This window comes from Dasypus novemcinctus, chromosome 12 (assembly GCF_030445035.2).
Source record: "Dasypus novemcinctus isolate mDasNov1 chromosome 12, mDasNov1.1.hap2, whole genome shotgun sequence".
Lineage (NCBI taxonomy): Eukaryota > Metazoa > Chordata > Mammalia > Cingulata > Dasypodidae > Dasypus > Dasypus novemcinctus.
The window spans coordinates 34077706-34147392 of NC_080684.1; the positions used below are offsets into that span (position 1 = coordinate 34077706).

General features: G+C 53.2%; 2 protein-coding genes, 2 long non-coding RNA genes and 1 pseudogene across 4 annotated transcripts; 2 read left to right on the top strand and 3 right to left on the bottom strand.

The window, feature by feature from the left end:
- Window positions 1-3198: 3198 nt before the first annotated feature.
- On the top strand, window positions 3199-10507 carry LOC139440152 (uncharacterized). The gene is made up of 3 exons (XR_011650251.1): window positions 3199-3329; window positions 4976-5158; window positions 10186-10507. It is a non-coding gene; the product is annotated as an uncharacterized lncRNA (long non-coding RNA).
- On the bottom strand, window positions 3589-5055 carry LOC131280588 (uncharacterized). The gene is made up of 3 exons (XR_009188234.1): window positions 5010-5055; window positions 3874-4064; window positions 3589-3767 (listed from the first exon to the last, which is right to left on the bottom strand). It is a non-coding gene; the product is annotated as an uncharacterized lncRNA (long non-coding RNA).
- On the bottom strand, window positions 5367-9406 carry LOC101426408 (keratin, type II cuticular Hb5-like; annotated as a pseudogene).
- Window positions 10508-11776: 1269 nt separating the features above from the next.
- Window positions 11777-19483, top strand: LOC101416141 (keratin, type II cuticular Hb1-like). Its single transcript, XM_058308189.2, has 9 exons — window positions 11777-12720; window positions 14557-14765; window positions 15379-15439; window positions 16682-16777; window positions 17085-17249; window positions 17527-17652; window positions 17940-18160; window positions 18352-18383; window positions 18849-19483. The coding sequence occupies exons 1-9, from the start codon at window positions 12337-12339 to the stop codon at window positions 19046-19048; spliced, it is 1494 nt and encodes a 497-aa protein (XP_058164172.1). The 5' UTR covers window positions 11777-12336; the 3' UTR covers window positions 19049-19483.
- Window positions 19484-20737: 1254 nt separating this feature from the next.
- On the bottom strand, window positions 20738-33136 carry KRT7 (keratin 7). Its single transcript, XM_004460948.5, has 9 exons — window positions 32751-33136; window positions 31133-31344; window positions 29108-29168; window positions 27836-27931; window positions 26324-26488; window positions 25256-25381; window positions 23168-23388; window positions 21420-21454; window positions 20738-21041 (listed from the first exon to the last, which is right to left on the bottom strand). Exons 1-9 carry the CDS (start codon window positions 33072-33074, stop codon window positions 20875-20877), a joined length of 1407 nt encoding a protein of 468 aa, XP_004461005.1. The 5' UTR covers window positions 33075-33136; the 3' UTR covers window positions 20738-20874.
- Between the last annotated feature and the right edge of the window lie 36551 nt (window positions 33137-69687).

The window sequence follows — 69687 nt, forward strand, 5'->3', positions numbered from 1 at the left end:
TATCCCTTCACACCTCACAACTGATGATTCATACCTTATACTTGACAACTGTACAATTCATTTACCCACCTCCCCATCCTTTGTGTAACTGATGACATATCTTTCATTTCTGTAAACTTTATAAAAACATTATTTTTGCTTTAAACAGCCAGTTGTCATATAGGAAAAGTATGGAAAAAATGGTCTTTTATATTTACCCACTTACTTACTATTTCCAATGCTTGTCTTTCTTTCATGTAGATGCAAGATTCCATCTGGCATCTTTTCACTTAAGCCTGAAGAATCTCCATTATCATTTCTTGTACTGCAAACCTGGTATGATAAATTTACTCAGCTTTTGTTTTTCTGAAATGTCTCTATTTCACCCTTGTCTTTAAAGAATATTTTTGCTGGTTGTCTAATTATGGGCTAACAGGTTTGGGGGTTTTTTTGCTTTGTTTTATTTTGCTTTTGGTTTGTTTTTGTTTTTCCAGCATATTCAATATGTCATTCCACTGTCGTCTGGCCCAATGAAGGGTTTGTGGTTATTATTGTTGTTCTCCTCTGTGTAATGTGTGTTTTTTCCTGGCTTCTTTCAACCTTTTCATCCTTGGTTTTCCTGACTATGATATGCCTGGGTGGGGTATCTTTGTAGTTATTGTGCTCGGGGCTTCCTGAGGTCTTGGATCTGCAAGTTGTTTTTCAATAAATGTGGGTTATTAGTTCTTAAAATATTTTTCTGCCCTATTCTCACTCTTTTCTCCTCCTGGGACACATATTACATATGTGTTGGATTATTTGATATTGTCTCTCTGTTCTTCGGGTTGAAAATTTACTCATTGGTCCAAAGAACATTGACCCTATCTTCTGGCATCTTCAATATGTTCGTAATCCCATCAATGACTTTTTCGTTTCAGTAATTGTACTTTTCAATTCTATAATTTCAATTTTGTTCTTTTTTATAGTTTCCATTTCTCTACCTGTTAGCTCATAGGATTTTATATTCCTTGAGTTCTTTGAACATATTTATAGTAGCTGCTTTAAAGTCTTTGCTCAATCCAACATCTGAACCATCTTGGGGTCAGTTTTTATTAACTTCTATTTCATATTTTCCATTTATTTGTTTCTCTGTGTTGTCTTCTGTGTATTTTCTTCAAATTTATCTGCCAGCTCCCTTGTCCCTTAATTAGGTTTAATCTATTGTTTAACCATCCATTGGGTTTTTCACTTAATTATTGTAGTTTACATTTCTAGAATCCTTTTTTATTTTTCAAATCAGTCTGGTAAGTTTTAAAAAGCTCTTTTTTCTAGGTTATAGTTTGGCACCCTATTATATGTCTTTAAATGTATTAAGCAGACTCATTTTATTTTTCGACCCCAATTAATTCCAGTCTCTACAATCTTTGTAAATGTGATTCTTGTATGGGATGTTTCTGTGAACTACCACTTAAGGTGGCATCTCTGCTATGTTTCTTGGTTTTTTGTTTTTTTTATTTTTGTTTTATTGTCAGCTCATGATTTTTCAGAACTGTGTGAGACTTCCTTGAGGCCTGGATTTAAGTGGTATCTTAGTTTGCCAGGGCTGCTATAACAGATACCACAGATGATTGTTTAAACAATGGAAATTTATTGTCTCACAGGATCAGAGCTAGAAATCTTAAATCCAGGTTGGCCATGATTTTGGTGGTGGCTCCGTCTCTGCCTCTGTCACATGGAGATCTGTCTCCTATCTCTTTCTCTGGCTTCTCCTGCCGTGTCCAAATTTCCTTTGCTTATAAGGACTCCAGTCACATGGGCTTAAGACCCACCCTTTTCAGTCCATCCTTGTCTTCATGGGATCCTTGAAGATCCTATTTACATGTGTGCTCTCAAATAAAGGACCAGGAATTAGGATTTAAGCATATCTTTGAGGGAGGCATGATTCAATCGGCCACAAGAGGCATTCCTCTGGAGAAAATTTGCATTTGCTTTTGTCAGATTTCAGGGGATTACCACCAATTTAGGGTAATTTTAAACTATGTCCTCAGTTTGGGTAGTCTGGGTTTTTAACTACAGGAGGAAAAAAAAAAGTGAACCCTAGTCCAAACGTATATGAGGTCAAACTTGTGGTTTAGAATTCCTCTTTCTTTTCAGGTATTTTTTCCTGCTTCCCCTTTCACGGAGGGTGGTCCCAGGTTCCTGTTAGGCCCTTGCTTGGGTCTAGGCTTTGTGCCCTGTCCCCTGAGAAGAGAGGATTTGCCTTCTGCACCACCAGTGACCACCATGCACCTGCAGATGCCATCACGCTACCAGCAGGTTCACCCACTCACCTACCTCTTAGAGTCATGCTTTCCTACTGTTTTTAGCCTCTGATGATTTCCCATACCATCTTGCCAGATCAATTATGCATTAAAGTGTCTTTTAAAAAGTATATTATCCAGAATTTTAAGTGATGTGCCCAGAGAGTTTTTTGGAGTTCCTAGTCTGACAAATGCAAGGAACAGAAGTTCCTGAGGACGTTTTTCAACAAAATAATTGACAAGGTTTGATGACTCATTGGGTGGAAAAATACGTATCAAAGAGTTTTAAGCTTGAGATATTAGAAAGACCTGATAGAAAGAGGGGAGCTTGATGAGTGGGCATCAGTGGAGAGGAAAATGATGAGGTTCTTTTAAAAATTAGTTTTATGAGGTGTTTTTAAGACATTGTGAGTTCCAAATGTCAGTGCAGCATTCAAGTGGAGATGCCCCGTGGACAACTGGAAGCCTTAGAGAAGAACTCGCTCACTCTCCTAACATTGTTCAGTGCCAGCACAGAGCCAGGCACTTGCTAGCCCCGGGGGAGGACCGCGGGAGACCCTAAGCCATCAGAGCGATTCTTCTCAACGCCCCTGTGGTAGTTTGAGATTATTTCTGAATCCCAAAAAGAGAAAGATTGTGCTTGAAAACTAATCTATCCTCCTGGTGTGATACCCTTTGATTGGATTAAATTCAAAGGATTTAAGTTGACTAGTTAAAATCAGTCTAGGGCTCTTGCTTGGACCACATCAGTGGAGCATGACTCAGGCTGAGTCCTCACCCCCCCAACAGGCTGCTGTAAACAGACACTCACTCAAGAAGACACACGAGAAGAGAGAGTGCCAAACACAGTAAAGGAGAGAACTATGCCATGTGACAGGATGGGCAAGGCTCAAACAGCTAAGGCCCCTGGGAGAGACGAGCCACTCGCCTGGTAGTTTGCAGCTGATGCAGGAAGTGCTGAGAGACGAGCCCTAACCGAGAGAGAGCACTGGAAGCCTGAAGCAAGGGGAGACCAGCGACCACGTTGCTTCAACGTGTGGCCACTGACTCTGGTGACAGAGCAACCTTGAGGTATACTCTTTAGGGCTTTGTAACTGTGAGCTTTTGCCCCAAATAAATACCCTTTAGAAAAGCCAACAGATTTCTGGTACTTTGCATATGCAGACTGAGACATACCCCAACCCTGCCACACAGTTGAAGTAATAGCTGCCATGGCCCTAGCAGCCCCCACCCCCTACCCCACTCATGCAACATTGAATGTCCTCCTGGAGCTCCCACCCACCCCCTCCAAGCCTCAAATAACAGAAAGGTTGACAAGCAAGGCCAGAACTACAGGACTTTATTTTATATACAGATAGCAAGGAGGAAATGAAAACTTGGCAAAGGAAGGCAAGAATACAAGGGAAGGGGAAGGCTGGGAGGGAGGGGTTGGGGGCTGTCCTTTGCATGGGTTCGAGCAGCCCAGGTATATCCATGGGCTACATCACTCCTTCAATAATCTTTCTCAGCCTGAGGGAGACAAGAGACAAGAAATGACAAGTGGAGAGTAAGGTAGATAGGCAAGGTGAGATCCAGCAATCGCACCCCGCCCCCAGGCTGCACGTGGCAGACGCACCAGCTGGAATTCACGGGAAGGGGGAGAGCGCCGGGCACTTGGGGGCATCCTCAAGCCCTGTCTTCTTAGCATTTCTTGCAGCTACTGCCAGTGGCTCTCACCACAAGAGCTGATCCTACAAGTGCAGGTGACAGAGAGGTCCCCACGTACACCCCGCCCCAGGGGCTACTCACACCTGCAGAGGGACAGTCCTGCAGAGGGACAAGAATGATAAGTTAGAACCTTCATGAGGGCGGGGAGGTGGTCCCACCTCTGATCAGAACGCACACCCCTCTAAGAGCAATCCAGAGGATGGTCCTGCACATCTGTATCTCCATGGATGAAGAGAATGTAAGCTTCCCCATGGTCTGCCCTAGAGACTCCCACCCTTACTGTGAGGAAGTCCATCTAGTGATCTAACCTCAATCCCCTTTTTTTTTTTAAGATTTATTTTATCTCTCCCCTCTCCCCCTGTTGTGTGCCCTCTGTGTCCATTCGCTGTGTGTTCTCCTGCATCCACTTGCATTATCTGGCAGCACTGGGAAACTGCATCTTTTTTGTTGCATCATCTTGCTGTGTCAGCTCTCCATGTGTGTGATACCATTCCTGGGTGGGCTGTGCTCTTTTCAAGTAGGGCGGCTCTCCTTGGGCGCACTCCTTGTGCATGGGGCACCCCTATGTGGGGGCGCCCCTGCGTGGCAGGGCACTCCTTGCACGCAGCAGCACTGCGCATGGGCCAGCTCACCACACGGGTCAGGAGGCCCTGGGGATCGAACCCTGGACCCTCCATATGGTAGACAGACGCTCTATTACTTGAGCCACGTCTGCTTCCCTCAATTCCTTCTTAATCTATTTAACTGATTTTAGGAACGTATGCCTTGAAGACAACCAAACTGATGAAATACCTGTTTTTACCCAGAAGAGTCTTTGACAGCTTGAACTTGGTCACATGTGTATTTAGACAGGGAGATAATAGGGGCTTCCTACGGCTGGAGAGGAAAGGCCTGCGGCGCTGACAGGTCCTGAGACCCTGTCAGTCAGCTGCCTCTCTGTAACCGTACAGGGAACCCCTTCTCCCTTAGCTGTCTACCCTCAGAGCTAAAGATTTCTTCCCACTGTCTAGCTCCAGTCGTCCCTTCCGGGCCAGAGCTACTCACAGACTCTCACAGCACAGAAGCCGTCCCGCTGCCTGGCGCAGGGAAGAAAAGAGGCCAGCATCAGGACTGGGCGTGAGTTCCTGACAGTGCTCCCAGAAGCTCCACGGCCACCAGCCCTGCAACGAGTCCTCCCAGCCTCTCCGCACGAGGTGAGAGAAGGTCAGCGTATCCCAACCCTGTCCTAAAAGGCCACAAAGGCCTGTGGGAAGTGGAGCCTGCCAACGTGCAGCAAGAGGCAGGAGAGCTTTCCAACTGCCCCCAGGAATCCAGCTCCAGGCCTGCTTCCTGGCCTCGGTGACTGGCTGTGCAAGCTCCCACAGCCCAGTCTCCTGAGCTTCAGGCTTTCCACTTCCCCAATAGAATCTATCGGCTTCATCCTTTCACTCTGAGCCTCTTTTCACTCTTGGCCCTTAAGCAGTAGTGTTCTGAGCCGACTCCCACCACCTCGTAAGGACCTATTTGGAGCGTTTCTTCCCAGCTCCACATGAAGTCACGCTGGTAGCTTGAAATCAACCATGACAAAAATATTTACACCACAGAAATCAGCAAATGCTACAAATCAGGCCTGTTTTTTTTTCTCAGCGAGACAGCTGTTAAACACCCACCAGCAAACCATTGCCCCCTAACTAAATCCTGCCAGGAGCCTACTGGAAATTAGACCTCACCTGAGACTACTCCTCAGGGTAGGGAGGGGCCAGGAAAGGGCCCCAAGACGGACGCAGAGGAAGACCTGGGGGCTGGGTAAGTGGTGGAGCCAGAAACATGGGGCAGGTCTAGGCACCCACGCCCCCTCCTCGCCCTCCAGCAGGCGCCGGTAGGTGGCGATCTCGACGTCCAGGCCCAGCTTGGAGTTCATGACCTCCTGGTACTCCTGAGCAGGCAGGCCATGTCCTGCTTGGCCTTCTGCAGGGCGCCCTCCAGCCCCGCCAGCTTGGCCTTGGCGTCGGCGAGGGCCGCCTCGCCCTGCTGCTCCGCCTCGGCCCCCGCAGCCTCCAGCTTGGCATTCTGGGGAGAAGATGAGTTTAGCCAGATGCCAACAGGGTGGTTAGATTTCCATCATGCAGTACTGTCTCTTCCATCAGCTTCTTACCTAGCCTTCCTCTGCTCCTCACTCCAACACACACACACACACACACACACACACACTTACTCCAGCCCAGAATGTTTCCATTGGATTCCCCAGCCTTGCTCTGTCACCTGTGAGACTTTCTGGAAGTCCTTTCCAAAGTCTAACTTCAATCTCTCTGGCCCAGGCTCACCCCATTCTTTTCCTTCCTGGGCTCCTGTACCTGGCACTTGGCGTTCTCCGCCTCGGCCATCAACATCTAGATCATGCGGTTCAGCTCGCTGACCTCCTTGATGCGGCGCAGGGTTTCCCCGTGCCGGATCACCGTGGCCGTCACCTGCTCACACTGGGGGGATGGGGAGATGCTCACAGGGTGCAGGAAGGGGCATCCCACCCATCTTTGTGTCTCCACACCAAGGATCACTATGTCCAGCACTGTGCAGCTCCAGAGGGCACCTCACACCGTCGGTGCAGATAGCATCCCCTTGGAGTTCTACCACTTGCACAGTTCTCTGCGCCTGCTCTGAGAATCCTCTTCTCTTACACCTCCCCACGGAAACCCCTTACTGCGCCAGGGGTTGCAGTCCCTTCCAATATACGTCTAGGAGGCAGGTGTCCTGGGCCACTCACCGTGCCGCAGTACCAGCACTCAGCCTCCACCCGCCTGTGGCTGGCGATGTTGTCACCCCGAGCCTTGATCTCCGCCACGGTGCAGTCCGTGTTCAGGGCTCGGCCGCTGACCATCTGGACAATGACCAACAGCTCTGAGATGTGAACTTGAAGGAGTTGGATCTCCTGGGGAGGGGGCATCCATTCATATCACATATTGCACCCGGAGCCAAGTAGAACAGAGCACTCACTCCCCTCTACACACACACACACACACACACACATGGCCACCTTTATTCAAAGCCTCTCGGGTCACCCCCCATCCCCACCCCATCCCTCAGTCTGCTTCCTCTGCTCACAGATCTGGCCTGGGAGAGAGGGGGGAGGGGAGGGCTGATGTGCGCCCCGCGCCGGTGCTCACCTCCTTGTCCTTGGACTTCAAGGGGCCGGGGCCCTCCCGCCAGGCTGCGGACACTGGCCTCCGGGTCCCCCTTCCTCCCACAGGCAGCGTTTACCTCCCACAGACAAGACACACGGGCAGTCCCTTGCAGCTGCAGGGGTTTTCCAGAGGACTCCATCTCTCCCAGACCAACCCTGGAGAAACCCTGAACCCATTCCCAGACCCACAAAGCAAATCAGAGGCATAGAGGCAGGGTGAGGGGTAGGGTCAAGTCCCCCCGTCCAACGCCAGCCAAACCAAGCTCCTCCTCTCTGGGTCTCTGGAAAGGAGAATCCAGAGGTTTCCCACTCTATCCAACCCCTCGGGTGCAAGGAGGAAACTGCCCTAAAAGTGGACGGGAATCACGTAGGAGCTTATTGCTGCCGCAGAGAGAGCTGGCAGCCCCCGAGGCCCCCCGGCCCCAGCTGCCGGCCGAGGCACAACGCTCAGTGGCTTCGTTCTGACAGGCTCGCTCTCGGCCACCGGCCACCTCCAGGAGGGACAGGAATTTGGAACAAGGGAGGTTATTCGGGGATCTGGGGATCTGGCTCCTGCCGGAAGGAGGAATGTCCACACCCGCCTCACCCAGCTGGATGCCAGCCATGCCCTAGATAGCCGCTTACCCACACCCCCGAGGTCATTCTAACTTGAGACATTACTCACCTAAAGACCTTGGTTTTGTTATTATTTTAATGCCAGCAGCTGATTTGCCCAAGCTAATGAGGAAAGTGGGTGGAATTAGCAGCATGAACCGGTGGGTGTGAACAGTGGCACAGAAGTGGTGCCCTTTTTCTTTGTACCCCCAAGTACCTCGCATGATATTGGAACGCAGTACGTGCTCAGAATAGGTTTATGGGATGGATGGATGGATGGACGGGTGGATCGACGGATGGATCGATGGATGGATGGGCAGATGTCACTGCCCATAAAGCTGATCAAGCACAAAGAGGGGTAATGAAGGAAGAGGTTGCCAAGCCCAGGGTGCTCATCTGCTCCCCAGTTGTCACATCATGTGCCCCCTTGTGAGAGAATGCGCCTCCCCCTCCACAGTCACCTCTTCTTGTAGCCCTCCAGGGCCTCCCGCACGTGGTTCAGCTCGGAGGCCAGCCTTCCGCCGTCGGCCTCCACGCACGCGGCCTCGCATCTCAGGGTCTCCATGTAGCCCCGGAGCAGCGGCCCCAGGGTGCCCTGATAACAGCGCTGGTTCCGGTAGAACTGCCACTTGGTCTCCAGGAGCTTGTTCTGCAGGAAGCGCACCTGCCGCCCAGGGCAGAGCCGTCTACGTACCCTAGAGGGTCCACCCCACACCCCGCCACGGCTTCCAAACCAGCCTTTCCCTTATAACACCCCCCCCCCCACACACACACACACACACCAGAGCCTCTCCCTGTGATTTAAAATGGTTGCAGGTGTCAGTTCCAATATCTACGGTCAACTGGCGAAGTCCTTTCCCACGCCTGGCTTCACCCTGCCAGAGGTAAGAATCCCCTCCCAGATGGCAAAGCGTTCCTCAAGTACAGCGTCAAGGCTACCCCTCCTGTCTGGAACGAGCATTGCCCAGGAAGCCTCAACTGGTCCCAGTGTTCACTGCACACACGCTCCTGTGTAGTAGGCTGGGCGCTCCAGGTAGCAAGATCAACCCAGAGCACAGCCCAGTGGGTGCTACTTCCCTGGCTGTCTCATGCACCTGTCCTGCCTCCCCCGCTGAAGGGGGCTTCCAGGCCTTCTCCTCCTCTCGGAGGCTTTGCCTGCCTGGGCTGGGTGTGGAGAGAGCAGTGATCGGACCACAGGCCCCTGTCCTGTCTCCTATCTCTCTGTCTGGCCCTGGATGTGCGTCCATGTTCTCCATCAGACAGAGCGAGGCCCACATCCCTCCTTGGTCAGGGCCTGGCCCAGGAAGTGGGACGGAGCTGTGGATGAAGGCAGCAAACCTGCAGCTGAAGCCCTCGAGCTGCTCCTTCTCCTGGTGCTCCACGCTCTGCACGCTGGGGTCGATCTCCAGGTTGAGGGGCGTCAGGAGGCTCTCATTGACCGATACGCTGGTGATGCGGGGGGCGCTGGGCCCGCACACGCCGCCGAGTGGTAGCCGAAGCTGCAGCCGCACGAGCCGGCGCGGAAGCCCCCGCAGACGCTGCGGCTGCCGAAGGCCCCGGTGAGGTCGCGGTAGCAGGAGACGCCGCGGTATAATAATAAATAATAGCAACTACCACTTCCGGACCACTCGCCAGGCAGCAGCGGTTATTGCCTTACATACACATCCACATCTCCTTTTACCCTCACCATGTCCCTAGGCGAATGTCATCTTCATTCTACACACCAAGGAAACTGAGGCTCAGAGGGGTAATGTACCTTGTCACCAGTCCTGTCAGCGGCAGAGCCCAGGCTTGAACCCAGATGGGTCTGATTTCACAGACTCTCTTGCCCCCTGTTCCAGGGAGATAGGCCAATCGATGTCAAAGATGTATTTCATAATGATGCCTCGAGGTACCAGAAGTAGGCACACCCACACTTCCACACTCTTTCATAGTCCAGATACTATTCTCACCTCACATTCTCTCCAGGTCAGACAGCCCCTGGGCCCCCCTGGACGTCCTAAGCCCACCATTCCCTGTTTTCCAGCCCTAGGGGACTGGCGGTCAGGCCCCGCGCCTCCCCGGGCCTTCCTGGCTTTGGGCCTTTGCTACGCCATCCCCTCTGCCCGAATCCCCTGCCCCCGGCTCCTCTCAGCACCTCCAAGCTCTCACCATACTTCAAGGCCCAGCCAAAGGGTCGTCTCCCCCAGGGCCGCCGCCCTGACCTCCTGCCGGTCGCCCCCGGTGTGACAGCGTGACGGCGCGCTCCGTGAGAGCCCGGCCCCGGCAGCTCTGCGCCTGCGCGCCTGTCCAAAAGGGGACCGCAGCCTCCTCACCCACGCTCTGCCCCGGGCTCCTGATCGGGGCGCCGCCGCTGTTTGCTCCCGGCCTCGAGTTGGCTCCTGGGACCCACGGGCAGCGGGGGTGAGGGGAGGTAAAGAAGAGACGTGGGAACCAAAACAGAACTTTAACTTTTCTGTCAACCCACAGCCTGGCATGTTGGCGATGAAAGGGGCAGGGAAGGGTTTCCAGAAGCTCTGGCCAAGAACGGAGAGGCCGTCCTTCCCAGCTCCTGTGACTACCAGCGCTCTCGATGGGGAGACTTGACCGTCTCTGAAATCTCCCCTGAGTTCTAAGAACAATGAAGACGACACCAATCAGCGTGTTTCCCTGAAGCTGAGTCAGGGGTTAGCACTAACACGTGGGGAGACCACTGTGGCCTAGACGTCAACCCTCTCAATTCTGTCCCCTTCGGATTGTGTTCTTAGCGGCGCAACTCAGCCTGCAGCTCTCCCATCTCTTTGGATTTAAAATGCACTTATTAATAATTATCTGCATGGACAAAGGCTGATTATTAACCTCCTTGTTTGTGCTAGGAAAGGAAGTCCACTTCAACTACCTACCAAAACCCAGAAAGAGGTCCAAGCAAACATCATGTAAGTGCCTCCACAAATCTAACCCAAATCCTTCATGCTTCAGGGTAAAGATGTTACCTGTCGTGGGGGAGACACTGAGGGAAGATCCCAATCCTACTTAGTACTCCTGGGAGAAAAATGAAGTAGAAATGCAAATCCTAAAGCCAAGCATTAGTCACAGCTGGAGGTTCGGGCTGAATCTGCCGCAGAAAGCACAAGACACTAAGGAGATGCGCTCCATCCTCCACAGAGGTGGGAACTAAGGATGGGAGTAAAATGTTGCAAAACAGACCTGGGTAGGACCAAAGGAATGCAGGCCCACAAGTATCTGGGAAAGCTGGCCAAGGGGAGAGCAGGACACTTCCTGAAATGAGATGACAGGCAGCCCAAATCCAACGCCGTCCACGGTGACCCCTGAGATTCCAGGATTTAATTGCCATTTGCATAATAATAATAATGCACATTTAAAAGCAAAGGAAGCTAAGGATGATTTGCATACTTCTCTTTAATGTTGGCTGCTGAATGCACACTCTAGATTTCTTCTGCTGATAACTGGACATATAATTAACCTGCTTTATGAAGGTGATACCTTCCAGCACTGGTGGCCCTGACCAAGCCCCAGCCAAGGGGAAGGCTTTGGATCAGGCCAAATTCTCCAAAAGACCAGGATCCAAAAGTCTGGATGCAGGCCTCCAAGAATTCAGTCCTCACACACCCCCTAAAGATTGCGACCCTGGGAGAGGTCAGCGTGGAGGGCTGGGGAACCTCCTGTCGCATTCTAACTCGGCCCCTCCATAGCTGCGTGACCTTAAACAAGTCCCTGGACCACTCTCAGCTCACTTTCCTAATCAGGTAATTGAGCACGATGGTACCTACTTCAGAGGGATGTCCTGGGGGTTCGATGAAATAATGCATCATAAAGCACAGTGCTAGGCACATGTAGAAACCTTGTAGGCACTTGGTACACTCACCTCCCTTCTCTGCCTCCAAGCAAAGTGGAGAGGGGTAGAGGAAGCCATTGCTAACTCAGGAGGAGAGATCTGAACTGAGTTCTGGGAACGGAAAGGGAAGAGAAAGTTTTTCTCCAGAGAGACAGGAAGAATGGCACGTTCATAGCAGTTGAATAAATAGAGCTCACAGATAAATAAATATCCACAGAGCCCTTATTAAGTGCCAGATGGGGCCCTACCATTCTCTCATTAGGTTCTCCCAACAACTCTCAATGGATACTGTTATTATCCCTATTTTGCAGATGAGGAAACTGAGGCTCAGAAAGGTTATTCGTTTGTCCAAGGTCATGGCATGAACCTGTGGCGTTGTGCTGATCACTAAGGCCCAGGCTTCTGGGCTGCAGCGTGGGGGCCTTGGGGGCCCGGCTGTCCCTCCTGGGGCCAGAGCCCGTGATCCAAGGCCAGCCAGGCCGAGTCCCACCAGAGGAGCATTGGGGTCCCGCCTCCGGTACCCGCACGCTGACCAGGCGATTCTGTGCCTCGTAAAGCGCCGGTGGGAGTGAACGCCGTTTTATGGGAGCGGCCGGGCGGCCCGGCCCGCTTTGATTCCTGCGAGGCGAGGCGTGAGGGCCAAGCCCTCCAAGCTCGTAAACGCCTTGGCCGCGCGCTCTGTCCCCGGGGCCGCCGGCTGCGATATAAGTCTCAGCGCGGGCTTCGAGGTCCAGTCGCCCGCCAGTGCCGACGCGTCTTCCGCCCTCCGCTCCCGCAGCCGCACCATGTCCTGCCAGTCCGCCAGCCTCAGCGCCCCCTGCGGGGTCCGCGCCTTCAGCTGCGCCTCGGCCTGCGGGCCCCGGCCCGGCCGCTGCTGCGTCACCGCCGCCCCCTACCGCGGCGTCTCCTGCTACCGCGGCCTCGCCGGGGCCTTCGGCAGCCGCAGCGTCTGCGGGGGCTTCCGCGCCGGCTCGTGCGGCCGCAGCTTCGGCTACCGCTCGGGCGGCGTGTGCGGGCCCAGCGCCCCCTGCATCACCAGCGTGTCGGTCAACGAGAGCCTGCTGACGCCCCTCAACCTGGAGATCGACCCCTGCGCGCAGGGCGTGAAGCACCAGGAGAAAGAGCAGATCAAGTGCCTCAACAGCAAGTTCGCTGCCTTCATCGACAAGGTGCGTGTCCTTGATCAAACCCTTCCTGAGCCTGACGGTCCTGGGAGTACCTAGGCCAGTTTCTCCTCAGTGGGGAATGGTGACTGCTGATACTTTATGTGGTCATTTTAGGTGGTTCCCATCCAAAGTATTGAATAATATTGGCACATTTAGTAAAACAAGTTTTCTCCTTGTATGCCCTCCTAATCCTCAAAATTAGGTGGCAGAGAAAATCTCATTAGGTGCGAATACTTCTTTGACATCTCTCTAATCCTTGCTACTCTGGTTTTTAACAAAGAGAGCAGGTCCTAGGTTCAGAGCTGTCTGGGGGCAGGAGTTTCAGCTAGAATTTAATGTTTATGATTTTCTTTCCTGTGTGCCTCGTGGTATTGATTTGACAGCTAGGGCGGTGATAGAAAGCTTCCTCTTGACATAGGTGTAAATGTAAAACGAATCCATTTATTGATGTATGAGTAAAATACTACAGGGGGCTGGCAAAAATCCTAAAGTGAGCCTATGTCACTTGAGACTGAGCCAGTGTGGTTCCTTGAGTGTCTAGAGTGGGGGAACGGGCTGCAGAGGGCCAGGGTCCTGCTCACAGGGCGTGGATGGCAGGCAGAGCGGGACTCCCGGCTCTGGCTCTTTCCTGCTCTCCAGATCCGTTAGGGCACCCGGCCCCAGGGCAGGGCAGGTGCTGGGTCCCAAGTGTGTCAGCGCTCACAGCCAAGAAGGAGCGCAGTGTGAGAAGGAGCCTGACCCACGGGCGGGATTCCGGGCTCCACCGGCACCTCCTTCGCTATGTGACGTTGGGCAGTGGCTTCCGCCCTCGGCCCCCACGTTCTCCTCGCCAGGAGCCCCCCATCACAGCTCCAGTCCTGGCAGCCAACACGACCTACAGCTAGTGCACAGAGTGTCAGCACCCCCCACGCTCCATCTCTGGAAGGACCAGCCTGGGAATTACCAGCTGCACTCACCAGGATGGGTAAAAGAGCCCAGGGCTAAAAGGCAAGGCAGCGCCTCGACTCCAGCTAAAACGTGGAAGTGGAAAGCTGGTCGCAGCCTCGTTTGTCTTTCCTGACCGGTACGACGGATGCTGCTGTGTCGTCTCTTCAGTCTGAATGACTGAGCTGGGGCTTGCACGCCTCACTCCTCTCTGGTCCTCATCCTCCCTACTTCCTAAAACCTTCCCCTGCTCCTGTTGCCTGCCCGGCCTCTGGAGGGGTATGAGAGCCCAACCTCTGGATTGCACAGAGGCATTTAGACCGCCCAGGTCCCCACCTCCCTCCATGCTGCCCCAGGCCCCAGGCCGCCACCCTGCTTCGTGAGAGCCTGACCTCTCACCTCCCCTAGAGAGGGACTCCTTCACAACTTGACCATCCATCCATCAGCTGCTCACCAAGCCTGGGCTGGCCACTAAGGACATGGACAAAAACGCCACAGGCCCTGCTCCCACAGAGCTCCTAGTGGAAGGCTTTCTCCTACTCTGTCCCTCCCAATGCTGCTCTACCGTCCTTTCCTCCGGGAAGTCCTCCCTGATTGGCACTACCCTCTACTTCTATAGAGGTACTACCTGTTCCACCTCCAGCCCACCAGTAGCCCATCATAGCTCCTCAGTTTCTCACCCCTTAGTGCCATCCAGGCCCACTTGGATGGATCCTCACCCAGGCATGAGCAAGCAGTTGTGGAACACTGATTCTCCAGTGCATGCTCCTGCCAGGAGAGCCAAGCAGGGGCCGTGTCGCCCACCCCTCGCCCTTGCACACCTTGCTGCTCTTTCTCTCTTGACTCTGCCTGCTCTCTAAGGAGAGCTGAGCATCCCAGCTCCTCCGGCCAACGTTTCTCCCTCATTCACACCAGGTGCGCTTCCTGGAGCAGCAGAACAAGCTCCTGGAGACCAAGTGGCAGTTCTACCAGAACCGCGAGTGCTGCGAAACCAACCTAGAGCCGCTCTTCAACGGCTACATCGAGACGCTGAGGCGCGAGGCCGAGTGCGTGGAGGCCGACGGCGCGAGGCTGGCCTCCGAGCTGAACCACGTGCAGGAGACCCTGGAGGGCTACAAGAAGAAGTGAGTGGGTGGGGGGTGAGGTTTGGAGAAAACAAATGGGATTAAGTCAAAGTTGGATGGAGTAGACCAGGGAGGAACCTCCAATAGGAAGAAAAGGGCGACAGGAGCTTGGAGGAGAAAATGGAAAAACTGATCTTTTCTGGGCTGGAAGTATTAACATTGGAGAGATTCTGAGCTGTCCCAGATGCTCTTCCTCACAGTGGGTTTGTTTCAATAATTTATCCTTCATTGAGCATCTACTATGGGCTAGGTGCTGCATTAGGCCCTGGGATGGGGAAGGGAGAAGAAGTAAGGAGGTGGGGAAAGGGCTTGGGCGGCACGTAAACCAGAGCAGGTACATTCCAGAAGCAGAGGGGTCGCCTACACAAAAGTGGACCACATCAGAAACGAGCCCGGAAAACAGGGAGCGCACTGGGTGACCGTTCAGTTCGAGTGTCCAGAGGAAAGGGATGGCCCCAAGGTCCCTTCTAGGCCAGCACTTCCTTGCTTCTGTGACCACTTCTTAAAGACCAAACCCTGGAACCTGTTCGTCCGGGCCTCCTTTCTCTCTTTTCTCCCCTAATCCCAGCCTACTGAAGTTGTAGCCACTGAGCCACGTCCCCTTTGTCCCCAGGTATGAAGAGGAGGTGGCACTAAGGGCCACCGCTGAGAATGAATTTGTGGCCCTGAAGAAGGTGAGTGACCCAAGAACACTCGCCCACAACTCAGAGCATGCGCAGAAGCAGGAGGGAATCCTCCTCTGATTCAGAGATGCACGATGACGCCCCCAGAATCACTCAGCCCACCCTCCCGCAGCCTCTCCCCAAATGCTCCCGTGCGCCCTGCGTCTAGAAGCAGAGCTCAGTTTGCTTCTAGAAGCACAACATTCTCTCCCACCTGAGGTTACTCCCACCTGGCCCCTGGGCCCACCTCCTTCCGGCCTGTGCCTGATGCAGAGTGGGCATGTGTGGATATTTGTGAGTGAAAGAGCACGTGAACGCAGAGGACGGCTATGCCCTCAGGTCGGCGACAGCAGGGAAATGCGGGTGCAACAGTGAACGATATTCCTCACTTCTTATGCTTGACTCTACAAAATGCCACAAACCGGCCTCTCACCACGCCCTTCCACAGATTGGAGGAGGGCAGGGTTATGATGAGGAAGCAAAGGCCCAGCAATTAAAGTCCTGCCCCGAGTCCCACTGGCTTGGAAGGGGCAGAGTTGAGCCCTGAGCTCACATCTTCTGACTACAGAGCCAGAATTCTTTCTATGAGATTCCAGAGCAGGGGGTCAAGCCATCATTACAATTGACCCATTTTACACTAGATCCTAAGTCTTAGGATGAGATCTAAGACAGGGGTTCTTTTAACCTTTTTATTCCATGAACCCTTTTGCCAGTCAGGTGAAAACCACAGACCCCTTCTCAGAATGTAGCAGCAGATCGTTTTATGACACTCAACTCGTGCCGGGTCTGACAGCTACCATAATTTCAAAGTAGGAATGAGTGTACACGATTTTTTGAGATATGCAACAACTGTAATGTGATATGAAATGAGAACTACTATAATTTATTGCAGACATTCCTAAGTGAAGGAGATGCTAGAGTTCAGTTAGAGGTCAGAGAAAATAAAGATAGTAAGTTGATTTTTTTCAATTCAGGCTCACAGACCACCTGAAATCCTTCCACAGACCCCTGATTAGGATTTGGGTTCTAGAGGGGTCACCCCACGGGTGCTGGGGAAGAACCTGCAGGTCCCCGGGTCCCCCCTTGCCCAGACCTGCCTCTTGCCCTCACGCTGCTTAAAGGACCTCACCAGGCCCTGGAAGGAGCAGCTCAGGAGGGCTTCCGGGGAGGCTGCTCAGCCTGAGGGCCCCTCCCTGGTGGGAAAGAGAGCGTGTGCTGTCCCCCAGTGAGACCCTGGGCCCCCTGTCCCTTTAGGACGTGGACTGCGCTTACCTGCACAAGTCAGACCAGGAGGCCAACGCAGAGGCCCTGACCCAGGAGATCGACTTCCTGCGCCGGCTCTACGAGGAGGTGAGGGGCACGGGGCGGCGGGGCCACGAGGGGGTGTGAGCCGCACGCCGCAGGGCTGGCCGCCGTCACCGCTGCTGGGCTCCCGGGGGTGGGCGAGGGGAGCAGCCCAGGCAGCAGCGCAGAGCCCAGGGCCCTTCTTGGTTCCCATGACGACGATTATCACCAAGAGCTCAACTCTGGTCCTGGACCCCCCCGTGGATTAAAACAGGGGGCACTGGAGAAGCGAGCAGGGAAGGGCTGAGAGGTGGGCTCAGGGCGGGGGGCTCTGGTCTGAAGGAAGCTCCGGTCACTCTTCCACCCCCACCAGGAGATGCGCGTCCTCCACTCCCACATCTCAGACACCTCGGTCGTCGTCAAGATGGACAACAGCCGGGACCTGAACATGGACTGCATCGTGGCCGAGATCAAGGCTCAGTACGATGACATCGCCAGCCGCAGCCGGGCTGAGGCCGAGGCCTGGTACCGCACCAAGGTGAGTGAGTGGCCCAGGACACCTGCTTCCTACACAGCGCTGGGAGGGAGGAAGGGTTTCTGTTGTCTGGGGATTCTGATGCCCAAGACAATTGTGGAGTGTCCTTCCCTAGGGATGAGTGAGTAAAAGGCAGACAGCAGGTTGGGTTGGCCTGAGCAGGACTGCCACGCATGGTTGAGCAGGCTGAGCACTGCACAACCTGGATAATTATGTGTGGTGTCCTGCATGGGTGGGATATCCCATGCTGTGCCCCATGAGCATCTCTGCTTCTCCCCAGTGCGAGGAGATAAAGGCCACGGTGATCCGCCACGGGGAGACCCTGCGCCGCACCAAGGAGGAGATCAACGAGCTGAACCGCATGATCCAGAGACTGACGGCTGAGGTGGAGAACGCCAAGTGCCAGGTACAGGAGCCCCATCCACCCCTCAGTGTAGGAAGAGAATGGATGAGCCTGGGGCAGAGAGATTTAAGCTGGACTCTAGAAGGAACTTTCCAGAACGTTTCACAGGTGACAGCTCAAGACAGGGACTCCAACACAAATATTCCTGAGTGTCTGGGCTGGGGTACGTGTGTGTTGGAAGAAGCGAGGAGTGGAGGAAGGCTAAGAAGCTGATCGGAGAGACAGTACTCCGTGATGGAAATCTAGTGACCCTATTGGAATCTGGCTGAAACTCATCTTCTCCTCCCCAGAATACCAAGCTGGAGGCCGCGGTGGCCGAGGCGGAGCAGCAGGGCGAGGCGGCCCTCGCCGACGCCAAGGCCAAGCTGGCGGGGCTGGAGGGCGCCCTGCAGAAGGCCAAGCAGGACATGGCCTGCCTGCTCAAGGAGTACCAGGAGGTCATGAACTCCAAGCTGGGCCTGGACATCGAGATCGCCACCTACCGGCGCCTGCTGGAGGGCGAGGAGCGCAGGTGGGGCCCACGCCAGTGGAGAGGGTGTCTCTTTGGTGCTTGAGGGCATGAAGATCCCAGGGTACATTTGCATATTATTTGGGTCTAATTTGCATCTAGACTACTTAGGGGAGGGGATTTGCAGGTGAGCAACTGATTTCATCAGCTTTGTTCCTCCAACTAATTTCTGGTATCTTTGCTCTCCCCACCAGGTTGTGTGAGGGCGTTTGTGCTGTGAATGTCAGTAAGTCATCCGTCCTGGGGGTTGGGAAGTGAGGGCTTGGGGAGTTGGCAAACTCTTTTATGGAACGGCCAGAGAGTAAATACTTGAGGCTGCAGGCCATGAGGTCTAGTCTCTGTTTCTACTAAACTCTGCCCCTTGTAATGCAAAAATAGCCACAGCCTTAGACAACATTAACACGAATAGGTGTGGCTGTGCTCCCAAAAGGCTGTTTACAAACACTGGGGCCACCGTCATCTTCAACCCTCAAAGGAAGGATTGAGTGGAGGGGGCCACGGGTGACTACGATGACGTAAATAGCTCCTTCTGCCTACCGGGAGGGCGCTCAAGGGTGACTGAGGTTAGACTGCAGAAAGGGGTGCCCACGTGTGAGGGTGTTCAGGAGAAAAAGAAATGGAGGGAGGCGCTCTGGGCAAGAGGGAGCTCTGGCCAGCGGGCGCGGGACTAAGCCCTCTCCTCCTCCCGCAGGCGTCAGCAGCTCCCGCGGCGGCGTGGTCTGCGGCGACCTCTGCGTGTCGGGCTCCCGGCCCGTGACGGGCAGCGTCTGCAGCGCCCCCTGCAGCGGGAACCTGGCTGTGAGCACCGGCGCCTGCGCTCCCTGCGCTCCCTGCGCTCCCTGCGCTCCCTGCGCTCCCTGCGGCCAGAGCTGCTCCGGGCGGTTTGTGTAGCCGCCCGCCCGCCCTGTAGATACACAGCTCCGCGAGCGAGTCGTCCCCGCCCGCTGCAGCGGGAGGCTGAAGGGTTTCGGGGGACCTGCTACGTGCCCCTCTTCTAGCATCTCTCCCCACGGCTTGGCTGCTTCATTTCTTCCAGGGACATTGGGGCTCCTCACCTCCGCGGCTGGCAGCTCCCCTTTACGTCTGACAGATTTCCTCCCAGCCCTGGGCAGAGCCAATCCTGCCTGCCTGGCTCTGGGGCCTCGGAGGGGTGGCTTGGCCTCGGGGCCTGTCTGGTCTTCTAAGGCTTCTGACTCCAAGAGAGGTGACCGAGGGGGGATATCTCTGCAAGACGGCAACTTCGAGGGCTGCCTCAGCTTCCTCTCCCTCCCCCTTTACTTGCTCTCTGAGTTTCCAATAAATTCACAGATCAGCTATGACGCACTCTGGGAGTGTCTGGTTTGTCTTAGACTGGTCCGGAGGGCGCCTGCGCGGCACCGCCCCTACGGCACAGGCGCGTCCCGAGGGGCAGGGGCAGGGTCTCCGAGGGGCAGGGGTGGGGTCTCCGCTGGGCTTTAGCGGGGGGCACCCCCCTCCCCGACTGAGAGCCCCCCGGGGCAGGAGCTGCCAGGGGAGGTGAGAAGGGCAGGGCAGCCGGGCGGGCTTTTACAGCTGAGGAGCCTAGAGCCTGGAGGGGAGGCCTTCCCTCTCCTGACACCCTGGTTGGGGACGTCATCACTGGACGCTGCTGCGACACCAATGTTCCACTTCCTCCACCACCGCTCCCCCCTCCAGAGGAAAATTCCCTGCCCGTGGGCTGAAACATGCTGAACCACCTCCCCCCCCCAATGCAGCACACCCTAGGCAGCCCCCATTCCCATCGCCATCACTTCCTGAGGGTCCCCGACCTCCCACCTCCTCCCCTGGTAGGCATTATATGGCTATGGCAAGAATGGCAGCTGGCACCAGCCCACACGTTTACCCCCCGCCCCCCGGTGCCCAGACACGCAGATCCCGCACAGGGGGCCCTGGCACGTGGATGCCCCCTGCCCCCCATCAAGTACAGAGTTAACACACAGGTGACACCCCCGCCCCCAGGTTTCCAGATACACAGCCCAGCCCACTATCCAAGGACCCAGGCACAGATTGCCTGCCAGGGACCCCTCCCATACACACACCACCCTCCCATGGCCATCAGCCCCTCAGAATCCCAGACACAGAGAGCACCCTCCAGGGACGCAGAGCACACACGGTCCGGGACCTGGGCCCGGCCTCGCCCCGCACTCGGGCAGCCCAGCACCAGGAAGGGCTGAGGGCGGCGGGCCTGAGAGTTGGCTTCCCTGCCCGAAACCCGGACCTGGGATGGCAGAGTATCTGTGGCCTTCTCGCTCCCTGAGGAATGTGCTCTGGCAGCCCTGTGCAAACAGCCCTCCCACCCCCCTCAGCAGGAGAGGACAGGGGCCCACTCCCTGGCTCTGCCAGAGTGTCCCCATGGAATCTGCCCAGCCCTGGGAAAAGGCCAAAACCTCCCACTGGGCCAGAGCCCAGTTCCTTAGAGCAGCGTCTCCTCCCCCATGTCACCCAGTGCTTTCCCAACCTCCTGCCCAGGAGGCTTCCTAGGTGTCAGCTCTGGGCCCCCTCCCTACCCCCTGCCCTGCCCACCCTCAGGAAGCCAGGTCCCAGCACAGAGTCACACAGGCCTCGGAAGGAAGCTGCTTTATTGGAGGCTACAGACATCACTTTTCAGGCTGATTGGCTAATTCGCAGACTTTGGGGATCAGGGATGGGAAGCGGGGTATCCTCCTGTGGTTCAGGGGAGGAGGGAGCTGGGGGTCTCCCTACATTGTGGTTCGGCCACGGACACCCTTGTGGGTGGTAGATGTGGTCCTGATGGAATAGGCCTTGACAGCCCCTGGGCCCCCACCGCTCGAGAAGCTCAAGGCGTTGCTGCCCATGGTTCCTCCAAATGCCACCCCACCGCCGCCGCTGGCAGTGGAATCCATGGCTGCAGAGAGAGAGGGGAGGAGGGCTGGGTCGGCAGAGGCCCACACCAGGGAGCCCCGTTCTTCGCTCCACGCCCACCCTCCTGCCGTAGCTGCCCCCACCCCTCCCCACCTCCCTCCATCAGCCAAGCCCCGGTCTCTGATTGTGGTAGGGGCTGCCCCACAGGGGCTCCTGCCCCACCCTGCCCTCCTGCCCCTGGCCCCCTGGCTGGCTGAGCCTGGCTGGAGGTGAGCTCCAGGGAACCTGATAGAGACTGTGGAAGGGGAGAAGGTTCCTGGCTACACAAAGCAGGGCCCTCGGGCCAGTCCGCTGTTCTACAGACCAGCCTAGTGTGCACTGCACAGGACAGGCTCCCCCTGGACCACGGCCAAGGACTTACAGATGTTCACGGTGCCCACTCCATCACCGGCCAACCTGGGGACAGAAGAGACACCTGTGAGTGCAGCTCTTTCTCAGTGCTGGAGGGACACACTCCCAGTCAGAAGGAAGGGACCTAAATGTCCAAGGCACTCGTGGTTTGTGTGACTTGTCTTTTCTCACTCTAAACAAATGTTTTGTGCCTAATTTTATGTCTGTAATTTTGTATTCTTAAAGTAGGCCCCCAAGATCGTGTGCGCTTCAGGATAACAAGTCCTGGATCTGTTCCTAGGGAAGGCTGAGTTGAGGGATAAAAATAAGTTGTATCTCTCCATGTCCCCAAAGGATTGGGGAAGGGAGAGTCTTCTCTCCGAGAACCAGAAAACAGCCCTGATGGTTGCAACCTAGACTGAGGCTAGGCCTTCAGAAGGTGATGACTCAGCTTGCTGAGTGACTTTGGGCACATCATTTACCCTCTCTGAACTTCAGTCCCACATCTGCACCTGTCAGGGTCCCCCAGCTCTGACCTGTGAGGAAAGAGGCTCGGGGTATGTAGTCCTGAGAAAAGGGGGACCCAGACACCCATGGTGGAGAAGGGTACAGAAAGAGGCATCTTGGCTGAGGCAGCTGGGGACAGCCCTGTGCCCCAGCTCAGCTGCTCTCTCTTCCCAGAGGCCCTTGCTGTTCAATTCCTCTTCCCACAGATAAGACTGGTGCTAAGTCAGGGAGAGTCCAGAGACCTTCCTCTTCCTCCCCAACTCCTGTTCCCCAGCTCTGATCCTGCTGCCATGGTTTTCTCCCACTGCCGGGTTTCTTCTCTCCCTCCCCCCGCATCCAGGCACCCTGCCTCCATTGCTTCCTTTCTCCCCACTTCATTCCCCTCCACTGCAGCCACCCTCCATGCTCTCCCCTACCCCTAAGCAATAATGGTCATCAAAGAGAAAGTGCTTTGTAAGCTCAGAACTTTACAAACGCAAGTTACAAATGCTGCCTTTGCAGACGTTTTGTCTCCTCCAAGGATCTGTAAGCTCCCTGAGGGCAGAAGCGTGTCCTACATGTTCTCCACCTCCATGCTGGGGCCCAGCAAGACAAGCAACAGTGGGTCCTACTTCCAGGGCTTCATCCACACTGTTCACTCGCTCCATCTCCAAATGCGGACCTTCCCCCAAGGCACAACTCTGAAGCCTTGCCCATTGACCGGTAGACTCGACCAATCCACCGATATGAGAATGAAGGCCCAACGTAGGCGTCGTGTCTTTCCTGAAGACCTCCCTATGAGACCAACCCATCCCTTCCTCCTCTCTGGCTGCAGGTGAGTATGCAAGGATCCCTGGGGACAGAGGGAAATTACCCTCCTCTACCCCCTTCAGTCAGTACCACCTAAGTTAGCACTCCATTACATAGGGAGAAGCAGCCTGGTATCCCAGAAGATGCTTGGACTGGAATCAGTGGAGCTTAACTGCACACTGGCCCTGTTCTCTTAATAAAACTGACCCGTCTTCCCTCTGTAAATTTAGGAATTGATAACACATGACCCACTTCCCTGAGTGTGTTCTGAGGATCGAATAAGATGCCACACTCAGGAAGGAACTGCTCCTACTTCATTCGCCCACTAAGTTTCACACCATGTGGTTGTTCCTTCCAGGTCATCTCATTGACGGCAAAGAAGCAAGCATCATCTCTACCCTCCCACCATGTAGACAGAGAGATACCGAGCTGTGGGCCCCAAGGAGCCCCAGAAGGATCTCCTTCCTGCTTCCGCATCCTCACCTGCTCTCCTCGCCCTCCAGCAGCTTGCGGTAGGTGGCGATCTCGATGTCCAGGGCCAGTTTGATGTTCATCAGCTCCTGGAACTCGCGCATCTGGCGCGCCATGTCCTGCTTGGCACGCTGCAGCGCGGCCTCCAGCTCCCTCTGCTTGGCTTGCGCGTCCTTGACGGCCAGCTCCCCGCGCTCCTCGGCCTCGGTGATGGCCGCCTCCAATTTGGTGCGCTGTTGGCGGTCACGGGGCTGTGAGCTGGGGGTCAGGCTCACCAGTCACCGCCCCCCCCCCCATCCTGCAGCGAGCACCCTGGGCACCTTGCTTCAGGTGGCTTCATGGCCATCAACCTACTTCCCCAAGCACCAGGGAATTCTGAGGGTCAAAAACATGACTTTGGATCCCCGAGACCTAGGTTCCAATTCTGGCTCTGCCATGGACCAGCTGTGTGACCTTGGCTGAGTCACTTGACCCTTCTGACCCAGGCTCCTCCCTCCCAAGGATTAAAGATGGCTCTATACACACGAAGTCCTTGGCACAGTGGCCGGCACACAGTAAGTGCTTCATAAATGTTACCTATTAGGATTTATAAATGCCCAGTGCCCGAAGCTGGAGGAGCTCCCAAGCATGGAATCCTGATTGATCCCCAAATATCAGGGAGGGCCGATGAAGACCAGAAATCACCTTTAAAGCAGGGACCAATTTGGAACAGGCCCAGCACATGGGGACTTGGAGCAGAGCCCTTCTTGGAGTCCCCAGACCCACAAGGCATATCAGCAGCCCCCTGGGTTTGGCAGGAGTGGACTGATTCCCACTGGACCTGCATCTGCTGTGGGCCACTGCCTCGTCCTGCTCAGCTCCAGCCCCCCGACAGGGCAGATACCCTGACTCTAAAGCCTTGCCCTGGCCAGCTGTGAGAGAGGAGAACCAGAGCTGGGAGAGGCTTCAGCACTTGGGAAACCACCATTCACTGCACTGTGCTTCCTCTCCCGGGCTGGGAGCCGGCCGGCTTCGTGGGGTGACTCACGGCCCTGCTCCACGCCAGGAGGCAGCCTCCGCCCTTGTGTAAACAGGCCTGCAGGGCTCTGAGGGGAGGACATTTCTGGGTAAATCATTCCCACACCCCTGGCCCCAGCTCATCTGGAAATTAGCTTTCTGTAGCTGCTGCACGTGTCACTTTCCCTGCCTCCCCACCTGCAGACACCTGCTCAGGCTGAGCTGCCCTTGTCCACAGCCAGGCCACAACCAGGGCGTGGGGGACCTGCCTTTCTCAACGGCGCCCACCCCAGCTCCCAGCCAGGCTCTCCATTCCAGCCGGGCACCCATCTGAGACCCTGTGCCCCTTCCACGTGCCAGGTGCTGGGAAGAGAGGGGCAGTGAACTAGATTTGCGGGGTCCCTGCTCCCATGGCTTTTTTAAATATATTCCAGTGGAGAGGGGAGGGAAGTCAACGAATGAATTAACAAGACAGAAAATTTCAGATAACGATAGGTGCTTCAGAATTTCAGACAGGCTGCTGTTATCCTGCTGCTGGGGGTCAAAGAAACCATCTCTCAGAAGATGTGCAGAGCTGGGAGAACCACGTCCCAGGGAGATGGGGACACCGCGTGCAAAGGGCCTAAAGCATGAACACGCCTGGGAGATGCACGATCACAGGAGCAGACGCGTGTGGCTGGAGCTCAGCAGTGAGGGCAGTGGCGGGGAGCGGGGCAGGGACCTTATGAGCCACAGCAAGCATTTTTGCTAGCCCCCCCAGGCTGTGAGCAACCAGGTCCAGCATCTTGCCCCCGGAGCTCAGTGCAGAGAGTGCTCAGTACCAGTTTGGTAAGTAATGGTGGTTCTTCCCTGGCCGTCCAGCCTGCGGCTCCCTCCACGGCCTCTAGCCCCAGCCCAGGACGTCACTCCTCCCTTTGGCCTCGTGCCAAGAGCTGGCCGCAGTGAGGCCATGGGCTGGCTAGAGGACGTCCTGCTCACAGCACAGGACATCCTTCCCTGCCTGTTCTGGAAAGCTCACAGGAGGGCCTGACACCCGGGAGCCGCCCCAACCCGGGAGCAGGCAGGGGCAGCGCTGGCCTGGGAGCGGGGAGGAGGTAGCCCCACCTGGTTCTTGACGGTCTCGGTCTCGGCCCGCATCCTCTGGATGGCCCGGTTCATCTCGGCAATCTCGTTCCGGGTCTTGCGGAGATCCTCCCCGTGCTTCCCAGCCTGGGCCTGGAGGGTCTCGAACTGCAAGGTCCAGCGGGGAAGGTGGCGAGGGTGGGCCAGGGTTCCAGGCCACTCATCCCTCTCCCGAGCCGAGGAAGACCCCAAGTTCTGGCTTCTCTTTCCAGGGAGAGACCGTCTGACTGCCAGTAACCTTCTCCCAACCCCGGGAGGCCCGGACAGGTTGGGGAGCGAAGCCTCCTGAGGGCCCACCCCTGCCTTCCCAGGGCTCTCCCGTGCCCGTCGCGTCCAAGCGCCGCAGACTCACTGAACGCCTGAGCGCCTCGCCTCTTCACCCCCCCCACCAGCACCACCCATTGCACAGTGGAGGGGACAGTGAGGCCCAAGTCGGTGGCAGAACCCACCTCAGGTGCCCCTCCTCCAGGAACACTTCTCGGGTTTACTCCCTCTCCCCCCGCATCGCTCCCCACCCCATTCCCTCGTTCCCACGCGGGCAGCTGTCCTGCCACCACGCGGTGTGCAGTGATTCACCCTCCCAGTTCTGGGGCCCCACAACCCGGGATCTAGGCCCTGCTCCTTCATCTGCTAGCTGTGTGGAGTTGAGCAAAATACTTAATGCCTGGGTGCATTGAGTTTCCTGACCTGTAAAATGGGAATAATAATAGTCCCTCCATAGTAAGATTGTTCTTTGGATGTTAACGCAGGAAGAGTTTTGAAACATTGTCTAGCACTGTGTAAACACTTGACAATTTTTAGCCAATAATTATTCATCCATGCCTGCGTCCTCTGCCCTGTCTCCCCCTGCCAGGCCCGGGTCTCCCCGAGGGCAGGGACCTGGCCTTGTCATCTTCTTGCCAGGGCACCGGGGAGCACCACAGACTTAACCATTGGTGTGCCAGGACGGCGGGATCCCTGACCCCAAAGGGCTTGAGGCAAGAGGAGGAAAGAAAAGCTGCCACAAGGGGCCCTGCCCGGAGGTAGAAATGTGCCCCACCCACCACCCACCTTGGTCTGGTACCAGGCCTCGGCCTCGGCCCGGCTGCGGTGGGCAACCTCCTCGTACTGCGCCTTGACCTCGGCGATGATGTCATCCAGGTCCAGGGAGCGGCTATTGTCCATGGACAGCACCACGGACGTGTCCGAGATCTGGGCCTGCAGCTCAGCCAGCTCCTGTGGGGACAGGCCAGGCCGTCGGCGACCGAGACTCACGCTGGGACGCCTCCCCCCGCAAAGGAAGAGGAAAGAAGAAAGGGGGCCTGGAGCGGGCGTGAGTCACTAGGCAGTGCGGGGGACACAGGCTAAGTGCTCCCAAAGGAGCCCACTAACAACTCAGAAACAATGGAAAAGGAGTCTGGGAGAATTAGAGGGGATCAAGAAAGGGATGGTACGGCCCAGGCTGCGACGGCTCCCAGGCTGTGGGGTCTACCGGGAAGGGGGGCAGCAAATGGGAAAAATAAGTTCTATCCCACCCTATAATGGAACCCTCTGCAGCCGTTTAAGATAGGCCACAGCTGTACTTACCAACAGGGAAATACGTCCATGGTATACTGTTACGTATGTATTTGTAATTCTATTTTGATTTATACATATATTTTTTTTTTTTTTCTTTTTTTTTAGGAGGTACCGGGAATTGAACCCAGGACCTCATCGATAGGAAACAGGCACTCAACCACTGCGCTACATCCACTCCCTTATATTGATATATATATATTAGGCCTAAAAAGAGATCTGGAAAGGTAGGTACCAAAGCATGAATCATGCATATAGGTGATCTGTTTTCCATTGTATGCTTTACTTAATTTTCCAGATTTTTGCAATGGGTCTGTATGGCCTTCATCATGAGAGTAATTGTTTCTCTATCATGTGATGGTCTTCTGAAGGCCTAATGGGACAGACCTGTGGAAATCCACTCTGAGGAGCTAAAGGAGGCTGGATGTCCAAAGGACAAGAAGGAAGAGAAGAGACAAGTAGTCTGTAACTAGCCTGGGTGCTAATAATTCCACCCCACCCCAGCCCTGCCAGATGGCCCCCACCCTGCCTTCTGTTCAAGGCCAGGGCCTCACACTGATGAGAGAGGAGAGGTTTTAAATCTTCAAAGGCCAAAGAAGCTGGAATATCTGGGCAGGGAGAGAAGGAGAGTACAGGATGGAAGCAAGGACAGAGAGCGCGGCCCCACGGGCGGGGGCCACCCACCCAGTCCCTCTGGGAATAAACCCGCCAGCACCCCATCTCCCCACCTGGGCGCCCTACCCACCCCAGCCAGTCCACCTCTGAACACGGTCGCAGCACGGGAGCCTTTCCTGACAAATGCTGCGGTCATCCCCTGTCTCTGCCAGGCCAGTCCTGCTACTGCTGGCTCCTCCAAAATCCCAGACCACCCTAGATTCCCAAGTCCAGAAAGGATAAAGAGCAGCATAAATGCCCCCAGCCCAAGCACCCACACAGCCCAGAGCAGGGGCTGGGGCTGATGGTCCCCCAGTGAGGACGGGGCACGTCTCACCCTGCGGAGGTCCTTACCATCTCATGGAAGGTCTTGAGGAAGTTGATCTCGTCGGTCAAGGAGTCCACCTTGGCCTCCAGCTCCACCTTGTTCACGTAGGTGGCGTCCACATCCTGGGGGCGATGAGAAGAAGGGGCAGAGGGACACCATGTCCTCAGTACATGAACCTTCAGGAGGGGTGGGAGCAAGCCAGCGCCGCCAATCACAGGGCCCCGTGCCGCTGCCGTCACACAGTTTCTGCAGGCTGCCGGACACGCCCGCACCTAGAAGCTTCCAGCACGGTACCCGCCCCCGCTGGGTGACAGGCATGGGGTCTGTGCATTCTCAGGAGCAGAGGGGCCTTCTCACCCGGAGTCCCAGGCCTGGCTCTTGACCAGTTCCTAAAGCTTTTGAGGGTGTGGACACACCCCTGGCTCCCCCACCTACTACCCGTGTGACCTTGAGCAAATTCCTTTGATTCTATGAGCCCCAACTTCCTCATCAGTAAAATGGGGGACCAGAAAATCATTCAGACTCCAGGACACTGCTCCTAGATATGAAAAAATCTCCAACCTAAAGGTTTAACTTGCGACAGGGGTGATTCTGATGCAGGTAGGCCACGGATCACACTTTAAATACCACGGGCTGAGACGACGGCCAGGCCCATCGAGCTGTACTTTCTTAATAAACTCCTTGAGAACAGGGCACACTCCTTTCTGCATCACCAAGCACCCAGTGTTCCAGGGCAGGATGCATTTCCATGCATGGGCCTAGAGCTGCTCAGCCAGTGTGCATTGATTGAATCAGAATCTCAAAGAGCATGTAGTTCCACTCTCTAAACCTGCAAAAGGCCTTCCAACCTGGGCTTCATGTCTCCAGGAACGGGAAGCTCACTGCCTCAGGGCAGTCCATTCTACTCATTTGACAAATATTTCTGGCCTGTCATGTGTCACCTCTGTCTGTAAGGAAATATTCTGACTTGTGAGAGCATGTCCTTACTTGGGGTTGAAATCGTCCTCTCTTCCCGCCATCCTTTGGTCTTAGTTCTACGCCCCCCGGGGGGGGGCGTGGCCAGGGTCAATTCTAGCCACTCACCTGACAGGCACACACACATACATACGCACACAGGACCAGCTCTGCTCTGAGGGCTTCCAGGCCCCACCCTCTCCAAGCCCCTCACTCTCCTTTTGCAGAACCCAGGTCAGACCTAGGTCACAGGTCCCCACTGTCTGCTCAGGTGACATGGCCACATGGCCCCCCGTCCTGTGTGTTTGTGGTCAATCCGCCCCCAGCCTGGCCGCCCCCCTCACCTTCTTCAGCATCACGAACTCATTCTCAGCAGCTGTGCGACGGCTGATCTCATCTTCATACCTGCAGTAAAGAAGGGGCCGTCATGCTGGTGGAGCTCTGCCTCCATCCCCCTGATATCCAGGTGTGGAAATCTGCCCTGTGTCTCCCCTTCACCCTCTTCCTAATAACACACCTGAAAAAAATAGGTATCTGGCCTATAAAACCAAATTTCCCAGACTTTTCCACGTAGCTATTCCTGGGGCTTTGAGCCTGAGGCTGGGATGGGAGGGCAGGGAACCATGCAAATTAAAAGGCAAAGGCTGCCCTACCTGGGACCCAGAAAGCAAATAATAAGGGCCACGCTTAGGGACTGCTTATGGCGGGGCCTGCGCTGTCCCATGCTTCCTGTGCACGACCTCACTCTGCCCTCACCACAGCCCTGCAACCATGCTACTGGGAGGAAAGCAGACCAGAGAGGCAGAGGGATCTGCCCAAGTCCCTGAGCTGCAAAGTGGCAAAGCCCAGACTTGACCCCAGGGCCCTTGCCTTCACCACTGCCTAATCCATGAAGAAGGGCTCTCATGGAGAGGAACTTTGTGGAATCAGGAAGGGGGGTGCAGGAAGTCCAGGAAGACGCAGGCCCAGCTGGGTGGCCTCCCCCACCTTTCTCCCCGCACTGAACCTCCTCCTGACCCACAAGAGGACCTCGGCGAAAGAGCGTGCAGAGGAAGAGAGGGCATTGGCCTAACCCGTGTTTACTTGGGGTTTCAAAATATGGTGTCAGAAGCAGGAATTCAACAGGGTCCAGAAACTGCTGGGGGATTGGCAAAAGTGGCCATGGGCAGCTCTGGCAGGGAGCAGGATGCCCAGAGAGGCCGGGCCTCTCCAGGGGCAGGAAATGGCCAGCCACATCCCCAAACTCACACTCCCTCGGGTCTTTTAGAAGAGGTATGGAACCTCATAGGAGGCCAAGGTCATCAGTGACGGGCCCTGAGGCTGCTTAAGCAGGAGCTCCCTGAGCAGCTGCTGACCCCCTTCCCCATCCTGGAGCTCAGCCTGACTCCACCAGAGGTGCTCTGAGGGCTCCGGGGCGGGGGTAGTGTGTGCACATGCATGCACACCCGTGGGAGTACCTGACCAGGGGCCTTGCCGGCTGCCCCGGCCTTTCCTGTCCTGCACCTGCCTGGTTCCACCTGCTGTGGGATTAATCCTATTGACTTTTGCCCTAGGGCATCGGGTGGGGGGGCGGGCACAGCCAGGCAGAGACCAGGTGTGCTCTCCTCCACTCTGAGCTGTGACTCCGTCATGCACCCCAGGCGGAGCACACAGCGCTGGCTGCCGAGCCCACGGAGCAGGTGTGTCAGAGCGGCGCCCGGCCCAAGCCTCAGGCTTTGGTTTCCGTACAATGAGAGCAGAGAACCCAGCGGGCACCTCCAGGCCCTGTCCACAAACCCCAGCCTTCCGGGCCCCTCTACTCCCTGCCCTCCTCCTGGCCTCCTTTTGGGCTCCAGCCTTGACCAGACCACCCCTCCCACTGCTCACAAAAAACATTCCCCCTCCTCGCTTCCTTCCTTTCCAAGTCGGCTCCACATCTCCTCCTGGGAGTCAGGAGCCCAAAATGCAATGCCCAGCTCTCCTGGTGACTTGCTATGTAGTCTCGGTCAAGTCCCTGAACCTCTCTGGTCTGTAGATCCCTCAAACTGAACAATCTGGAATTGGATCTAGAATAATCTGCGAGGGCCGTGCTTGGTCTGAAGCACATCTGTCCCACGACAGGCAGGCACCCGAAGAGAGCAGCCGCAGGCCAGCACCCAGCTGAGCTATTTCCCTGCGACCGAGTTTGGGGGAAAAGCCAGACTGGCTTGGAAACAGTCCCCAGTGGCAAAGAGGTGGGGAGGAGAGGGCAAGGACTGTGGCAGTAAGAGGCTTCCTTCGGGGAGCTGTCCTGAGCACCTGCACCTCGGACCCCTGACCCCTATGGGACTTGCAGGAGGGTCATCTGAGGAGGGGCATGCTGGCCCGCGGGCCACCCCGGGGGGCTTTACTTATTCTTGAAGCTGTCCACCATGTCCTGCATGCTCTGCAGCTCGGCCTCCAGGTGACCCCCATTCGTCTGCAGAATGTCCAGCTGCCGTCGCAGGCCCAAGATGTGGGACTCGAAGACGCTCTGCAGGCTGCTGCTCTTGGTCGACTTCTGCTCCTGCAGCAGCGCCCACTTGGTCTCCAGCAGCTTGTTCTGCTGCTCCAGGAACTGCACCTAGGAAGGAGGTGAGGGAGGAAACTCACAGGGGGCCCCACAGCGCCACCCACAGCAGAGACAAGGATGGTCTCTGGCCACCCAGCAGAGCCCGGGTCCCACGAGCTGTTCCCTTGACCCCGACTCACAGCTCTTGCCCCCTCCTCCAGGAAGCCCACTCTGGATAACCCTCCCCGCCCCAGAATCCAAGAGTGTGATCCAAGGAGCAGGTCTGCCTGGTGCACCGATGTCTCTCTGGTCTAAGTTCTCAAAAACCCAAGCTTAGAGTCTGCTCCCCCCAGTTCCCCACTGCCTACAAGTGACCGCCCTTCTCCACCTCCTCCCCAAGGGGCTACCCTGCCCACATCCCTGTGTCCGGGGCCTGATGGGCCCACATCTTCCTTCCTCGGTATCCTTTCTGCCTTCCTCCAAGTCTACAACAATCCCAGGGAAAATGAGCACTTCCTAGGTGACCAGCCCTTTGCCCCCCCCCCCCCCCCGGGGCCCAAAAAGGTGCCTGAGGGCGGGGGGATAGGCAGGGGATGCAGGAGGAGGCTTCTCAGAACCAGCAACTCGGGGCTCTAGCAGTAGGCAAGGGCCGGGCCCCGGGACACCCTGGAAAAGCTGGAGGCCTGGGTTGGGTGAGTTCTAAATGGCACAGGAGAGGAAATGGCAGGGGGGGGGGAGTGGGGGGAGGGCTCGAAAACAGAGGAGGGAAAAGCCTGGAAAACCAAGGAGACACGCCCTTGGTGCCTGTGTCCACCCCACTTTGACCCCACCCTTCCCACACCCACCACTCAGTCTGCCAGCCACTGGGACCAGGATGGGGCAGGAACAAGTGGCCAGGAAGAGCCCCTCCCATGGCCCTGCCCCAGGGTCCCTCAGTGTCTCCTTCCTGCCCCCAAACCGGCTGTCTCCAAGGGCAGGGTAACCTCACCTCCTGCCACCAAAGTGAGGCTCGAGGACCAGGCACGTGGAGCGGGTGTGACCGAGCCTCCCTCCTCCAGCCCTTTATTCCCAGCTCCTGCCTCGGTATCAGCAGCGGTGAGGGAGGCCAGAGAAGGGCACGTCACCCCACCCCACACAGCCCCCTCTCAGGGAAAGGGACCCGGCGCTGCGTTCTGGAGCTTCCAGCCAGATGCTGGGGACAAAACTGGCCCCAAGAAGCCAAGCAGACTCACAGACAGGGGGACAGAACTCAGGCGTGCATTCTGGAAGGGGAGGGCGGGGCAACTGGGGAAACCTCCTGAAGGCAGGGGGGCTTGGAGGCAGAGGAGGACAACAGGGACAGTTAGTGGAGCCCCCCCCCCCGCCCCCGCCCCCGTACTGGCAGAAAGAGAATGTGCCAGGGCTCCCGGTTCCCGGCCGGCAAGGGTAGGGCGGCTGGAAGGGCCTGGAGCTGCTCCGGCAGGGTCTGAGGGGCTCACCTTGTCGATGAAGGAAGCGAACTTGTCGTTGAGGGTCTTGATCTGCTCGCGCTCCTCCTGGCGCAACTGCTGGATGGAGGGGTCGATGTCCACCTGCAGCGGGGTCAGCAGGTTCTCGTTGATGTTGACCACGCGGATGCCGGTGCCCGCCGGGGCCCCGGGGGCTGAGCGCACCGCCTGGCGCGACCGGGAGGCGCCCAGGCCGTAGAGGCTTCTGCTGCCCAAGCCCCCGGAGTGGCCGGCGCTCAGGCGCCCGTGAGCGCTGCGCCCCGGGAAGGTGGCGGACCGCGAGCTAAAGACGTGGCTGCTGAAGTGGGCGGACATAGCGGCTGGATCCGGGTAGACCTAGCTGCGGGCAAGGACGAGCGCGAACTCTCGGACTTTCTGGTGGTCCTGCCCCTTTTATCCGCTAGGCGCGCGCGGATCAACTTACACAGGTAGGGGCGGGGCTGGCGGCGCGCCACCTTTCTCTGGCGCCAGCTGGGACCGCGCTTCCGCGATCCTCGATCCTCGATCCATGCCACCCACCCCGCAGGGGCTGGGGCTCTCGGTCCCAGCAGCGACGGTCCAGAGGGGGGAGGAAGGCTGCGACTGACCCAAGCCCCCAAACTCCCTGCTTTAGGCGGAGAGCGGTGGGGGACAGCGGTCCGAGCCAATCTGAGATGCGCTCAGTCAGGGAAGGCTTCCGGGAGGAGGCTTGGGCCAGAGAAAGTGAGCGATAAGAGATGGGGGAAGGGTGGACACAAAAGTTCCAGAACCTGGAGTCAGCACACAGGCCCCCGAACTGCTGAAAGCCAGAAAGACCTTCTCCGAGATGCCCTCCCCACGCCTTCCCAAGTCCAGCTCAGAATCTTGAGTAACCCGGCCCCTGGGTGGGCCTGGCACCCCTAGCTGCCTCCCCCCGGGTCACATCCCCCCACAGCTCATTCCCACGCAGAAACTACACTGCTGGCTTGTGCCCCACTTCTGGTTCTTCCCTTCCACCATGGGAGTGTGCACCCCGGGCGTGGGCCTCCTGCACCCCCAGTTCACACCGCTGCCCACGTAGTTGCCCCTGGAGAAAACGGGGTCGCCTGTTTGTATTTGCGACACTTCTCTGTGTGTACCCACCGCGGGCCTACAGGCCTCTGCCTCGACATATGCGTGCACGTGTCTGGGAGCACGCTTACTTGAGTGGGAGCGTGTGTGTGCTCACGTACTCGAGGGGGATCTGTGGACACATAATTGCACGCACTCATCTGCATATCCGTGTGTGTGTGCTTGTATGTGCACTCAAACGCCCCCTTCCGGCCCTGCCACCCAGAGTTGTTCATCTAAGGGACCTCTCCCACGTGAAGCCACCACCAACTAATTCCCAAGTTTCAAACCCAGCTCAGAGGGGAGGCAGGTAAACATGGTGCCGGGACAGTCATTGAGGGGTGCTGGCCTCACTTCCTAGTGGCGACGAGCCACACCGCCCCACCCCATTTTTCCCAGACTCCGCTGAGGGACACCCAAAGGAGCCTTTGGGAAAGACACCCTCCCAGCCTGTTCCTGTAACCCACCTTTAGCCCTACCCAGTGAGCTGGCCAGGTGGTCACCCCAGCCCAAGCCCTTGGGGGAGTCCTGGGGGCGAGCAATGGAATGCCTTCCTGGTTTGCCATCTCAGTTAGACAAGGACTTGCGGTGAGGCTGACCACAGCGTCTTTGAAAGTCCCTGCCGTGCCCTTTCTTCTCTCCCCCGCTGCCCCATCCCCCGTTGGTTTGGGGACATCTCAGGCCAGAGGCAGAGGAATGCCCAAGGAGGCCTCAAGTGTCGTCTTCTCTGTGATTTAAGCCGAACTTCTCAGGGGTTCCTTGAAGAGCATACAGATTTCCTGGCCCTGCGACATATTTGCAGTTTTGGGCGTCTCAATCCTCTCCCAACCACCAAGAAAGCCAAATAACCAATTTTCACATTTCCACACACATACCCACAGACCCCTCAGGGGTCTTTTCCACTCTCTCCCCCACCCACCCACCCAGCAGCCCACAGGACCCATGCACCCCGCCCCCTGTTCTGCTGCGGGCCCCTCTCACCCTCTCCCGACCTCAGCCCTCCCATAGACCCTGCAGTCTGGAAGCACACCCCACCCATCCGGAACGTCCCCTTCTCCCCTAGAGGCTCCCGTGAGAGCTTTTTGCCAGGACCCCACTGGTGACCTGCCTTGTGACCCTGGACAATCGCTCCACCTGCCTGGGCCACCATTTCTTTCCCAACAAGGAAAGCCCCAAGTTCCATATGTCTGTGGGTCCTTCCACTTACCTAACACCTAGAAGGGGATAGAGTTTGTAGAGGGAGCTGGGGAAGGACATTGCCAAGGAAAAAGGGTCTGGGTGAGTCAGGGGACGAAGGGCAGCAAGATGGCATCTGCCAGCAGGGCTGATCAGGTAGGCAGGCACGTGCTCCCTGACGGAAGAGGCACCCCTAAACGCAAGGTGTCAGAAGCTTCGAGATCAGCAGGAGCACCCTCCCGCCCTGCTGCGATTTCACAGCATTCCGTGGGAGGTAAATCACCAGATTTGCTGATGCCTCAGGGACCTCAGATACTGCAGAAAGAGTAAAATCGTTACCTATATACAGAAGGAAACTTATGTCTTAAGAAGAAATCGAATTTATCCAACGTGAAGGTCCAGAATAATCACTGACAAGGCTGATGTTTATCATCAGACAAAAGAATTATCTTTACAGTAAAGCAACTTCCAAATGACAAGCGAGCTATTGTACACGAAACAACTTTCATAAAATGAAAATGAGAGAAAATTTAGATGGACCCTTGGATCTCCTAACTTACATATCTTGGTCAGCTTCACAGCCTTACCTAAGTATTTATAAGCTTTGTAATTATTAAGGTATACATTTTTAAATGTTAGCCTATTAATTTACTCGGAAAGTTTTACCACTGTTGAACTAAAAGCACACAATGTCTAGTAAAATATTATAGGTTTACCCTAATTTCATTTTCTTTCAGGTGCTGTGTAGAGTTGGGAAGAATTTATCAGGTAGAATTACTGCTGATTAGGACCAGTGAAATAATGACTCTACTAGTTGTTCTTAATTCTCTACATTGACAAGGTTACTGGAGTATAGCTGGCTTAATAAGCATATATGACTCTAAAGGATAAAAATATAGCCACAGAGAAACAGGTGACATTATGGTATTGAGACCAGGGAGATGAAGCAAAAGATTATTATTTATAACCTATATTTAGAGAAAAAAAAAAAGTCAGAGTATTTAATGGAAAATAAAATTCTAAAATGAATATAGCATAGGGAATAAATGTTTGACTAGAAATTGCAGCTATGTTTTGGTGGGTGTTAAAATGTCTTATTCTTTGGGTTATTTTACAGTTTTGATTGTGACCATGTACACAAATCCCAATAACCAGTAACTTTCTCAAACTTAATGTCTAAAAACCTCATAAAACCAACCTAAAGATTTACCTTATAAAGGAATTCATGAAACAAACAAAAAAAAAAGGGTCTGTGAGTTTCTCAGGCCCAGGCTTCAGCCCCCGCTGGCGCAACATTCCCCCTAGCAGGCCCCACCCTGGGTCCTCGCCTGGCCTCTCCAGCCCGTGCAGGAAGCATTCCTGGCAGCTCCAGCTCTGTCCAGTCTCGCCCTGTCTCTACGTCTACCCTCCAGCACTCTGAGTCCCCTAGGTGCGGGGACACATAAACACCCTCTGGAAGGGTTTGCAAGAAGCCATCAACACCCAGAGGGGGAGATCAAATTCCTGTCCCACGAGAGCGCACCGGCCAGTGAGTCAGCCAGAGCCATCTTCCAGCCCCCAGCCCTTGCCCCTGTCATCCTAAAAGACCACCTTATGAGTTTCCGGGCAGAATTTTGAGACCCGCAAAGCCTCCCTGCCCCCCAGAGGCACACTGCCATCTCTGCAGCACTGTGTCCACCCCCCCTCCTTGCCCCTGCACCCCCTGGAGCCCAACTAGAAGCAAGCAAGCTGTGCCAGCCGCTCTGCCCTTCTCGCTTCACCACAACCCCAGGCCCGCAACCCTCTAAGGGCACACTTGCTCTTAATCCTTCTGAGACGCATTCTTTTTTGCTCCCTGCTGCACTTTCAGAACCGTTATTCATCACCCATCCCATAAAAGCGTGCCCTCTGATTCCTAAGAAAAAATTAAGAATGAATTTTTTTCATTATCTTGGCATGCGAAGGCTTGCAATCTTAACAATACTGGTCATGTATTGATATCAATAGTTTTTTAAAAACTTTATATCAATAACATCAAAAAAAAACAGACGAAAGGCAACTTAACTAATTATGGTGACATTACTTTTAAAAATCCTGTCCAGGCATGTTTACCTTATTTCATCCTAAAAACAACTGAGTTTGTTTTTAGGAATATCAATAATTGTAATAATAGTAATCATTAATTTAGATTGATAATTATTTAATTGGTGGTATTAAAAAGAATGACAGCTCTATGTACTGATTGAGTTTTCCCCATTTTATATTGATCAAATGCACAGATCACTATAATTTTTTAAAGATTTATTATATTTATTTTTGCCCCCTTCTCCCCCCCGCCCTTTGTCTGCTCTCTGTGTCCATTCGCTGTGTATTCTTCTGTGTCCACTTGCATTATCAGGTGGCACTGAGAAACTGTGTCTCTTTTTCGTTGTGTCATCTTGCTGCATCAGCTCTCCATGAGAGCGGTGCCTTTCCTGGGCGGGCTGCACTTTTTTCACACAGGGCGGCTCTCCTTGTGGGGCGCACACCTTGCACATGGGGCACCCCTATGCATGGGACACCCCTGCATGGCACAGCACTCCTTGTGCGCATCAGCACTGCACATGGGCCAGCTCATCACACAGGTCAGGAGGCCCTGGGGATTGAACCCTGGACCCTCCATATGGTAGACAGATGCTCTGTCAGTTGAGCCACATCTGCTTCCCAGATCACTATAATTTAATAAGCAGTTGTTAAAATTCCTGCCAGACCCTCCTTTGGCGTTTGTGTTTCTGGGTGATGGAGCTGGACTCAGATGTGATCTTTGTCCACAAACCTCTCCTGTTACTTTTACCAGAACTGTAGTTGGTGCTGAGGTTTAGTGTATACCCAGGGAACCTGAATCTCTGGACTGACCATGTGATAGCCAGGCCCTGAGCCTCAACAGACTTGCAGCTCCTACACTCTGGTTTATTGGACTTACCCCACTCAGCTAACATGGAGGTGAAGGTCAACCACCACACCAGGGAGCCAAGAGTGCCTACAACTGAAAGCAGGAGAATTGCATCCAGCATCCATGTGGAATCTAAGCCCCCTCTTGATATAGATGTGGAGTGGACATGGCCATTCTAGGGTCCACAGGATGGAGGAATAGAGAATTTACCTATTAGAGTAGACTTACTGATATTCTATTCATGAACTATTGTGATTAGTAATCGAAGAAAATGTGGCATTGGTGTGGAGAAAGTGGCCATGGTGGCTGCTGGGGGTAGGGAGTGGGAGGAAGAGATGTGATGTGGGGGCATTTTCGGGGGTTGGAGTTGTCCTGGGTGGTGCTGCAGGGACAGTTAGAGGACATTGTAGATCCTCCCATGGCCCATTGGGTGGACTGTGGGAGAGTGTGGGCTATGGTGTGGACCATTGACCATGAGGTGCAGCGGTGCTCAGAGATGTATTCACCAAATGCAATGAATGTCTTATGATGTTGGAGGAGGTTGTTGTTATGGGCAGAGGAGTGGGGTGAGGAGGGTGGGGGTATATGGGGACCTCATATTTTTTTAATGTAACGTTAAAAAAATAAAGAGAAAAAAAAAATTCCTGCCAGGCTCGTGCTATCCACCTCCCCTGTGGCTGATCCCTGCGGGCCCCAGGCCATCTCCTGACCTCCTGACCACTCCCTCAGCTTCACCTGAGGGTCTGGGCCTGGTTCCCGGGGTCCCTCTCCCCTCCGGGCAGCCCTTTCCCCGTGCAGATGGCCTACCCAGCCTCTCGACCTTATCTGTCCTTGAGTTCCTCAAGTCCAGTAACTTTCACTTCCACCCTTCGCTGCCTCTGTCCGTGGCCACACTCCAGACCCCACACTGCTCCTCGGAGACCTCAAGCTCTGCTGTCACCCTGCAGGACATTCATAACTCCCAAGCACGGCAGACGATTCTTCAGCCACACCAGCATTCTCAGTCCTGCGCTCGGTGGGCCCATTTTCTCCCCACCCACCACCCTCCTTTTGGACTGTCTTTCCAGAGTGCACCCCATGACTGCCTCCTCCTCTCTGGCTTTCTGACCCCTCAGCCTTCCATTCCCCAGTGCCTTCCGCTACCTGGGCTGTGCCGCCAGCTCCCCTGTGGTTCTGTGCCCTCTTGCCTGCACACTGGCTACCCTCACCTGTCTCTCCTCTTGGCCAGCCACATCCTGGCTTTTCCCACGTACTTGCTCAATTTTCTGGGCTTGTGGACCTGGATATGCAATAAATGCTTCCCCTACTTCTTGGCAAGGGTCGCTGTAATGTACAGTGAGCAGATGGCGAGCCAGAAGCGGGAGCTCTTCAGCAACCTGCAGGAGTTCGCGGGCCCCTCCGGGAGGCTCTCCCTGCTGGAGGCGGGCTGCGGCACCGGCGCCAACCTCAGGGTCTACCCGCCGGGACGCAGGGTGACCTGCATTGACCCCAACCCCACTTTGAGAAGTTCCTGATCAAGAGCATTAACGAGAATGGACACGTGCAGCTGGAGCGCTTTGTGGAGGCAGCTGGGGAGGACATGCTCCAGGTGGCTGATGGCTCTGTGGTCTCACACCCCATGGAGAACCAGGAACAGAGTTCCCTGCAGGGTGCGCAGGGTGCTGAGACCAGTGGGTGAGTGGGGCAGGTAGGGGAGACCCATCTGCAATGTGTGCCAAGTTGGATGAAGCACTGGCCTCATCAAGACACCTGGCTCTGGGAACAGCTCACACTGAGGGTGACCTTAGAGAAGTCACGTCGCTCATTCGTTTATTTAACCAACCAGTATTTAGAGAATGTGGGCTATGTACAAAAATACAGGGTAGCCAGGAAGAGAAAACAAGTCTCAGAGAGGTTGCGCAAAGACGCAACTGAAACTCAGGCACCTTAGCCCTAGGGCCAGAGGTCTTTTCTTCTCCTCTGGTGGTTTCCAACCTGATGTCTTCTATGTCCCAATACATAGTCCAATGTTCTAAAGATGAGAATAAAATGTTCCCTACAGGGCATGCCAGAACTTCTCCCTTCTCCAGCAAAAAGAACTTGTAAATATACAGATAGCCATCGTTATGTCTTGCGTTCCTCAGTTTTTCCTTTGGGGGGCTCACAGCGTTATCTACATACCACTTTCTAGCCCTTTTGCCTAGTGACAGTCATTATTATTGTTTCTGAAAAGAAAGGGGTCAGATGGCGGACAACAAGTTTCTCTGAAGATATAGCTTATAAATCACCTTGCATCTTTGAATATTATTAACTTTTCAGTGTTTCTTACTTCATTGTCTTTAAATGTAAAGGTAACCCATACATCTTCAGTTTAAAAATAATTCAAAAATTAAAGAAACAGAGGGAAAAAATGAAAGTTCCCTTTCTCTTCCCTAAATACCACTTTCTTTACCAGTCTCCATAGGTAGCTACTGTTAATGGGTATCCTTCCTCTATTTTTTTTAATTCATGCCTTCCCTGCCTAGTATTTGAAATTTATCTATACACCTTATCCAGATACAATTAATATCTATATACTAATTGTTACTTTCATATTTCAAGTTATGTTTGAGCCCATAATTGACTATCAACAGGACAAAATGATATAGTGATTAGGCCTTCCACAACTAAAACGAGACCTACAGCACATTTTATTTCTCAATCCTCCTCCCCTCTTTCCTCTCAGCCCCATAAACCCCTCAATCCTAGATCCCAGGTTTGGTTGAAATAATCTGTAGTTTTAGTTTCAAGTTATTACTAAGGTTTTTCTCCTTCTTCTTCCTATTTCAAAAATCCCAGGAAATGGACGTGGCTCAAGCAATTGGCCTGCTCCCGTCTACCACATAGGAGGTCCAGGGTCTGATACCCAGGGCCTCCCTGGTGAAGGCAATCTGACCCACATGGCGAGCTGGCCCACATGGAGTGCTGGCCTGCACAGAGTACTGCCCCATGCAAGAGTGCTGGCACAGCAAGATGATGCAACAAAAAGAAACACAGAGGAGAGATAATAAGAGATGCAGCAGATCAGGGAGCTGAGGGAAGTGCAAGAGAATGATCACCTCTCTGCCACTTTGGAAGGTCCCAGAATCAGTTCCTGGAGCCGCCTAATGAGAATACAAGCAGACACAGAAGAGCACACAGCGAATGGACAGAGAGAGCAGAAATGGGGGGTGGGGGGAGGCAGTAAATAAAATAGATATATAAAAATCTTTTAAAAAATCCCTTCTGATTTATAGCAATGTAATATAGCTCTGCCATCCATTTATCTACTATAAATTTCACTAGATTTATTGCTCCCCATGATTTCTTTTGCTCTTTGTCTTCCCCTATCCTGAGTTTTTAATGGCTTTTGTTTTGGGTTGTTGTTGTTTTTTAATTCCTATTTGTAGTTCTTGAATAGTTTTCCTATAAATGGTTCATGGGGATATGCTTACAGATCTGAAAATGTCAGTCTTCTTCCCTCACACTTAAATATTTTGACCAAATACCTTGGGTCTGAGTCCTCTTCCCCCCAGAAGTTGTGCCATGGTCCCTTGTCCATGGGCTTTCCAAGTTACAGATGGCTTCAGGGCCTGTCTGATTTTCTTTTCTTCGTAGATAACCTGTTCTTGTTATTTGTTTGATTGGTTGGTTCTGCACATGGAAGTTTTTAAGACTTAGCTTTTTCTTTTTTAGTTCAGAAATTTCACCTGGATATGACCAGGTATGTGTCTTGCTTTTTTGAATCTTGCCAGACAGTCAAAGAACCCTCTTGATCCAAATACTCAAGTCTTTAACTCAGAAAAGTTTTCTTGTAATGTTTCTTTCTTTATTGGTTCTCCTCCATTTGTTCCTTTCTCTTCGTCTAGACCAATTATTATTCCATTATAAGATCTCCTAGCTTTGATATCCTTGAACATCCCTTTTCATTCATAATTGCCATTTCTTTCTCCTTTTGGTCTAAGTCACAAGGTAGTTCCTCCATTTCTTTTCTAGAGGGCTCACTCTAGGGTTCAACAATGTTTATTCTCCTTTTCACTTCCTCTACTGAATTTTAAATTCAGGACTTTTTCTAATTGCCCAAACCTTTTTCTCCTTCCCCGATCATTCTTTAGCAATATGTTGTTGACTTCACATAGAAGTATTTTTGTGGGAACATTTTTCTAAGTTCCATCTTATTTTTTCCATTAGATTTTCCTCAGTAGAAGACCCCTGTTCAGATTGCTCAAGCTGCCATCCCTCCTTACAGCAGGCAGTGAGTGGGCTGGGGGGCAGGACCCCAGCGTCTGAAGAGCGGGGAGAGCCTCATTGTGCCGGGTGTGACTAGGGAAGGGCAGTTTTCTCCCAGCGCAGGCAAGCAGAGGGGGTCTCCTCCAGGGTCACCGGGGTCAATAGGTTCAGTGGGCTTCCCTCCAACCTTTGCAGAGAGTGCCTGGAGCTGTATCCTTCCCCGTCCTGAGGGAGTGGATACTCCTGGCCCCAGCCATCAGGCCCCCCACCCAGAGGTCTTGGCTCTGCTAGACAGACACAGTTCTTAGAACCCTAGGGCCAAGGTTCTAAGAACTCTAAGCATCTGAAGTGTCTGCTCTGGGCTCCAGCAAGAAAACAAACATCACCCACCGCCCTCCTCTGCTCATAACTCATTGAACTGCCTTTTTCTGTTCTTTTGTATGTGTGTGAATTTGAAATAAAGCTGTTAATAAAAAAAAAAATTAGGTGGACAAAAAGAAAAGATGTACAAGAGAACATCAGTAAAATGTGAAAACACCAGTTTTTCTATAGAAAAATATCAAGGACAAAAACATGAAAAATATATTTATGGGAAATCATATGGCTACTGATCTAGTTTCATTAAAGTTTACTCTGTGAAACCACCCTTCCTTCCAAATGTAGGGAAAATTTCAGTGTTCTCCATAAATACTTTTAGGTAGGTTATGGGAGAAAGAGCTTAGTATTTAAAAAGGAACAGAGGTAATTTTTCACTCATCAGTAAGCAGTGGGAAGTCAGAAGTTGGATCTCTTCATTTTGCCTCCCCTGAGTGTTCTTGTTTCCCCAATGCACCTTGCCCAAGGAGCATTCAGTCTAGATAGCTGCCTGCTTTTAGGAAAATACAGAGATTTGTCAAGTCACTAGAATTGCTTAGGGGTAAATATCTTCCCTCTCACTTGTCAGAAAGCTTCTGCCATCATCGCATGGAAAATGCATTTCAAATTCTAAATAATTTTATATGGCCTAAATCCATTTGCAGTAAAACAATGTTCTATTTTTCATTCAACCAACAGAATTTCTATTGAAATTGAAAAAAAAATAAATATTATGAGATATTTTTTAATAGGAATTGGCTCACGTGACAATGGGGATGGGCAAGTCCAAACTCCATCAGGCAGTCCACAAGCTATGAATTCCCCAGGAAAAACTGGCTAGCTGAAGCAGAGATGGAAAATTCTCCCTTCTGCCTGGCTGAAATCAGCCCTTCTCCTTTTAAAGCCTTCAATTGACTGAATGAGACTTCTCTCATTGTTGAAGGCAATCTCCTTAGTTGATTGTAGGTGTAATCAGCCACAGATGGAACCAACTTATTGATGATTTAAACCCACTAAATATCCTCAGAGTAACAACTGGATCCCATAGCCTGGCCAAGTTGACACCTGAACTTAGCCATCACAATATATCAAAGATATATATGTACGTGGTTTAAAGAGGAAGCCACAAGGCTTATAATGAAAACTAGCAGCTCTCACCCACACACAATTTCTACTCCCCAAAGTCAACCACATTCAAGTTTCTGCTTTTTGCTTTTTAAGTTTATGTATGTATCACTAAATACAATAACAAATTAACATGAATACTTCTTTATTTTTCAGTTTGGGTTTTAATTATTCGCAATCCACTCTGGAAAGTGAAAATTTACAACCACCCACCATCACCACAATTCCCCTTTCCCCTCCTACTTAGAGAGTTACTTCATCAATCCATACCCATAGCTAGGGAAGCGGATTTGGCTCAACTGATAGAGCATCTGCCTACCAAATGGGAGGTTCAGGTTTTGATCTCCAGGGCCTCCTGGCCCATGTGGTAAGCTGGCCCATGCACAGTGCTGATGCATGCAAGGAGTACTGTGCCACACAGGGGTGCCTCCTGCGTAGGGGAGCCCCACATGCAAGGAGTGCACCCCGTAAGGAGAGCTGCCCCACGCAAAAAAAAAAGTGCAGCCTGCCCAGGAGTAGTGCTGCACACATGGAGAGTTGACACAGCAAGATGACACAACAAAAAAAACACAGATTCCCGGTGCCACTGACAAGAATACAAGCGGACATGGAAAAACACACAGCAAATGGACAAAGAGAGCAGACAACTGGGGGGGGAGGCCACAGGAAGGGGAGAGAAATAAACAAAAAATAAATCTTTAAAAAAAATTCATAGGTGAAGCATATAGAATACTTGGTTAATAACTGTCTTTTTTTCCTTATCACACACACTTTAAAATATCCCATCCTACAAAAGAAAAAAAGAAAAAACAAAGTATCCCATCCTAAACTTGCCCTCATTTGTCAAAACCTCTGAATACATCCAAACATATCAAATATTCTTTCATTGTCTCGAACCACTTTTCCCAAGCTCTCTTCCCTGTTCCCATCTGGACTGGGTGCTCTCTAGGCCTGCTGCTGTCATCCCTCACCCTTCTCCAGGGAACTCTTATTTTCTCTCTTGTGTTGGACTGTTTCTTCATTCTAACTCTTAGTAGGTTCCTCCCTAGTTTTGTTAGAACATATTCTCGGGTAGCTTACAGAGACAGGATGCATGTGATGTAAATGTGTTGAAACAGTTTGTATATCTGAATATTCTTTATTCTCAAAACTAATTCAAGGAAGCAGATGTGGCTCAAGTGACTGGGTTCCCAGCTACCACATAGGAGGCCCAGGGTTCGATTCCCGGGGCGTGCTGGTGAAGGCAAGCTGGCCCACACAGTGGGTGGCACAGTGAGCTGGCCCACGTGGAGGGCTGCCCCTCACAAGGAGTGCTGGGCCATGTGGAGAGCTGGCGCAGCAAGATGACGCAATGAAAAGAGACACGGAGGAGAGAGAATAAGAGATGCAGCAGACCAGGGCGCTGAGGTGGTGCAAGGCATTGAGCGCCCCCATCCCACTCCGGAAGGTCCCAGGATTGGTTCCCGGTGCCGCCTAAAAACAACACAAGTAGACACAGAAGAACACACAGTGAACAGACACAGAAAGCAGACAGCAAGTGCAAAACAACAGGGGGCGGCGGGCAGGGATAAATAAATCTTTAAAAAAAACTAATTCACAGTTTGTCTGGCTGTAGAATCCATCATTGGAAAATGTTTTCCCTCAAAAATTTGAAGGTATCCATTGTCTTCTAGCTTCCAATGCTATTGCTGAGAAGTCTGAAGCCATTCTGATTCTAGATTCTTTACATGAAACTTTTTTCCACTTCTCCATAAGTTTGTAGAATCTCCTCTGTCACCAGTGAAGTGACTTGGTGAAATATGTTGAGGAGTTAGTGGGCCATTTCAATCTGGAAACTCACCCTTCAGTTCTGGAAACTTCTCTGGGATGATTTCTTTGATGGTTTTTTGTCCTTATATTTTTCTTTGTTCTCTCTTTCTGGAACTCTATTTATTCAGATGCTGAACTTCCTGAACTGCTTCTCTAATTTTCTTGTCTTTCTCTCCTTTTTCCCATCTCTTTGTCCCCAGATTTCCTTCTAATTATCTTCAATTCCTTTTACTAAATTTTTCATTTCTGCTATCATAGTTTTCATTTCTAAAGGCTCATTTTGTTTTCTAACTGTGCCTTTTTTTATTACATTCTCTTTTAATTTCAAGGATAAAGTATCTTTTCTTTAAGATATTTAAAGACACTCTGAGGATATTAAAAAAGAGAGGTTTTTCCTTTTAATATCGTCATTGCCCTACTTGGGTTCTGGCTCCTCCAGGCTGTGGGCTGGAGGGTACGGTTGTTTGTTTGTTTGTTTGTTTCCTGTCTACTGTCTGAGCTCCAGTTTTTATCTTAGGGGCTCTCTCAGATGACTGGTGATTCAGGGCTGACCGAGCTCTGTGAGCACAGATGGGGGTTGGCAGGCCTGGGCTCACTGTAGAGTAAGCTGGTGGAGTTGTTTGCATGCAGAAACCACAGTGTCAGTGTTTTTGAGTCTTTCTTCTCCTTCAGCTGGTCAGGTTGTCCAGAGAAGAATCTTCCCAGTTGAGGTCTGGCATGTATAAGCCTGCCTTTTGGGATTCTGGAGACCACATGAAAAAAGAGGACTTGGCAGTCGCAGCATTCCATTGTAAACGTTTACTTACTCCCCATCTTTTCATTAAGGTGTCTATGCCCTCAGCAGGGCTTTCCGTGCCTTGTTACAAAGCCTCTCTGTTAAACATCTCCAGAGAATAAGCCTAAGTCCTCTGCTGATGTGAGGAGGGCAGTACCTGGCTGTTACAAGCTGGGGAGGGGATTCCAAGGTTCAGTGGTTTATTAAGCAGATTTCAACCAGTCCCCTAGTTTTTTTAATTAACTTTATTGAGGTACAACTGGCATACAATAAAATGCATCCATTTAAGTATACGGCTGAATGAGTTTCGAAAAATGTATATACCCATATAATCGCCACCAAAATAAAGAACATCATGGGAAGCGGACTTGGCTCAACAGATAGAGTGTCTGTCTACCACATGGAGGTCTATGGTTCAAACCCAGGGCCTCCTGACCCATGTGATGAGCTGGCCCACACACAGTGCTGATGCGTGCAAGCCCTGCCACACAGGGGTGTCCCCCGTGTAGGGGAGCCCCAAGGCAAGGAGTGCACCCCATAAGGAGAACCGCCCAGCACGAAAGAAAGTGCAGCCTGCCCAGGAATGGTGCCGCACACATGGAGAGCTGACACAACAAGATGACACAACAAAGAGAAACCGATTCCCAGTGCCACTGACAAGAATAGAAGCAGACACAGAAGAACACATAGCAAATGAACACAGAGAACAGACAACTGGGGCGGGGGGGTGGGGAAGGGGAGAGAAATAAATAAATAAAAGTAAATCTTAAAAAAAAAAGATTCATTTTGAAAAGAAAGAAAGAAAGAACATTGTGCCTGTTTACAGTCAAAAATTCCAGGCCACAAGCAAACACTGATCTTCTTAGTCACTACAGACTTGCCTTTTCTACACTTTCAGGTACATAGAATTCTACAGTAAGTACTCTTTAGGATCTGGCTTCTTTTGCTCAACATAAACGTCTTGAAATTCAGCCATATTGTTGCATGTATCAGTTCTCATTCCTTTTTCTTGCTGAGTACCATTTAACTGTATGGATATAGCACAATTTGTTTATGAATTCATCTTCAATAGTCATTTGAATTCTCTCCAGATTTTGGCTATTATGAAGAAAGCTGGTGTGAACATTCTTATACAGGTTTTTTTTGTGGAATTTCTCTTGGGTAAATACCTAGGAGTTGAATTGCTGAGCCATATGTATTGAACTTTTTATTTTTTGGAGGTACCAGGGATTGAACCCAGGACCTCGTCCATGGGAAGCAGGTGCACAAACCACTGAGCTCCCTTGCTCCCATATTGAACTTTATAAGAAACTGTGATACTGTTTTCTAAAGTGATTTTACAATTTTCCTTTCCTACCAGCAATGTATGAGAGCGCCACATACTCACCAACATTGGTGTTATTGTTAATTCTAGCATGGATCTGGTATTTCAGGATGGTTTTAATTTTATTTCCCTAATGAGTAATAACAGTAAGCATCTTTTTATGCGCTTATTGGCTCTTCATAGATCATATTCTGTGAAGTATAAGTTCAAAGACTTTACTCATTCTTAAATTGAGCCATTGTTTTCTTTTTATCGAGTTATGAATATTCTTTATATATTCTGGATACAAGTCCACAATCAGATATAAGGTTTATGAGTATTTTCTCCCAGTCTGTGACTTGCCTTTTCATTTCCTTGATTGTGTCTTTTGAAAAGCAAAAGGTTTTATCTTGATGAATTCCAATTTATCCTTTTTTCCTTTTATGCTCCATACTTTTGGTGTCCTACCGCAAGGTTGTGAAGATTTTGTCTTACATTTTCTTCTAGAAGTTTTATAGTTTTAGCTTTTATGTTGCAGCATATGATCCATGCAAAGATTTTTTTGTGTGCCATACATGATGTTTACTGTTTTTTCTATATGGGTATACAGGTCTTCCAGGACCATTTGCTGAAAAGACTTTTCTTTCTCCATGTAATCACCTTCTCACCTTGGTTCAAAAACCAGTTGACCATATGTGTGTGGTGCTATGTCTAGATTCTCTTCTTTTCCACTGATCTATGTATCTATCCTTGGCCAATACCATATTGTCTCAAATACTCTAGGTATATTAAGTCTTGAAGTTAGTGTAAGTCCTCCTTCATTAAATTTTGTTGGGATGGGGTTAGGGTGGTCCTCACTCAGGGCTGGTCTAGCCCTTCCCCTGGGGCATGACCCTTGTCACCCAGGTGCTCAGTGATGACCTCTGACCACTTTGACCTTGACCATCTCTCAGCCCCATTTGAGCTCTGCAAGTTGTTGGGCTTACAGTTCCTCAGCCATTCTCTGTCTAACCCCACGGATTTTTACCCTAACATATACAACTCATTTTTCAGAAGGGACTCAAGGGGCCCTATGTAGATTTCTGAAACTCTCTCTGGGCAGCACCCTTCTTTCACACAGCTGGCTTAAGGGTCACCTTTCTTGGATCTAAGGTAGTTACAACTTGCTCTACTTCCTAGTTTCCAAAAGTGCTTTGCGGCCGGCTCGCTCGCTGCCTTGTTCATTTCCTTGTGGGGGTCTTACGACCAAGTAGGACCGGCCCACGGGCCACGGAGAGATCACTTCTTTGTGTCTCTCTGTACACTGTGAAATAACAAGAAAGCACGTGGACCCTCCAATGGCCTCGACTTAGGGACTCAAGGCCTGCCCTGTTCCAGCCGGCTTCCAGAAAGGACACAATAGCCACAGCAGTTATTTGAACAGAGAGAACTCGGTGGAAATCAACGTAGTCATAGGGTTGTCAACTGGGTGACTGGAAGGGTAGGAAGAGAATCTAAGGTATCACGAAAGTGGCTGAAGGAGCTACCACAACCAGGATTGAGGGAACGGAGAGGAAAGGTCAGGACTGTTACGACACAGAAGCTTAGAGCGGCCCGGGGAGTGGAACTCAGACCTCTGAGGAGGGGGCGCTGGCGCCGCTACGTCTGAGGGGAAGGGCGCTGTGAAGCCGATTCTCCAAATGCCGAGTACTGCAAGCTGGATCCGGCTCTGCTGCCGGGAAGACCTGCTGCTCGCAGGATGATGACACATTGCTGGGGCAGAGGTCACAAGAACTGCAAGCAGACAGAAAACAGTCTTGCGATCTCCCTCGGGTGCCCCTCTTGGCAGACCCTAGCAGGGAGCCCGTAGGCAAAGCAGGAACGTGCCCCAGCTCCAGCACCACAAAGCCCCGTAGAGAAGGCAGGGTCTAGGGCTCAGACACACTAAGTGCCACACGCATCAGCTGGGACTCCCTTCTACCCCACATCACATTTTTCCTGAGCTGACAAAACCAGCCCACTATTTTGTCACTGGCACCCATATCGCCCCCCACCTTTCAGTGGCGACCATGTAGGCAGAGACTAAATCAATTGGCTCAGTCATGCATTGAATTAACGGAGACTCCCGGATGTTGGCTTTCTGTTTGAGTTGTACCATAGAAATATATTTGCTTCTTCCTTTTCTGGTATCGTTCCTGACATACAGCAGGTACTCCTTAACTATCTCTTAAATGAAGCTGAACTTATATTCAAGTACAGGCTAATTAAATCAAGATAACTTTTTGCCTATTAAAATAACAGCAATTTTTAAAAATAATATCATTCTGGTTTGAGTCCTGGCATTCAAACTAGGGCAACCCTTTAGGAAAACAATTTAGTGAAAAGCCATATCCACGAAAATATTCATCATAGCATTGTTTACAAAGCAAGAGAGAGAGTCTGTGAAAAAGAGAGGCTCATACTGTCCTGCAACTGGGGAGTGGCTAAGTGAGTTATGATATAGTCCCTTATTAGTCTAATACAGAGGTTCTTAACCAGGGGTCCACGGAAAGATTTCAGTGAGTCCGTGAGCTTGAATTGAATAAAATCAACTAAGATGTCCAACGTGATATGCATGTTGCCTTGTCAAATACTGCACCACAGTTTAATGTTCTTATTCAAGATAAACAAGAACAGTCTGCCCATTATGTCTTTTAAAAATAGAATTTAAGGGAAGCAGACTTGGCCTAGTGGATAGGGTGTCCGTCTACCACATGGGAGGTCCGCGGTTCAAACCCCGGGCCTCCCTGACCCGTGTGGAGCTGGCCCATGCGCAGTGCTGATGTGCACAAGGAGTGCCGTGCCACGCAGGGGCATCCCCCGCGTAGGGGAGCCCCACGCGCAAGGAGTGCGCCCCGTAAGGAGAGCCGCCCAGCGCAAAAGAGAGTGCAGCCTGCCCAGGAGTGGTGCTGCACACACGGAGAATTGACGCAGCAAGAAGAAAACACAGATTCCTGTGCCGCTGACAACAACAGAAGCGGACAAAAACAAGAACATGCAGCAAATGGACACAGAACAGATAGCTTGGGGAGAAAGGGGAGAGAAATAAATAAAAAATAAATCTTTTAAAAAAACAGAATTTTTTAACTTTGCTATATTTTTGATGTATTGGATAATTAATGTGTTAAGAAAGAAGCACATATGTAGAACATTATATCATATGTTTTTTATTTTAGTAACTGTATTTCTTTCCTTTTTTTAAAAGATTTATTTTATTTATTTATTTCTCTTCCCTTCCCCCCTCCGCACCCCACCCCAGTTGTCTGTTCTCTGTGTCTGTTTTGCTGCGTCTTCTTTGTCCATTTCTGTTGTTGTCAGAGGCACGGGAATCTGTGTTTCTTTTTGTTGCATCATCTTGTGTCAGCTCTCTGTGTGTGCGGCACCATTCCTGGGCAGGCTACACTTTCTTTCGTGCTGGACGGCTCTCCTTACGGGGCGTGCTCCTTGCATGTGGGGCTCCCCTACTGGGGGGACACCCCCGTGTGGCACGGCACTCCTTGCGCGCATCAGCGCTGCACATGGGCCAGCTCCACACAGGTCAAGGAGGCCCGGGGTTTGAACCGCGGACCTCCCATGTGGTAGACAGATGCCCTAACCACTGGGCCAAGTCCACCACCTAGTAACTGTATTTCAATCTATGTAACTGATTTCCTTTGCACTTTTATTTTATGCATTTAAAAACATTCTTGGGAAGTGGATGTGGCTCAAGCAATTGAGCTCCCACCAACCACATGGGAGGTCCTGGGTTCAGTTTCCAGTGCCTCCTAAAGAAGTCAAGCTGGGAAGCGGATTTGGCTCAACTGATAGAGCGTCCGTCTATCATATGGGAGGTCCAGGGCTCAAATCCCGGGCCTCCTGACCTGTGTGGTGAGCTGGCCCACACGTAGTTCTGATGCACACAAGAGTGCCATGCCACACAGGTGTGTCCCCCGCATAGGGGAGCCCCACGTGCAAGGAGTGTGCCCCTCAAGGAGAGCCAACCCATGTGAAAAAAGCACAGCCTGCCAAGGAGTGGCACCACATACACAGAGGGCTGATGCAGCAAGATGATACAACAAAGAGATACAGATTCCTGGTACCGCTGACAAGAATGCAAGCAGACAAAGAAGAACACACAGCGAGTGGACACAGAGAGCAGAAAACGGGGTGGGGGGGAAAGGGAGAGAAATAAATATAAATAAATAAATAAATCTTTTTTTAAAAAAGGAAAGCTGACACAAGATGATGCAACAAGAGACATAAGGAGGAAAACATAATGAGAGGTACAACAAAGCAGGGAGCAGAAATGGCTCAAGAAATTAGGTACCTCCCTCCAACATAGGAGGTCTGGGTTCATTTCCCAGTGCTTCCAAAAAAAGGAAGATAAGCACACAACAGGCAGAGTGAGCATAAAAAACAAGTGGGCAGGAAGAAATAAATCTGAAAAAAAATTATTCTTGTAGGACACGTTGGTGTGGGTATGATATATTTATTAAATAATACACAGAATAGTGTGAACTTAGTATGATTTTTGTTTTGATGTAGCATGTTCTGAGTGCAGTGGATAACTGCCTGCAAAAAGGTTGGTAAGGATGATACAGATGGTTTTATGATACCGTGGAAAAACTCGAATTCCTAAATGTTTGCCAAAAATGACCATTTGAGCAAATGTTGAACCATGTTAGGTTATCAGGTATTGAAATTATGGGAAAATTGTAAAACATAATTTTGAATAATCCTAAAATTTAAAGACATGCTATTTTGTGTTATCTATTTATTTTTTAAAAATGACAATTAAAAATAATTTAAAAAATAAAAAATTTAAATTTAAAAAATAAAATAAAGACATGCCGATGTTGAGTGTCATAAAACTATCTGCCTCTACATTCTGAGAAGGGACCCATGGATTTTGCCTGACTGGCAAAGGGGTCCATGGAACAAAAAAGGTTAAGAACCCCTGGGCTAATACGTCTGCACTTAAAATCAGAGTTGTGGAAATAGTATTGTACACACACACAAAAAAAGACCTTATGCTACAGGGAGGTCAGGTAACAATGAATAGAGTACAGGCTTCAGAGTCAGAAATAACGGGTTCCATCCTAACTCTGCCACTTATTGGAAGTGTAGCTTTGTCGGTCTCCCCACACCTCAGTTTTCTTATCTCTAAAATCAGGAAAATGACTACCTGGTAGAATTATGTTGAGTCTTAACTGAAAAACAAAAAACCTACACAGAGCCTGAAACATATTAGGTATTTCATAAGGAATTAATGGTTTAATTATTGTCTTAAGTAAGCAGACATGATGGAAAGGTTTAGCAACAATACAGTTATAATTATCTTTTAAAGAATCAGATGCAGTGGGGGGAAAAAAGTGAACAGAAATCACACTAAAATACTTAACAATGGTGATATTATTAGGGCAGTGAGCTGATAGGTGACTTTTTCCTCTTTTTTATTTTCCAAATATTGATCATGTTCTGTGATACTTTAATAATGGCAAAAGATGTATGATTTTTAAGGGTAAATTTTGGGCAAAATGTTCCAAAGAGCAGGAAAAGTAATAATTTATTGGTCATTAAAGAATTCAAAACGTCAGGGGCCTACCTGCTTGTCTGTCTTCCCATGGAATAATTCATTCCTAAACTAATAAGTGGGGCCAAGTAAAGCAGGCACTCATGCCGTGCAGAAGGGGGAAGGTGCCCGGCCCACAGAGAGGGGGCGTCTGTGTTGGGGGCAGGGGCAGCACCGGGAGATTGTTTGCACACCAGGGGGTGAGAAAAGACTGTAAGAGAAAGAATTTATAAGCACAGAAAGGGAGAAAACTAGAATGAAAACCATATGGTGTTGAGTTTGCTACTGGAACCATCAGTGTGGACTCACGGCCTTTAACATAGATGAATAGATGCAGAAAAGACATATGGGTTGAAATGTGTGTGGATACATATCTTCCCCTACTCTCTTTACTGGTGGTGTCTCAGATTCTAAATAAAATATTATGCTAACTCAATACGTATATCATATTTTCCCATTGAAGCAATCTCATTATTTCCATGTTGTCCACCACCTGAATGGGTTTTGTTTTGTTTTTTTAAGATTTATTTTTTATTTATTTTTCTCCCCTTATCCGCTCCCCCCTCCCCCCATTGTCTGCTCTCTGGGTCCTTTTGCTGTGTTCTTCTGTGACTGCTTCTATCCTTATCAGCAGCATCAGGAATCTGTGTTTTCTTTTTGTTGCATCATCTTACTGCATCAGCTCTCCATGTGTGTGAATCCACTCCTGGGCAGGCTGCACTTCCTTTTGTGCTGGGCGGCTCTCCTTATGGGGCGCACTCCTTGCGCACGGGGCTCCTCTACGCGGGGGACACCCCTGCGTAACAGGGTACGCCTTGCACACATCAGCACTGCACACGGGCCAGCTCCACACGGGTCAAGGAGGCCCGGGGTTTGAACCGCGGACCTCCCATGTGGTAGGCAGATGCCCTATCCATTGGGCCAAGTCTGCTTCCCCGGAATGGGTTTTAGAAATACTGGTTTAGAGCATTAAAGCTTGACGGAATCATACAATATTTGTATCTTTTGTGTTTGACTTATTTCACTTGACATGATATCTTCAAGGCTTATCCATACTGCAGAATGTACCAGAACTCCATTCCTTTTTATGGCTGAGTAGTATAAGCCTTTGTGTATATATATATATATATAATATTTTATTTATCCACTCCTCTGACAATAGACACTTGGGTTTCCACCATTTGGCTATTGTGAATAATGTTGCTATGAACATTGGTGTACAAATATCTGTCTGAGTCCCTGCTTTTAATGCTTTTGATTATATACTCAGAACTGGAATTGCCAGGTTATGTGATTTTTCTATATTTAACTTTCTGAGGAACTACCAAACTTTTCCACAGTCACTCACCATTATACATTTTCGCCAACAATATACAAGAGTTTCTATTTCTCAGCATCCTTGTCAACACTTTTTATTTTCTTTTTAAAAAAAGTAATAGGGAAGTGGATTTGGCTCAATGGATAGAGCGTCCGTCTACCACATGGGAGGTCCAGGGTTCAAACCCCGGGCCTCCTGACCTGTGTGGAGCTGGCCCATGTGCAGTGCAGATGTGCACAAGGAGTGCCATGCCACGGGAAGCCCCACGCACAAGGAATGTGCTCCATAAGGAAAGCCACCCAGAGTGAAAAAAGTGCATCCAACCCAGGAGTGGTGCCGCACACACGGAGAGCTGACACAATAAGATGACGCAACAAAAAGAAACACAGAGTTCCCGGTGCTGATGACAAGAACATAAGCAGACACAGAAAAACACACGGCAAATGGACACAGAGAGCAAACAACTGGGGAGGAGGAGGGCGGGGAAGGGAAGAGAAATAAATAAAAAATAAAAAAAATCTTAAAAAAAAAAAAAGCCATCCCAGTGGATGCAAAGTAGCATCTCATTGTGGCTTTGGTTTTGATTCGCATTTCCCTAATGGCTAATGATGCTGAGCCTCATTTCATGTGCTCATTGCCCATGTGTATAGCTATTCTTTAACTTCCTAACTTTCTGGCATGAGAAGTTCCTGACTCATCATGTGCTTCCTCTATCCCCGCCCTGGAATTATTATTTCTCCAAGGAACTTTAGTTCCTTGGAGTGTTTGTTAATTCCAAAGAAGAAAAAAAGCAATTTGCGGGGGAGCAGCCTGGCAGGCACCACTTAAGTCAAGCAATCACAGCTCGCCTCACCAGGTACAGGGCCACTGGATAGGATGAAGAAGGAAGCACCCAGCTTCTTCTGTGACCGTCCTGCCAAAAATGGATAGCCAGAATCTAGCCATGAGGGAGCCACAGACAAGCCCAGATTGAGGGACATTCCACAAAAAAACTGACTCAGAATCCTCGAAAGTGTCAAGGTCATGAAAATCAAATCTGAGGAGGCGGCCGAATCGAGGGGACTGATGAAATCTGACAACCAAACGGAACGCACGATTCCAGGCTCAAACCCTTTTGCTCTAAAGGACGTTATTGGAACAACCGGTAAAACGGGAACGGGTTCTGAGGGTCAGGTGGCGATCAGGTGTCAGTATCAATGTCCTGGTTCTGATGGCTGGGCTGTGGTCATACAAGAAAATGTCCTCGTTTGCAGGAAACACGTATCAAGGTATTCGGGGGTCATAGGGCATCGGGCCAGCAACTTGCTCCTAAAGGGTTCCAGGGGGAAAAAAGTTCTTTGTGTTATTCTTTCAAATTTTCCATAAATTAGAAATGATTTCTAAAGAAAAACCAAGTCCAAAAGGTTAATTTCAGCTTTGGCCAAAAGGTCTGACTCTTTCTTTATCTCACTAAAAAAAAAGGCTGCAGCCAGTTCAGGCAGCCAAACCTGTTTGTCCTGACAGTCGGGGACAGACTGCCAGGCGCGGCCTGGCCAAATACCTCTCGAGCAGGCTGGGTGGGGGAGGGCAGTAGGGGGGCCCCCAGCGAGGCGCCCCGACTCCAAGCGCTTAGGAAGCTTATGGCCTCCGGGCGGGGGGTAGGAGGACAATCGCGCAGGGCTCTTTCCACACCCCACAGGATGGAGACCTGAAGGCACAGAGGAGGAGGGCCTGGGGAAGAGAGGGGGACGGGGGAGTAAAGAGAGGAGAGCCTTTGATTTCTGGTGTTGTTTATACAATAAATACGTATTTAATTTACTTTTTTAAAAAATCACCAAACCCTGTTATCCTCGGACCTCCACACCACCTCCCCAGCAGAGATGGCCAGGGGTGCAGCTGGTGCAGTAATCGATGACACCAGGGGGCAGCCGGGGCTGCCTTGGAAATCGGTCACTGAGGGCTTCTGAGGTCCCATCCTACCCCCACGCAAAGCTGCCCCTTGACTTCTTGCATATTTTAATGTTTGATGTTTTCCCTGGGATAGTGCTGCATATTTTAAGAACTGAAAAGAAATAAGCGTTTGGTGACACTTTTCTCATCCATGCAACTGTGAGCTGCTGGAATCTAGGACTATGCAAATTCAGGCACTTTTTATCCCTGCCGCTGCCTGGTACGAGCTGGCCCGCAGCGGGCGTGCACAGCAGCTGGTGTCCGAGAGCATGTTTTCATTGACTTCTGCGTGTCTGGGTGACCAAGAGGTAAGGTCCACTTCCCTCCATTTTTCATCCTGTAAAGGCTCTCTTAGAAGTACCTCACCCTAAATAATATTAGGTATGTGAATATCTAGACTGGCATGTTTAGGGACTGAAAGATGGGTGAGGCACGTTACTTGCTGTAAGAAACCAGCGAGCTCCAGGCCCCAGAGGAACAAAGGTTCCTAGAAATAAGAAGCCAGATACATGCAGCGGGGCTAAAATATTGCCTATTGCAAGGCTCAGAGACAAGTATCCCCACCCCACCCCGTCCCCATCCAACACCCGTGCGCTGGACAGTCGCAGGGGCAGACCCCTCTGTGCTCAGAGTCAGGGCGTGAAAGTTCACAGTAGGAGCTGGTGACAAGGCGGCAGCCGGGGACACGTCTGCTCCTGCCCGGGCCCAGCGCCTGACCCCAGTGCGCCACGCCCTTCCCCAGCCCGGCCGGACTCCTGCGTCCAGAATGGGGACAAGGCTTCCTGCTCCTCGCCACAGCCGGCCTCCAGCTGGCCCAGGGGCTGCCCCGGGAGGGGCCCAGGGCTCTCAGCGTAGGTGGGGGGGGGGCAGTCGTCCTTTCCTGACACGGAGCACGAGCTGCCGGCAGCAGGCGCATTTCGCTGGTACGGTGACCCCGTAAGGCTTTCTCTGCCTTTCTCTAGAAAGGAGGAAACTGAGGCTCAGAAATGCTGTGGCATAGCTGAAACTCCAACTCCAGCACCCCGCTAAGCGCAGACACCCACTCACCCTCCGTGCACCCCTGGGCCAGCCAGCGTGACCCCTGGGAGCCTTGAGTCCACTCCTCCAGCCAGGATTTACTGAGGACCCTCCCCCTGCTTCACGGCCACTCGGTCTCTAGAGGACCACCTATGGGGGACCACCCAGCTCCCCTGGAGGAGCCAGGCTCGGCTGGGAAACATCTGGGCCCTGGCCCCCCAGGCAGAGACAGTGCCCCCTCCCCCCGACAGGATTTCAGCCAGGTGGGGCCTCGGCGGTGGGAGGGGTCTTGGGCCCAGATGGGGGCAGCAGTTTGACAGCGTGGCCCTGCGCCCAGCCCTCGCTGCCGACCTCAGCCCTGCCAGGGTCCCCTGGCTCCTTATGCCAGACTTGGCTGCCGCGTGGGCCTCGGTGAGTCTGGGGTCTGACTGGGGGCTGAGCCATTCTTTAAAAGCTTTTTAAATCACTCAGTACTTCCCCTTTCCGCCCAGCCCAGTCCCTGACCTAGGAAGACGTGCTGCTACTCGTAGGCACAGACCGATCCCCTGGGGCTGTCCTCGCTGCTCACAGGTGACTTCGTGGTGGCATGTCCCTCACACGTGCAGCAGAGCACAGGTGTGCCTGCCAGCCCCGCTCACACAGGCAGCCCGTCACCCTCGCCCACACCGTCCGTGCCTCCGAGCACCCCGCACCAGCGCACACAACTGCACACAGCTCCCACACTCACTGACGCGCCCATGCTCGGCAGGGCCCTCAAACCCCTCCAAGGACCCACTGCCCACGTGTGGTCGGGGGACACACCCACAGGTAGACCGAGGGTGCACGCCCAGACAAAAACTTGCAGGAGCCGTGTTTCCTTCACACACGTACGTGTGTGTGTACACTCGCACAGATGCACAGGCACGGACACCCACGGGGGTTGTGCACACGTGAACCGCTCACACGTGGTGTTTGGATGGCATACCACGCCCAAGCGTCCACCCACCATGCGCACACTCACGCACAACCCTAGGCCGGCAGGTGGGACCTTGAGGACCCGGCCTTGAGAAGATGAGTGGGGGTAGGGGCTGTGGGGGTCGGGGCTGCAGCTGGCAGGCCCAGGCTCGCCTCTGGGGGCCCCGGGCTCAGAGGGCGGGAGCCAGCGTGAGGCACAGCCCTTCTGGCGACCCGGGGCGGCAGGTGGCACCGTGGGGCCTGCACTGGGCCCCGGCTGCCTTGGGCAGGGTGGACATTGGCCGGTCACCCTGGACCACCTGCGGGGTTGGGCTGGGACCCCAAGAGGGGGAATGGGCAGCCTGAACTCTGGGTGAGGGGGGAGCCTGGAGGACGGGGGCAAGCAAGTGGAAGGAAAGAAGAGGAAAAGGAGATGGGGAAGGGAAGATGAGGTTCTTGGAAGAGGAGATGGGGGAGGACTGAGGCGGTAGAAAGAAAAGAGAACTGGAGGGAACGGAGGTGGCTCAAGCAATTAGGTGACCTCCTGCATCGGGGGTCCCGGGTTCAGTTCCCGGAGCCTCCTAAAGAAACAAGGAAGACAGCAGACGCAGCAAGTGCAAACAACAGGGGGGTAGGAAGAGATAAATAATTTTTTTTTTTTTTAATCTGGGGAATTTTAAGGGAGCCAATGTGGCTCAGTGATTGAGCACCGGCTTCCCACATTCGAGGTCCCAGGTTCAATCCCTGGTCCTGGTGCCTCAAAAAATAAAAAACTGTTGGTGAATTGGAAGGAGATGGAGAGCATGAGGCCAGAGATGGAAGAGGAAACTAAAGAGAAGAGGAAGAAAGGGAGGGGAGCGAGGGAGATGAGAAGGAAGAAGAAAAGAGGAAAATGAGAGAGAGAAGAGCTAGGGCCCAGGCGGGAGCAGCGAGGGCCAGGCAGAGATGAGGCCTGAGCGCCAGGGAGAGGGCCGGAGGGAGGGCAGCGCCTGGGGCATGGGCAGAGGTGCACGCTCCCCGTCCACCTCCAGCCTCGCTTGTCCTTCAGTCCCTACCCCTCCGCAGTCAGGAGGGTGGGGACGAACAGGGACAGGACTCTGCCCCCTTCAGCCTCTCCCTTCTGCAGATCCAGGATCTAGGGCTCCCCGGATATTGAGACCAAGCAGGGCCCAGCCGCCCCCAGCAGGTGATGCCTGGGGGTGGGGCAGGTGAGCCTGCTAGGGCGCCTTCTCCAGGAGCAGGGGCCCCCTGGGTGGGTGGGGGGCTCTCTCTCCCCTCCCCTGGCAGGGCCGCCCTCCACCCTATCCCACCTGCAGCAAGCCCCTGGGGAGGGGGGCGTACCCCACCTCAGCACCTTGACAGGCCCTGACCTGCCACCTGCCTGACGCCCACACAGGGACAACTTCCAACAAGACCCAGGTTCAGGGGGGCAGAGGGGAGCGGGGGTCGCAGGGAGGGAGCCTGGGGGCCCCTGGGCTAGGAGCGCCTCCCGTCCCCCACGCGCTCAACTGCTCCCCCAGCACATCTCGAGACAGAGCCACGAGTTCTTCCTGTCTAGATCCCTTCTGCCCCGCTGCATGTGGAACCTGTTTTTTCCCATTCAGAGCCGTAGGCTCTGCCTCCCCTGGTTTCCGTGTCCCAGAACTTGGTGCCCAAAGAGAGGTGCCATGCTGCTCGCCAACCAGACGCTCCGAGCTGAGCCGCAGGGAGCATGGTCTCGCCCTCCCCTTTCCAGGGAGAGCCCTGACGTTCAGAGGGGCAGGGGTCTTGTCTGAGGGCCTGTGGAGCAGCGTCCCAGACCTGCCACAGTCAGGCCCCTGGGCCGCTCCGTGCCTCGACCGCCCCCTCGAGCCTCTGAATCCCACCCACGCACCCTCAAGGGCTCCACGGTCCCCCCAGCCGAGTCCCCACAACCGCTCACCCTCCCACCATGCGGTTCCACCTGGGACTCCTCCCTCCAGACCCACAGGCGGGGTGCATTCATCCCACCCCCTCCTCATGTGGTTTATCCATGCGCCAGCTGATGGGCATTTGGTTGGCCCCCACCTGGGGGCTCTTAGGAACAGAGCTCCTGTGAACACTCATGGCCAAGTTTTTGTGTGAACACACATTTTCTGTTCTCTTGGAATTCTAGGAATGGAACTGCCAGCTCTGATGGTAATTCTATCTTTGACGTTTTGAAGAATTGCCAGACTGTTTTCAAAGGGGCTGTACCATGTTACATTCTTACCAACAATGTCTGAGGGTTTCAATTTCCACATATAGGGAAGCAGACTTGGCCCAGTGGTTAGGGCATCCACCTACCACATGGGAGGTCTGCGGTTCAAACCCTGGGCCTCCTTGACCCGTGTGCAGCTGGCCCATGCGCAGTGCTGATGCACACAAGGAGTGCCCTGCCATGCAGAGGGGTCCCCCGCGTAGGGGAGCCCCACGCACAAGGAGTGCGCCCTGAAAGGAGAGCCCCCCCAGTGCGAAAGAAAGTGCAGCCTGCCCAAGAATGGTGCTGCACACACGGAGAAGCTGACACAACAAGATGACGCAACACTTGTGACGAAACATGGGTTCCTGGTGCCGCTGATAAGGATAGAAGCAGTCACAGAAGAACACACAGCAAATGGACACAGAGAGCAGACAACTGGGGGGGGAGGAGAAGGGGGAGGGAAGAGAAATAAATAAAAAATAAATTTAAAAAAAAATTCTGCACATCCTCACCAGGACTTGTAATTGTCATTTTTATTATCATTATAGCCGTCATAGTGAATGTGAAGTGGTATCTCATTGCAGTTTCACTTGCATTTCTCTAATGACTAATGACATTGGGCATCTTTTCTGTGCTGATTGGCCATTTGTACCTTCCTTGGGGAAATGTCTCCTCCAACTCTTTACCCATTTTTAATTGAGTTATTTGCATTTTTTCTATTGAAATGTAAGATTTCTTTATTGTGGCTACTAGATCCTTATCAGATATACAGTTTGCAAACTGCAAACATTTTTTCACATTCTGTGGGTTGTCTTTTCATTTTCTTGATAGTATTCTTTGATGCACAAAAGTTTTACATTTTGATGAAGCTCAACTTATTTTTTCTTTGGTTGCTTATGCTAAAGAAACCATTGTCTAATCCAAGGTCATGAAGATTTATGCCTGTGTTTCCTTCTAAGAATTTTATCATTACAGCTCTTACATTTAGGTCTTTGATCCATTTTGAGTTTATTCTTGTATGTGGTGAGAGGTAAGGGTCTAAATTCACTGTTTTGCATGTGAATATCCAGTTGTCCCAGCACCATTAGCTGAAAAAATTATTCTTTTCCCCATTCAATTACTTTGAAACCCTTGCCAAAAATCAATGGGCCATAAATGTATGGGTTTATTTCTGGATTCTCAATTCTATTCCATTGATCTGTTTATTCATCTTTAGGCCAATACCACATAATCGTGATTACTGTAGTTTTGTAGTAAGTTTTGAAATCCATAAGTGAGTTCTCCAACTTTATTCTTCTTTTCCAAGATTGTTTTGTCTATTCTGGATCTCTTGTATCTCCATATGAATTTTAGAATCAGCTTGTCAATGCCTCCAAAAAAGGTAACTGGACCTTTGATAGGGATGGTGTAGAATGTTATGAACATTGCCATCCTGACAATATTAACTCTTTCGATCCATGAACATAGGATGTCTTTCCACTTATTTAGGTCACCTTTAGTTTCTTTCAATGCTTTTTTCTTTTGTTTTCAATGTACCAGTCTTGCACTTCTTTTGCTAAATGCACTCCTAGACACGTTACTCTTGTGAATGCCCTATGCACTCTTCTGGCATGAGCCCCCAACCCCAGCCCTCACACCCAGTCTGCTCTCCACCCACAGGCTGCTTTGAGTTCCTCGGCTCAGCCCTCAGGGTTCAGCTCAGGTGGCAGCACCACCCTTCTGGGCGAGTCAAGTGCACCCTCCAAGCTTCCAAAGCCCCTTGTGCCTTGCTTCTTCCTGGTGTGGATTACACTCAAATGCCTGCTGAATCCCCCTCTAAACTGTACGTTCTCTTCAGGCAGGGCCACATCACTCTTTGCTAAACGATTGTCCTCAGCACCCAGCGCACTGCTCAGCGTCTGCTCCCCTCTCGGTCAGCACAGGCCAAAGAGATGCTCAGATGGGAGTGGGAGGAACTGGCAGTCATTTGCCCAGCCCCCAACCCCAAGCTCCCTTTCTGGGGGCTGCCCTGCCCCCTCCACAGGGCCCACAAGCAGCGGCAGGCCCACCCACAGCCCCAAGAACTACAGCCGGGAGAGCCAGGTTAGACACACACTGTGTCAACACGTTCCTTAATCCCTTCGCATACAGCCAAGTCAATGGGTGGCCGAGAGGACACCAAGACCCCAGCACCTCCAGGGACCCAAAGGGTGGCATCACCCTCTTCTCAGTTTCGACAGCTTTCCTAGCTCCTGTCACTTCCTGGGGCAATTAGAGCAAGGAGACGATGCCTGTGGGCACTGCCCTTGGCCAGCTTCCAAGATGAGGCGTGGGGCATGAGCCTGGCACCAGGGCCCAGACAGACCCAGGGACAAAGCCAGGAAGGATGGAGGCTGGCATGCACTGTTGGATGATAGCAGCTACAGCAGTAATAATCACCACTGGCACTGACTGAGTGCAAGACTCCAAGCCAAGCAATTTATAGACATTTCCTCATTTAATTCTGGCCGTAGCTCTGTGGGGTAGGTTTACTCCTCCTTTTACAGATTAAAGTAAAAAGAGGCTCCAAGAGGTCTCACCATTTGCCCGGCACCACACAGGTAGCAAGTGGTAGAGCCGGACTTCAAATCCTGATCTGCCGATTCCAAAGCCCAGGCCCTTTCCACCCTATTCCACGGTCACTCCAAACTCCAGAAGAGGGATTGTTACGTCCCTTTCCAAAAAGCCTCAAGGGCTCCCCGCTACCTACAGCACAAAGTCCAACCCTTCCCGCTGAGGACACCCCACCCCCACCCTAAACCTGGCCTCGGCCTTTCCACCGTCATTCACACCCCCTCCACCACAGCTTGGATTTCCACCTTGCCAGGTTTACTCCTCAGAGTCTTGGCTCCTGCTCTCCACTCAGGTCCAAACACCTGCCCCATTTTACAGATGAGAAAACAGAAGATTAAAAATGTTAAGTAACTAGCCCAAGGTCATGCAGCTAGGGAGCAATTGAGCCTGGTTAGAGCACCAGGTAATGAAGCATTAATTTGTGTTACAGACAATTAGGGAAGGAGAGTTGGCAGGACGTGCTGCTGATGGTGCAGGGGAAGGGGGAGGAGGGAAATCGGAGGGTTTGATCGTGGAGGAGGGCCAGGCCAGGCCTTGAGGAAGGGGCTATCTGGAGGGACGGACATGAGAGGGGAGAGCCTATGACGGAAGTGCAGAGGCAAAAGAAAGGAGAGGGCGGGAGGGAGAGAAGCTTGAGGGCAGCCTCGTGGCCCGGCAGGGAGAGCGGGGGGGGGGGGGGGGGGGGGGGGGGGTCAGGGGTGCAGGCAGCGAGCCCACGCCTGCCGTGTGCGGGCCCCTTCCTCCCTGGGGAAGTCCTCTCCCATAAGTGAGGGGCAGATGCGCTGAGCTGGTCTCTGCTGGCCCCTCCGCCCTCACCTCCTAGGACGCTATTTGTGTGACTTGCCAGTGGGCCTCGAAGTGCGGAATCTGAACCCAGACCCGCCGGCACGGGGCAGGCTTGAACGCCAAGGGCAGGCAGGGACAGCAGCCAACATGGCACCTCACAAGCAACACACGGGGGTGAGCCCCAGGGGCTCCCTTCTTCTCCACGCATCCGTGCTGTAAACGTGTGTGGACTCGTCACCATGGGTCAAGTCCAGTGGGAGCTGGAAATCGGGGGGGAGTGAGTCAAGGCGGAACTGGGGACTCATGGGGAAGGAATGGGCTCTTCCCACCACTCGCTAAAACCCCAGGGAAAGGAGAAGGGGCTAGGAATCCTGGGAGAAGGGTGGGGAAATTTTCCTGGAAGTGCGGAAGGCGGTTTTCAGGATTAGAATAAGTGTCTGCCAAATTGGAGGACATTTGGGTACAAGAGTGGTCCCCCAAACAAGACAACATGGTGCCCAAATATAAAGTACATCAGCAAAGGGGCCGACCCTCCCCAGGTGCCTGTGGTACAGCCACACAGACGCGGCTGGAGCTTTCAGGGCCAGAAAGTGCATCCCTAGAGGCTGGACACATCCAGGGAGGCACACTCACACTCACACACCTGCACAGCGGCCCCCTGCCCAAGTCCTGGAGTCCGTCCTCCCTCCACCTCCACACCGAGCCCGCAACCCACTCGCCCCGGCCGGGGAACACACCCTTCAGCTGCAGGCCTTGCCGGCTGGTCTCGTCCCCGGCTGCAGTTATGATGTCCTTGCTTCCTCTCCGACTCTAGAGGCGCCAGGCAGGAACGGGCCCACCGCCCTCCCCATGGCTGACCTCCACCCTCTGGACCATGAGCTCAGCTTCTGACTCTGCTGCTTGTTTGACCCCCCTCTTGCCCTCAGGAAGCCCTGCACTCTCTCACCCCTGCAGGCCCAGCAGATGAAAGAGCGATTGCTGCTGAGTGACCTTCCAGCCCTCGAGGCCCCCCGTCGGCCCACCTCGTGGCCCCTCCAGGTCTACCGAGAGCCAGCACCTCGGGCGCGACGACCAGCTCTTCTGCTCACTGCCTGTGAAACCTCGAGCCGAGTTTCCATGTTCTGCAAGGTCGTTGCCCCTCGCACAAAGCAGGACCGAGCAAACCCTGGATGAGGAGTGCTACATCCACATCTGTCCTTAACTGTCCTCACACACGCCCCTTCCCTTATCCTACCATGCCATCCTTTGAGTAGGAATTCCTTCTTGAAGTCTAATCTCAAGCCTTCCTGTCATGGCATGAGCCAATTTTCCCCCTCTGGAGGAGCCCGGGGACCCAGGGGAGGAGGCTGGGTGGAGAAGCCGCCGCCCCGGATGGGGACCGGCCAGGAGGGAGATTACGGAGGCGCCGGGCCCAGGCCTCCTCCGTGCACCTGCCGCCACCCCGGCAGAGATGGGGGGGCCAGCCAACTTACCCCGCCCTGTGAGCTCATGGCTGTGTTTGCCAAGCCCTGGCTGGGGAGCAGGTGCTGACAGCAGGGCCCAGGCGTGGAGCCGAGGACCAGGGGACAGAAAGGCAACCGAGGGCCCAGAGCAGGGCCATCTCCAAGGGACTCGGATGCGAGGGCGCTCGGGCCTCTGTGGGGGGCCCTTGGTTCGTGACCCACCGTCTGTGCCCCCTCCCAGGTCCCTTCACGCTGCCCGACACCTCCTCCCCAAAGGCCAAGGGAGGAGGGTACGGGAGGCCCCCTTCTCCTCCCCCAGGCCTCAACTGCTCTTTCGAATCTCTTTCTGCTTCCCCCCCTAACCCTGAACAGGATGCTCTATCGTAAAGCATGGTGGGAGAGCGCTGGCCAGCCGCTGTCGTTCCTGCGGCCGCTGCTGCTGCAGGCTGGCGGCCAAACGCCACTTATTAAACAACTCTGCATCCCCAGCCGGGCTTCTGCCCCGCTTCACGCGTCCCTGGAGGTGAGGACGAGATCAGGATTCAACCGCAGGGCCCAGAATTCTCCCACACCTTGCTGCTCAAGCCCCTCTTCCCCAGCCAGTCCCGGGGGGTCTCCCCACCCACCCACCCAATCCCCTCCGCCAACCACAAGGCCCATCCCCGCGCTCGAGACCCCTCCACCGAGCCCTGGTTGGACAGGCTGCAGCTCCCAGAGGCCGCCCGGCAGACGTGGCTGCTGCCCCAGGCCCCTGCCCTCGTGCTCCCCTGCGGAGCCACCGCCACCTGGGGTTTCAGTCACACTCCTGCCAGGCGGGCAGGGGCTCTGTGCGCCCCAGACCATGCCCTGGCGTGGCCCGAGCTCGTCCCCCCGCCCCCCATTCCCCTTCTCACTCTGCGCCTCAGACCTCCTGCCCCAGCTCAGCCAGGCTCCCTGCATGGCCCAGCCCAGGGTCTGCTCCGCTCTCCCCCCCACACCACCGCCCCCACCTCTCCCCTGGACTGCCGCCTGCAACGGGCGGCTCCCCCACCCTCCAGGGAGCTCCTGAGAAACCAGGCGAGTGCCTCTTGGACCCACTCCCCCGTGCACAGTCAACTCTCCCCTCCCCGCTTCTGGTTCTCGAGTCCCTCGAGAGGGAATAGACAAAGGGCCCCTCCAGCCGGCAGCTTCGTGAATCAGGTTTGTCTCCTTTGCCCCCCCACCCTGCCTCAGCCTCAGGCTGTGACCCCCGAAGAAGCAACCCCTTCCACTCCTCCAAATCTCCCTCCATTCCACCCGGGTGGGGGGAAGCCACACTCTTCTGTCATTTCTCTCCCCAGAGAAAACACCTGGATGGGCCAGAGGCCAAAAGCGGACCCCAAATTCCCGGAGCGTAGGACCTGGCTCAAAGCCACGCAACATTTCCATTTCCTTTTCAAGTGGCACCCAGTGGCTGGGAAGGCCGGTGGCTGGACAAGCCCCACCCAGAGGCAGGGCAGATTCCCAGGGTACCAGCTCACTGCCCTGGTCTCTGGGCTGTCCTTCTAGGGACCGGCTGGTTCCCAAATGATGTCACTGGGATGCCAGCTGCCTGCTGCTCCCTCTGCCTGCCCCCACCCCAAGGAAAGCTTTGTCCCTCCCCAACCCACTCCACACTCCCCTGCTCCAGGAAGTTTTCCCCAGACAACCCCACCCAATTATCTGTACCAGCTCACTCCACATCCCCTCTGTGCTTATATCATATTTTACCCTCTACTCACCTGTCCCTGTTTATGTGTGCTGTAATGTGCTCACAAAGCTACGCCATCCATGGCCATCACTAGTTTTGAGAGTCTCCAACATTAATTAGGTCCATTTGCTGGAGGATTAGTCCCTGCCCTTAAGGAATGCCAAGGAAGTTGCTGGAATCTAAGTCACATCTTTCTTGCAGCAATTCTTTCCTCTTGACATTCGAGCAGTGTCACTGATGAAACTCCCAACGGTGAGCTGCTTCTCCCCGTGTCCAAGTTTTTCATTTGATTGTTTTCGTTGTTGTTGTTGTTGTTTTTGTTTCTTTTTTTTAAAGATTTACTTATTTATTTAATACCCCCCCCTCCCCCGGTTGTCTGTTCTCTGTGTCTATTTGCTGTGTCTAGTTTCTCTGTCCGCTTCTGTTGTCGTCAGCGGCAGGGGAAGTGTGGGCGGCGCCATTCCTGGGCAGGCTGCACTTTCTTTCGTGCTGGGCGGCTTTCCTCACGGGCGCACTCCTTGCGCGTGGGGCTCCCCTACGCGGGGGACACCCCTGCGTGGCACAGAACTCCTTGCGCGCATCAGTGCTGCTCATGGGCCAGCTCCCTACGGGTCAAGGAGGCCCGGGGTTTGAACCGCGGACCTCCCATGTGGTAGACGGACGCCCTAACCCCTGGGCTAAGTCCGTTTCCCCCTTTGATTGTCTTTGGAGAGCACCTGGAAGCGGTCAGCTTCTCCTCAAGGGGATGCTTCTCCCCTGGGAGCACTGAAAACCTTTCCACCACCAGGGCCCTGTTCCAGCCTCTGGAACCAGCGTGCCTGCTGGGGCTGTGTCCCCACCGAACACACAGCTCCGGCCCTCCGAGGCTGCAGTAGGGTCCAGGGAAATGCTGACCTGGGATTGGATCTCAGCTCTAGCACTGACCAACTGTGAGGACTCAACAGCTCTGCGCCTCCATCGCCCCGTCTGAGGCAGGAGCACAGGACCAAGAACACCTTGGCGGGCCGTGGAGGTTGGGGGCGTCTTCTGTCCATCCGCCAGGACCGTGCCTGGCACGGCAGCGTCCCTCAGCACGAGGGAGCCCTTGTTCTCACAGTGCCCGGATCTCAAGTGGCTGCCACGGCCTCCCTCACTCTGGCCTACCACTGGCTTCCCAGAAGACCACGCTGAAGGCGTGGCTGGTGGGGGAAGTCCTGGGAAGGAAAAGACCCTCTCCCTGGATTCCGAGCTGGGACTTCTCCAGGGTCCAGCGCTGGGCTGTCTGCAGGAAGCGTTTGGGGTCTCCACACACAGGGTCTGGCTAAGCATCAGGGCTGGAGGGGGCGGGGGGCGGGTCCAGGGACAGCTGGTCTCCGCGCCGAAGCTTGCCTAGGCCCAGCCCCGGAGGCCAGCCTTCTCTTCTGCTCCCCGCGCGTCCAGCCCGCTCTCCTGCCCTGCGAGCAGCTGCTCGACCGCCAAGGACTCGGAAGCTGCACTTGGACTTCACCTGGGTAAATGGCCCGCGAGAGGGGTCAAGGGAAGGGGGCTGCGGCAGAAGCGAGGGGGCCAGCTGGATCCGAGGCCCCCCGTTTTGGGGCCCAGCCACCCAGCTCGGCACATATGGGTGCTTGGCCTAGGCGTCGTGGGGGAGGGGGAGGGCCAGGGAATCCCCACCTCCTGCCCCTAGCCTCCAGCTTTACGCCTCACCCACAGTAAGAAACATCTACCCAGAGCCCGACACCCCCGTTCACAGACCAGTACTTCGCAATGCACTTGGATGGCTTCTCACTCATGAGCCTCCCGTGAGTCACGGGGCAGGCTGCAGAGCACTGCCATGTGACGTGGGCGAGCCACGGCCCCGGGCGGGCGCTCCCGCCCCGCAGGGACAGGCAGCAGTCGGGACTCCCGGTCCAGTCCGTCCTTCCTTCCTTCCGTCCTCCGCTCCTTCATGGGTGGTGAGACACGTGCCAAGGACAAGGAATCCGGGAGAAAGACGACGCAGGGGCCCCACTCTGCAGCGGGCACAGAGCGCGTGTGGCCGCGCATCCTCGCCCCAGCCCTGCGCCCCAGGACTTGGCCTCGCCCCCTAGACAGGGCCGTGAGGCTGACCACGGCTTTAAGACGTGCCGCCGCGCACCTGCTCTGCGCTCGCCTGCGCGAAACGCTTTATCCACCCAACTTGTCTAATTCCCAGAAGAACCCCGCCAAGCAGGGACGGCTGCATCCTCGTTTTGCAGGGTGGCCACTGCAAGTCACTCTTTCAGGGGCGCCCACCTCATTCCAGGGGTGCATTCATCAACTGGCAAAACCTTTCCTGAGCGCCTACGAGAACCGGGCAGAGCCTGGGCTTACCTGCCGGTCTAGAGAAACTTAGGTAGAAGGAAGCAGACACGGGAACGCGCGGGAATGCGGATCATCCCTGGGGTGGAGGAGGGCCAGGGCTGTCAGACAGCATGGACAAACTGCTGTGGCGTCACAGCAGGGGGCCCGGCAACCCCTCCCCAGCCCCTCCCTCAGGGGCTGGCCCCCCAGCGCAGCTGAATTTCAATCAGAAACGCTGGCAGTCGGCCCAGGCTTCACTGCTGGGGCACTCCACGCAGGGTGGCGCCCCGTGAACTCCTCCACTCACTGCTCCAGACCCCTCGGTCCCAGGGGCAGCCCCAGACCAGGGTTCCATGGGGGAGGCAGGCAGTGTTTTGGGAGCTGA

Coding starts and splice junctions, on each gene's coding strand:
- LOC101416141 (XM_058308189.2), top strand. CDS start 12,337: ATGTCCTGCCAGTCCGCCAGCCTCAGCGCCCCCTGCGGGGTCCGCGCC. Junction 12,721..14,556: donor TCGCTGCCTTCATCGACAAG/GTGCGTGTCCTT, acceptor CATTCACACCAG/GTGCGCTTCCTGGAGCAGCA. Junction 18,384..18,848: donor CGTTTGTGCTGTGAATGTCA/GTAAGTCATCCG, acceptor CTCCTCCCGCAG/GCGTCAGCAGCTCCCGCGGC.
- KRT7 (XM_004460948.5), bottom strand. CDS start 33,074: ATGTCCGCCCACTTCAGCAGCCACGTCTTTAGCTCGCGGTCCGCCACC. Junction 27,932..29,107: donor AGTTCGTGATGCTGAAGAAG/GTGAGGGGGGCG, acceptor CATCGCCCCCAG/GATGTGGACGCCACCTACGT. Junction 23,389..25,255: donor CCGAGACCGTCAAGAACCAG/GTGGGGCTACCT, acceptor GACCGCCAACAG/CGCACCAAATTGGAGGCGGC.